At 36.6% G+C, this 72,089-nt stretch overlaps 3 protein-coding genes and 1 long non-coding RNA gene across 6 annotated transcripts; 3 read left to right on the top strand and 1 right to left on the bottom strand.

Annotated features, from left to right (window-relative positions):
• Positions 1-5,873: 5,873 nt before the first annotated feature.
• LOC307019861 (uncharacterized protein) lies at positions 5,874-8,363 on the top strand (the record flags this gene model as incomplete). Its single annotated transcript, XM_079650962.1, has 6 exons — positions 5,874-6,247; positions 6,777-6,851; positions 6,941-7,048; positions 7,324-7,371; positions 7,621-7,751; positions 7,941-8,363. The coding sequence occupies exons 1-6, from the start codon at positions 6,157-6,159 to the stop codon at positions 8,361-8,363; spliced, it is 876 nt and encodes a 291-aa protein (XP_079507088.1). The 5' UTR covers positions 5,874-6,156.
• Positions 8,364-49,101: 40,738 nt separating this feature from the next.
• LOC307018877 (uncharacterized protein) lies at positions 49,102-60,794 on the top strand. Of its 3 annotated transcripts, none has more exons than XM_079649364.1 (11): positions 55,951-56,145; positions 56,234-56,419; positions 56,559-56,903; positions 57,045-57,183; positions 57,260-57,351; positions 57,463-57,580; positions 57,923-58,030; positions 58,148-58,339; positions 59,001-59,200; positions 59,369-59,424; positions 60,595-60,794. In XM_079649364.1, exons 4-9 carry the CDS (start codon positions 57,171-57,173, stop codon positions 59,198-59,200), a joined length of 723 nt encoding a protein of 240 aa, XP_079505490.1. In that variant the 5' UTR covers positions 55,951-56,145; positions 56,234-56,419; positions 56,559-56,903; positions 57,045-57,170; the 3' UTR covers positions 59,369-59,424; positions 60,595-60,794. The 3 variants fall into 3 exon arrangements, with proteins under 3 accessions (XP_079505491.1, XP_079505490.1, XP_079505489.1); XM_079649363.1 differs by lacking the exon at positions 60,595-60,794 and adding an exon at positions 59,527-60,025; XM_079649365.1 differs by lacking the exons at positions 55,951-56,145; positions 56,234-56,419; positions 60,595-60,794 and adding exons at positions 49,102-49,473; positions 59,527-60,025.
• Positions 51,142-53,784, bottom strand: LOC307018879. The gene is made up of 3 exons (XR_013802519.1): positions 53,580-53,784; positions 52,668-52,730; positions 51,142-52,413 (listed from the first exon to the last, which is right to left on the bottom strand). It is a non-coding gene; the product is annotated as an uncharacterized lncRNA (long non-coding RNA).
• LOC307018878 (uncharacterized protein) lies at positions 54,360-55,702 on the top strand. Its single transcript, XM_079649366.1, has 5 exons — positions 54,360-54,406; positions 54,666-54,746; positions 54,973-55,180; positions 55,373-55,542; positions 55,656-55,702. The coding sequence occupies exons 3-5, from the start codon at positions 54,981-54,983 to the stop codon at positions 55,673-55,675; spliced, it is 390 nt and encodes a 129-aa protein (XP_079505492.1). The 5' UTR covers positions 54,360-54,406; positions 54,666-54,746; positions 54,973-54,980; the 3' UTR covers positions 55,676-55,702.
• Positions 60,795-72,089: the final 11,295 nt, after the last annotated feature.

Below are 72,089 nucleotides of genomic sequence, written 5' to 3'. Positions count from 1 at the left end.
GAGAGGGAAACAGGGGTGCCATCGATGGTGAGTGTCAGGTTGGGGGTTTTGCTGATGGTGGATTTGGAGCCGATGAGGAGGAGTTCAGTTTTATTGCTGTTGGGTTTGAGGAAGTTGTGTTGCATGCAGGATTTTATTGCAGTCAGACAGGATTCGATGTGTGTGAGAGGGGGGTTGTGGGGGGATTTGGTGCTGAGGTAGATCTGTGTGTCGTCAGCATAGCAGTGAAAGTCCAGGTTGTGATGGCGGAGAATCTGACCAAGGGGGAGGATGTAGATGATGAAGAGGAGGGGGATGAGTACTGAACCTTGGGGAACACCTTGGGTGACTGAAGCTGTGGTAGAGGAGTGATTGTTGAGGGAGATGAAGTGGGATCTGTCGGAGAAGTAGGACTGGAGCCACCTGAGTGCAGTACCTTCGATACCGATATCCCGAAGTCGGCTAAGCAGGATGGTGTGGCTCACGGTATCGAAGGCTGCACTCAGGTCAAGGAGGATGAGGATGTTGAGGGAACCGGTGTCAGCAGAGGTGAGGAGGGAATTGAGGACTTTGATGAGTGCCGTTTCTGTGCTGTGGTGAGGACGAAAACCAGACTGAAGGGGTTCAAAAAGGTCATTTTTTTGGAGATGGCGGTGGAGTTGTTTGGAGATGATGCGTTCTATTGTTTTAGAGAGAAAGGGGAGGTTGGAGATGGGGTGGTAATAACTGAGGGAGGAGGGATCCAGACCGGGTTTCTTGAGGATGGGAGTGACAGCAGCAGTTTTGAAGGCAGAGGGAACGGTTCCTTGGGACAGGGAGGAGTTGAAAAGGTTGACAATGTAGGGGCAAAGGACGGGGAGGCAGGACTTCAGAAGAGGGGTGGGTAGAGGGTCAAGCGAGCAGGTTGTGGGTTTGGAGGAGCTGATCAGTTGGAGTATTTCAGGGGGGGTAACCAGAGTGAACTGGGAGAGAATGCCGTGGGGAGGAGGCCTCGGGAGGTCAAGGCAGATGGAGGGAGGAATTGTGGCGGTGGATGTTGGGGGAGATGTTTGTGTGTCAGATGCAGCGGATAGGGAGTGATTAATGGCAGTGATTTTGTCAGAGAAAAACTGGAGGAATGAACTGCATGTGGAAGTGGAGGAAGAGAGGGTGTCAGCACGGGGTTTGAGGAGCTTGTTGACGGTGGAGAAGAGGGTCCTGGGGTTACGGGAGGGGTCGATGAAGATGGTGGAGAGGTAAGCAGATTTTGCGGCATTGAGGGCGTCTCTGTAGGAAGTGAGATGGAGTTTGTAGGAATCATGGTGAACTGTGAGGGATGATTTCATGGTTAGGCGTTCAAGCTGGCGGCCGGTTTGCTTCAGTTTACGGAGTGCAGGGGTGAACCAGGGTGAGGAGGTTTTAAAAGTGACATTTTTCCTTTTGAGGGGGGCCAAGCTATTGAGGGAGGCGAGTAGGGTTGAATTAAGGTGGTTGAGTTGATCATCGGGTGAGCTGAGGTTCGAGTCCAGGGGGAGAGTAGAGGATAGCAGGTCGGAGAGGTGCTGGGGATCAACAGAGCGTAAATTACGGAAAGTAATGTTCCTGGATGGGGGGGGGCGGCGGACGGGGGAGGCGGTGGTGAACTGTATGAGTTTGTGGTCAGAGAGGGGAAAGGGGCAGGGGTGGAGGTCGAGTACTGTGAGGTTGGTGGAGCAGACAAGGTCAAGGATGTGTCCTTTATCGTGGGTGGGGAAGGTGACATGTTGTTTAAATGAGAAATTGTCCAGAAGGGAGGAAAATTCAGAAGCGTGTTTGCAGGTGGTGGAGTCCATGTGGATGTTAAGGTCGCCGAGGAGTAACACACGTGGGGAGAAGGATGAAGCAATGGTTAGGAGTTCAGTGAGATCCGAGAGGAAGGAGGAGTGTGGTTTAGGGGGGCGGTAAATGAGGATAACTGTCAGTGAGGGAGGGGTTTTGAAGGCGAGAAATTCGAAGGATGGTACTGAGGGGAGGGTGAGTTCTGTAGTCCGGATGTTCTGGTTGTAGATGACAGCCAGCCCACCACCACGGCGTGAGGGGCGGGGTTTAGTGATGTAATTAAAACCAGGGGGGGATGTTTGATTAAGCGAGAAGAAGTCATTGGGTTGTTGCCAGGTTTCAGTGAGCAGAAGGAAGTCGATGGATTTGTCCAGGATGAGTTCGTGAAGGATGTGGGCTTTATTGGTGAGTGACCGTATATTTAGAAGGGCAAAATTGGTCAAGTGGGGGGTTGTAGGGGTGGTGGCAGGCTGGAGAGGTATGAGGTTGTCTAGGTTAGCGGCGCGGGGGTGGGCATGAGAGGGGGGGCAGTGGAGCAGAGGAGGGGTGCTTGATGGTGGGGAGAAATGGCTTGTTATATGTGTTGGGAGGCGGAGGGGAGTGGGATCCGCTCCAGGTATTCCGTGCAGCTGGGAGTGTAGGTGAGCAGGGGAGAATGTAAGAGAAGCAGTAGGAGTTGCGTTCTGATGACGCGTCAGGTGTGCAACAGTGCGTTGCGTGGAGCAGATGAATGCAATGGATTGTCCGTGCTGAAGGTAAACAAAACTGCGGCGGGTGCTTCGGTCAATGTAGCGGGGTCGACGAAGGAGTCCAAGATGTCTGATGACTGAGATGGAAGACGGAGTGGAGGAGTTGGTCAATGACAGCAGCTGTGAGATGGAGTATTTCAGCATGATGACAGGCGGAATGGCTGGGAGCAGTGTGATGGCAGCGATAGCAGCGATAGCAGCTAGCAGCAGATAGCAGCAGATAGCAGCTAGCGGGCTAGCTAGGTTCACAGAGGTGGAGGATTGTTGTGGAGACGAGGAAGATCCACGACATGGCAGGAGGATGTGAGCAGCGGGACGGGAAAGATGCACCCCAGAGATGAAGGCAGGAGGCAGAGAGAGTCCACGGTTGTTGCGTGGGACGGAGACAGACAGTAGGCGATGTAGCAGATAGCAATAGCCACCCGGCACGTTGATGGCTACGTGAGGGCAGCCGGCTACAGCCAGCAACGGAGGCAGAAGTCCAAAATAAGTAAAAAATAAATAAATTTAAAAACAATGTGCATTGCATTAAAGATGTGTAAATGCAGGGCAGTGGTCCAATTCGAAAGATTGAATAACGAATGGTAGTTGAGGGTGATAGAGGGTGACAGAGGCGGAGAAGCAGCGAACAGTCAACGCCAGCGTCCTCTCCAGCGATCATGAAAAGCCTCACCCTGGCCTCATGGACAAGAGCCTCGCTAATCAATGCAGCCATGTGCATCGTGGCCTCATTGGGATCCTCAAAGACCCTCACTTCAGGGTTGAGGGACATGGCATACAAAGAGAGACTGAGTGATTAAAAGAGAAAGTGAGAGATCTATTGAAAAAGAGAAGGTGAGAGAGTGATTGAAAGAGAAAGTGAGAGAGTGATAGAAAGAGAGACAGTGAGAGAGAGAGTGGCTCTTAAAAGTGCCGTTGGTTTTATATGTGTGTGTGTGTGGATATGTGTGTGTTGGTGATATTGATTTGTAAAGAAGCTGTAAAACAGGAAAAATGATTAGGATTATTTAGAATAACAGCAACATCTGTGCATTAGTCTATTATGCAATGATAATTTTGTATAATTTATACTGTGCATATTGTTATATTATGAGGGACATGGCATACAAACAATACAGACACAATATACAAACAATACACAAAATGAAGAGAGTGCAATAATAATTAATCTGTGCATTACTCTATTATGCAATCATAATTTATTATAATTTATATATCTTATATCTTCTACTATATATTTTAATTCTACAATGTAACAATCCCAATGTCCCCACTGGCCAGTCAAATCCTCTGGAAAAACTCCAGGTCCACATTTTTGTTCCACTCCATCGCCGATTCCACTATTACAACTCTGTGTTGAACACTGTCTTTACAACACATGGGCAAATACAAGCATTTAAACATATTTTTCTAGCAGGCACCTCCACTATCCAACTGTGCCGGGGACAGCTCATGTTATTTAGCTGTATAAACTATAAATGCTATCCAGCTACAAACTTTGACCGGAAAGCCGGAGGCTAGCTGAACGTGCCCGCTAGCTTGCGCGCAGGGCCGGCCCAACCCATTAAGCGACATAAGCGGCCGCTTAGGGCCCCGCAGCCACTGAGGGGCCCCCTAGCAAAACAATTTTTTTTTTTTTAAATTAAAAAATGTTTTTATCTCAGTACACCGTTGCTCTACTCTAAAGTCGCATCTAAAACGCGATCTGATCTAGCTGTGTATATTTTGTTATTTTTGATTGTTATATTCAATCCAGTGTTCGAAATGGGGGGGAGCCAAGGGGGAGCTTGGCTCCCCCGAAGAGGGAGGGAGCTCCCCTGAAGGCCGACTTTGAGATAAATAGGGGGAGCTGCATATTTGTGTCACACAGATTAGAAATGTTGAGTTTCTGTAAATAAAAGTTCTTGAAATAAATAATAGTCATTGTTCATTACAGTTTCTGAATATTTGTTTTATATTTGTGAATATTTCTGGGTGTTGCCATCTGTACGTGGCGGCGCTGCATTCTTTACGCTACTTACGTTGCTATGGTTACGGCGGCGATGCCGGCGGCGTATTTGAAATGTTCATAAAAAATATGGCGAAACGAAATCAGCCAAGCCTCGCAGCTTTTGGATTCACAAGCAAAGAAGCGAAGGATTCTAAAAATGACAACGTGAACGGAACAACTTTTAGCTAGCCGGCTGTAAGCGGCGTTAGGGTCGCGTTTGACAGCTCCACACCGAGGGAGAGGCTTGCCGATGCGGAGCCTGAAGAGGCTTCAACAACGGCCACAGCCGCCGGCGCCACCTGCACTAGCAAACCTGACGATGCCCATGACCTGCCTTTTAACTGGACACAGAAAAGATGGAGTGAGTGGAATGAAAGCTATCCATGGCTTTTCATTCCACTCACTCCATCTTTTCTGATGAATGTGGATATGAGATTTGCAAAGAGGCAAAAAGTATATTGATCTCTCTGCCGCTCGCAGAAAAATCCACCGGAGTGCACCTTTCACAAGAAAGGATTCAGGGAAAAGTCAGCAGTGATTAAAAGAATAACCTGCGGAAAAAGATTTATAATCACCATAAGGGCCAGGCAAACGAAAAAGCGATCGAGATTTCGGAGAGGAGAAAAAAAGATGTCCTACCAAACAAGCTATTGGCGATCAATGTTGACCTAATGCAGGAAACATATAGATCTTTCAGGTCTGCCTATATGATTAGCAATAAAATAAATAAATAGGGCTCCCCCGAAAGCAAATGGGTAATTCGAACACTGATTCAATCTCATTAGCTACAGGCATTTGAAGCTTGTAAAGGGAGGATGACAGCTCTCACTCGCCACTCTGCTGTTCCGCAGCGCCACTTCCCCTCCCTCCGCTGAAATGATGAATGTAAGGTGTATAGTAATCATAGATAACACGGCAGGGTCCGTTACAGTTTGTTTTCATCTGATTTCAAATAAACAAAGTATTGGCTTTCAGAATATTAAACTTGTTTCGGCAAATTCAGATGATAAATACAACTTTGAAGCTTGTAACGGCATAATTAAAAGCGGAGAACGGAGTAACTTGACGTCACAGCAGGCATAACAACAGCCGGTGTTTCTCGAGTGTTTTCCCACAATACACACAAATGCAAAAATACACACACACACACACACACACACACACACACACACACACACACACACACACACACACACACACACACACACACACACACACACACACACACACACACACACACACACACACACACACTCGCGGGCTTCCCCCAGACCAGTAATCCAAACAAAAATATCTTCCCTCCGTACTATTTTGATAATTTGCTCTGCTAATAATTAATCAGATCGATCCAGAGAAGAGGAAACTTTGAAGGCCTTTTTCTCAAAATGATGACTCTGTAACAGTCATTATATAATGTGACATATTTTGCTTAATATTTGGAGTACAAAAACAATCGTCGTGGCGTAGGTGTTACTCTCATCTATCTCAGATAGAAGATATGATTGGAGACGACCAGCCAATCAGAATTGACCTTCTCAAGTTCTCCGATTGGTTGGTTTTGTGGCACATTTGTAACGCTGTGACAACTTGAGCGAGCAGGCAGGCAAAGCTGAGCGCTCAACTGTGGTGCCTTCAGTTTGCATGATGTCTGGCAAAAAAAGGACATACGCCTCTGGTGATCAAAAACGAAAAAATAGAAAACTTAATGAAGAAAAAAGGCAAGACAATAAAGGTATGTAACTTCATATTATGGCTCTGTCTCCTGTCCTGTGTCCCACTAACAATAGTTGGATAACTTGGATTTGGGAGTATTCTAACTTACTTACTACTACTACTTACTTTCTAGCTAACGTTACAGCTAGTTAACTAGCCAAGTTATCATTATTATCTCAGCCTTTCTGTAGAATAATGCGATGCTATTAACGTTACTGATTAATTTACTTTAGAAAAGTTTAGCTCAGGCAGCAAGTCACACTCGTAGCTAATGTTAGCTAGGTATATGTGCTTGTTTCATATTTTGACCAAGTAAACCAATTTCCCCTGGGATTAATAAAGTACTATCTATCTATCTATCTATCTATCTATCTATCTATCTATCTATCGAACTATCCAAACATCATTGTGTGGGTTCTAAGTTCATGTAAATGCAAGTATTCATGGGCTGAATATTGAATTAGCTATATAAAGCTAGTATGTTCCATTTGATGTTCCATTTCAAGTCTGTTTCCATAAAGCTTAACTCTGTAACATACTCTCCTCAGGAGCACTTCTGAAGTACTTTGGAAGCCCACAGCAGGTGCCAGCACACACCACAACGTCCACTGAGGACACTGTTGGTGAGTTCAAATGGGCCCAAAGTGAGAGCTTTCTGAATTTGGAATATTAAGTCATTACATTACGAATCATATATTTCTTTATTCCATAGCAGGTCAATCAACCTCCACCGCTGCTGTTGGTGAATGTGAAACCACAAGGTCAGCTGTTGGCACCAGTGACTCCGATGTCATCCAAGAAACCGCCTCAGACAATGCTGGTAAATGATGTGTTAAGTGTATAGATTAAGCCCATAGAGCTAGCTACAATTGCCATTTGTCGAAGTTCTATTGAGCAAGCTCGCTGTTCATTGCTTATAATAAATATCTGTCATGCATGGGGCAGGAGTTTGATGATACCTGTTTTTAAGGACTGATTCTGGATCAGCACTTTGGAGCTATCTCAAAAGCAGCGCCATAGTGGTGAAAAGACAGCTGATCTAGAGACAGTCCTATAGTCATATATTAAACAATGATATACTTCTTTATTCCATAGCAGTTCCATCAACTTCCATCACTGAAGAAACCACCTCTGACAATGCTGGTAAGTTTAGGCCTACATCAAAGAGACCTTAACTTTGTTTGTCAAGAAAAGCAAAGCACTATATGTCCAATCAATCATGGTATTATTATTATTATTATTTTTATTATTATTATTATTATTATTATTATTATGAATATTATTATTACTATTGTGTTCAATCATTCAACTGTGTTGTTCATTGCCAGGAACATCAACTTGTAAACATGTCAAGTAACAAAAACTTATTTTTTAAAATTAATTTCCCTATAGGTATTTCTGTACCCATTGAAGTTGAGAGCAGTACCATTACGCCTACTACACCTACCTCTGTAACTTCTACTCCTTTTCTCTCTGGTTCACCAATGGATCCAACTGGGTGGCCATCATTACTTAACGATCACGTACATACAGATCTGGTGATTAGGGGGCCAGTACAGGTGGACAGAGATTTTGTATTCCCGAAAACACCAAACAACAGAAGCTTTCATTATCATTACATGTTTAGAACACTTGTAAATGGTGAGAAAGTTAAGCGAAGCTGGTTAATATACTCCAAGAACAATGATTCAGTCTACTGCTTTTGCTGCAAGTTGTTTTCCAAGAAATCATTAAAGCTCATAACAGAGGGACAACAGGACTGGGTGAATATTGGCGCATTACTGAAGCTACACGACAACAGCCCAGATCATGTGAAAAGTGTGTTGACTTGGAAGGAACTAGAGCTCCGTCTTAGAAAAGGGAAGACAATAGACAAAACAGAGTTGTACCTCCTGGAGGCAGAGAAGAAGAGGTGGAGAGAGGTGCTCATTCGGTTGGTTTCCATCATCCAATCTCTAGCAGAGAGGAACCTGGGACTTAGAGGGACTGTTGACACCCTGCATAACCACAACAACGGGAATTTCCTCAAAGAAGTTGAGCTAATTGCCAAGTTTGACCCTGTTCTGAAAGAACACATCAGACGCATTGACAGTGGAGGAAATTACACTACATACAGAGCCGGCCCGACCCATTAAGCGACATAAGCGGCCGCTTAGGGCCCCGCAGCCACTAAGGGGCCCCCTAGCAAAAAAAAAAAAAAATTACATTTTTTAATTTTTTTAATTGAAAAAATACAAAAATCTCAGTACATCGTCGCCGTGATAAGTATGTTTAATTAATTGTGTTAATATGCCTAGATTGCCTACTCTCAAAGTCATGTATTATATTATTGAGTCAATAATATAATACATTAACCGTGCTTTACCTGAACCTCATCATGACACAAGAGAGGACGGCAGTATTGTAATTTCCCGTGTTCAGTGAATGCAACAGAGGCAAGACACCAGACCAACCAGAGAGTTGAATGGAAATAAACATCTGTCTTATTGGCTGACAGGTACCTATCATGTGAGCTGTGACAATGTTTAAAATAAACTGTCAGTCAGACTCAGAGTTTTTGAAGATGGACATATGAAAACATTTTCTTAAAAAATACGACAATTCTCAAGTGGTGGCTCACACAACAACCCCAGAGCCACCACTTGAGCCAGGTAAACAAGGTATGTAAATGTCAGTAAACTTCCAAGTTATGCGAACATGTAAGCAAAGCATAAATTACAGCTACGTTGACGTTACTTTGAATCGTGGGGGTAAGCTAAACCGTTAGCAAGTAGCTCTAGCTAGCCAGGTATATTAAATACAGACTTTGTCATACAATCTGAATGTAATGTTTTTTAGCGTTACCTGGTGATTTCAAAGAAAGCTCTCTGGGAAATGTTGACTTACTGTTCGACATGAAGCTAGAAGCTACCTTACAGTAGGCCTATACAGTTGATCCGGAGTCCTGTCAGTTAACGTGTTTCACAGTTAGCTTAGCTAAGCATCAACCTAGCACTGAAATATATGGATGTTATGTGAAAAGGTCAGCTGAAATGGTGGCATAGTTGCCACTGCTTTACATGTCAACAGCATCTTTGAACGTATTTGCAGCAGTAAATGTGGCTGTTTGGCCACTGACGTTGCCATAACAACACCTGAATTTAAATGTGCAACCTCTTTTTGTGACAGATTTTTGCAAAAAATTATAATTCTTCTGAATGATATTCCTATTGATAGTTTCTATGTGAACATTATGAGATGGACAGCCAGAGAGAATAAAGGAAAAACAGTTATGAAATACTATATGACAAAACAAGAATACAGTTTAAAGTGGACCTATCATGCTATATTTGAAAAATATAGTGTAGGACCATACCTATATAAGGCATATTTATACTTTTTATTTTTCGAAATACCAAACAGATCATGCATTTTAGCCATTCCTCATTTCGCTCAATTTAACACTGTCTTTGCATGGGCTGATTCTGTGAGAACAGCACCATCTACAGGCCTGGCATATGTACTACAGTGTCTCCAGCGCTTTCGAACGGCAATGTCCGTGGCTGTCTCCTCCTGATTGGTGGAGTTGGCCCAATAGCCGTAGCGCCACTTCTGTGACGTCATAGAAGTGTTCAAATCTGGATCAGTCTGTATCAGATCCGTTGCAGTCCCTTTTTAAGAGATTTGGGTATGGAGGAAAATAGAGAGGGTTGTGTTTTCTGACACTTGGTGAGTTCCCTGGAACACCGGGGACACATATTCATGAATAAAACATGTACAAAAGTGCATTTTGCATGATAGGTCACCTTTAAGTGATTTGTAAGATATCCATAAAGAAAAATCTGTTTACAGTTTTGTTTCATATGGGTTTTGAGAGATGTATCCATAGATCTCTTAATTTTTCTCTCGAAGTGCACCAGATTCATGCTTTTAACTTCAATATTTTAAAAAAAATCTTCCCAGGGGAACATGCCCCCGGACCCCACTAGAGGAGGTGAGGACCCCCCTAGAGGAGGTTAGGTCCACGGTGTTTACATGCTTATTTATACAATATGTGTGCTTATGCTAACATCATAAGACAAAAGTTGGTTCCGTGTTGTAGTAAGAACACGCTAGAGTGAGGGGGGCCCCCAAGCCAAAGCTCGCTTAGGGCCCCCAAAAGTCTAGGGCCGGCCCTGACTACATACTTGGGTAAAACAATCCAAAATGAACTCATGTCCTGTATCAGTGACACAATACTTGCAGCAATGGTGGCTGAAATCAAAGAGTCCAAGTATTTTGCCATCATTTTGGATTGCACCCCAGACGTCAGCCACCAGGAGCAGATGACTGTTGTGATTCGAACAGTGAGTGTGAAGAAAAGGACTGAGATCAGGGAGCACTTTCTGGGGTTCATCATAGCCCCTGCATCCACAGGGCTTGGTTTGTCTACACTCATTTTGAACAGGCTGGAGGAGCTGAAGATCCCCTTTAAGGACTGCAGAGGACAATCCTATGACAATGGTGCAAACATGAAGGGCAGAAATAAAGGGGTGCAGGCCAGGCTGTTGGAGAAGAATCCTCGAGCTCTGTATGTTCCTTGTGCAGCCCACACACTGAATTTGATGGTGGCGGATTCAGCCAAAGGATCAATAGATGCTACTTGCTTCTTTGGTAATGTTCAGAAGCTGTACACCTTGTTTTCAGGTTCTCCCCAGAGGTGGACCATCCTGAAAAAACATGTGGACATCACTCTCAAGTCCTGGAGTGAGACGCGGTGGGAGAGCAGAGTGAATAGCATCGAGCCGTTGTGCTACCAAACGGATAAGGTCAGGGAGGCTTTGCTAGAGGTGAGGGAAAACGCAAATGATCTCATGGTCAGAATTGAGGCCCAATCCCTGGCAGAAGAAATTGGATCATTTAGATTCCAAATCTGCACTGTTGTCTGGTATGATATTCTGTCAAAGATCAATACAGTTAGCAAGCTCCTTCAGTCTGTCAACATGCAGCTGGATGTTGCGGTCAGTCTCTTAGACAAAACCAAAGCATCGCTGGTAACCTACAGGGCCACTGGGTTCACAGATGCTCAGGCCACAGCAAAAGAGCTCTGTGGAAATATGAATGTTGAGGCAGTGCTGAAAGAAAAGAGGCTGCCGAGCAAAAAGAGGCATTTTGCCTACGAGGCAGCTGACGAGGCAGTGGCTGATGCCATGACGAGACTGGAAACAGGATTCTTTAATGTTGTGGTGGACTGTGGCATCCAGTCTTTGGAGGACAGATTCAAGTCCCTGGGGGAAGTAAGAGACAAGTTTGGAGTGCTTCACAACTTCCATAATCTAGATGATGAGTCACTTACAGACCAATGTGCCCTGCTGGGAAAAACATTGACCTGTGGCGAAGAGGCAGACGTTGACTGGAGAGAGCTAGCCATGGAGATGCAAAGCCTTCCAGAGCTTCCCAAAGAAGATATGACCACATTGGAGATGCTCACCTTCTTAAATGAAAACGAGCTGTGTGAGATCTATCCAAATCTTTGGATAGCGCTGAGAATAGCCTGTACCCTTCCAGTGACAGTGGCGTCCGCAGAGAGATGCTTCTCGAAGCTCAAACTGATAAAAACATACTTGAGGTCCTCCATGGCCCAGGATCGCCTGAGTGGAATGGCAATAATCAGCATAAACCACCAGATTGGCAGCCAGATCTCCTATGATCAGGTCATCAATGACTTTGCCTCCAGGAAAGCAAGAAGAGAACAATTCTGACTGTACGTACGAGAGGAACATTTGTATTTGCATTTGTTTTTTTACATTTCATTTCATTGTTAAGCAGTTTGTTTTGCACATATTATTTAATCCTTTAAAGGTATTTTTGGATCTATTTATATATTCTATTTAGTGTTGAGTGTTTTTTATTAAAAATATCTATCTTTGAACAGTGATGGTCACTTTGTCAGTCTTTTTATTCTGTACTGTCAGTTCATCAGTGCTATCTGATATGACTACTTTATTCAAGTTTATGTTCATTTGTCAGAGTACTTTTGATCCCCTAAAATGGGGGATCAAATGTAATATTGGACAAATTAACATACACTTCAACAAAGTAGTCATATTTAATACTTGGTCACAGTATGCACTTTAACCTCATAGTCCTTGTTTCATTTCAAATCTAATGTGCTGTAGTACAGACTCAGAGCCACAACAACAAAACATATGTCACTGAGGACTGAGGAGTTTCTATATTTCTGTTCACTGAGTTTATATAGTCATTAGTTATAGCCTAGGTAGTTATTTGTAGTCAATTTAAAGACTGTGCTGCTCTTCTCAGGTCCCACTTTAGTGTTTACATGCTTATTTGTACAATATGTGTGCTCATACTAACATCATAAGACAAAAGTTGGTTCCGTGTTGTGTGTAGTGAGAACGCGCTAGAGTGAGGGGGGCCCCCAAACAAAATCTTGCTTAGGGCCCCCAAAAGTCTAGGGCCGGCCCTGCTTGCGCGTACCCTATTGTAAAAGCTAAACACACTACAAAACTCAACATAATATCCAGGAATGAAACGCTATAGAGACTGTGCTACAGTGGAATAAATAAAAGCAATATCATTTCGTGTTTTAAAGAAATAAACTCCCCTTGATTTTAGATACTTACTGTAGTCCGTTGTGAGATGAAATGAATGAAAGTGACGTGATCATGGGCAACGTCACGTGGCTACGTCACTGCCGTCAAGCGCGACATAACGTTGCCGTGGTAATGACGGCATCTTCTTCTGGTTTATCGTTGTTATAAAAAAAAAGATTATTATTACTATTAATGATCAAATATGAATGTAATTGTCTTTTAAATAACGTAAACTAAAGGGAACAATCTATTTGACACAGCTGAAGCTCTGGCCTTCCTTAAAAAATAACTAATTTAATAAAAATGCACCGTTTTTTGAGAACAAACATTTGTAAATAATGCACCATAATACATTCTGACGAAAAATAAAAATGATTATGAATACAAATAAAATAAAAGAAGCCTCCCGTGAGTTACTACAAGCTATAAAGTAGATTTTTAAAACGTTTTATAGAATAAAAAGCTCACTGCAGGACGTTGTAGAAATGCGTGTGTGCACCACGACAAAGGAGCCTCATTCACTTTACATTGGGGTTGTTTGCGTGGTGCCGACACGCAAATATAAAAGATTCCGTGACTCCACCACGCAATGCGGTGTTAAGGAGTCGTGGAGGAGTCACGCATTCTGGTGAGATCAGGTTGTTTTTGCCGGTTGCTATTATGTTCATGTTACTGTTGAAATCTCTCCCCACTTTTGGCCTCACCCCCTAAGTAAAATGACTTCCCGCGGCTATGACTCTAGAGGTCAAGAGATTATGTTTTTTGAGGGATGATGCCAATCTTTTTTATAGCAGATCAACAAATAGCCAATATACATGTCTGCATCTGAAAATGTAAATGACACCATTGCTCTCTTCAATGTACATGTATACAACCCAGTCTCACGGCATTTCGTGTTCTCCAACACCATTTTTAATCTATTGATTCGTGTTCACCAACACGATTTCCCCCTTTTTTTCGTGTTGCACAGCACGATTTTAAAAGCAATGTATTTCTATTGGTAGTCTTTCCCCTTTTTTTTCGTGTTGCACAGCACGATCTTAAAAGCAATGTATTTCTGTTGGTAGTCTCACGGCATTACGTGTTATAGGAAGACCGGAAGCTGTGTGGTTCATAAAAACATGTTCTTACTCAATATCAAGCCACGATTATTGCTTTTATTTAAAATCGTATCATTTCGGACTTTTGTTGCCGTCTGTGAGGAAAATAAATGGGGCTCATTTTTCCTTCTAATTTGTTATTGTTTTCAAAATAACACACTGTTATTTAGTCAACAATAACACACAATTATCCTTGTTTTTATTTATTTGTTTAATTCTATAATCTCTGGCTTTTTTGCCGTCCTTGAGGAACTGAATTTCAAAATAAAAATAACCGGAAACAGAAGTAGGCCTATAAGGGACCTTTCGAGCATCATCGAGTTTAGGATGGCCGAAGACACTACACTACCCATAATCCCCAGCTATCGTTTAGGACTACAGTCCCCGTGATTAAACTTCAAGTCGGGATTGGATGTTGGAGTGGCAGTGCGCCAAGGTTACGGAATCGAAACTGGGTCGAACGCCGCCCCACCCCAACAATTAGAAGTTGCCAGTATTAAACACCAATTATTAACCAATTAAAATGAACCGATTAAACATCTCTCTGACACAGTTTAAACGCATTTCAAGTGGAAGAATTGTTCGTGTCTCCTCTTCGTGTCTCGGGAAGCTGGAAGCTGTATTATGTTCAAAAAAAAAAAAAAAAAAGATTTGTTTTAACCATAACGTGTACTTTACACAACATTGAGTCAAACTTATCCTTGTTTTAATCCTTGTTTTATTTATGTTAAATTGTTGTTGTCGGTTAATTTTCCATTTTATTTATTTTGGTTTAAGATATAATTATTTTTTATTTATTATTATCATGTTAGATGTTTAAACTTTTCTGCATTTTATAAGGCAATATATACTTTTTTGTTTTTGTCCGTAGGCTACTTAGGTCGTCTCAAAATATAGGAAATGTATTAATATTTTATTGTATAATCGGTACAGGAAATTACATCATTCAGAGCACCACCTATTGGCCAAAGACGCTGCCACCGGCATTGCGATCCATCCTCTGACAAAGTAAGTTGGGTCACTAAAGTCTGATACATGTTTTGCTTAGATTTAATAATTGGGGCTTTTTTTTAAGCCTTTACTCGCATGGTTCATCATACATACTGAACTGTTCTAAGTCTGAGAAATGCTTTCGCCATAATCAGCAAAGCAACATTAATGTGAAATTATTCTTGCGGGCGGCTAGCTAGCTAGCTCACGTTAAACATAAGCTTAAACTAGTTTAGCTACATTTATATCAGCTCATAAGTGGTGTGTGAAAAATATTTGTCTTAATTACGGCTACATACGTTGGTGTTAAAGTGTGAGTTATACGTTATCTTAATCGCTTTTGTTTTACACATGACAGTACTAACGCTGGCCGACATTTTAACTGCGGTCAAGCCAGCCGTCTTTCACTTTTGCCTGGTCAAACCAGCCGCCACTGTATTTTGAGTGCGCGATTAGATACAGGTTTACGGTAATGCAATAAAACAACCCTGGGAAGCTGGATTTCAAAGTAAAGGATGGCATGTGGTTCATTTCTATTATTTGCGATTGAGGAACAGGGTAATTTATGAGAATAATTGTAGGACTTATTGCTTCATAAACTTGTTCCACAAATACTATGAACTACTTTTACTGTGTACTTTTTGAGAATGGCAAAATTCCCTCCACAGAACAAAAAGGAGCAATTTTGTCTAACTTTGACGTGGGATAAAAAAAATGTCTTCCATAAGTAGTTTATGAAACTGCCATGTTTGTACTTAGTACTTCTAGGACTACTTGCAAACATAATATGAACTACGTTTACTGTGTACTTTTTCAGTAATTTGAGTTTCAAAGTCCTCTCCAGAGAACAAAAATTTGCATTTTTGTCAACTTTAATGTGGTCTAAAAAACATTTCTTCCATAAGTAGTTTATGAAACTGCCATGTTTGTACTTAGTACTTCTTAGACTACTTGCAAACATAATATGAACTACTTTTACTGTGTACTTTTTCAGTAATTTGAGTTTCAAAGTCCTCTCCAGAGAACAAGAATGAGCATTTTTGTCAACTTTAATGTGGTCTAAAAAACATTTCTTCCATAAGTAGTTTATGAAACTGCCATGTTTGTACTTACTACTTCTTAGACTACTTGCAAACGTAATACGAACTACTTTACTGTGTACTTTTTGAGTAATTTGAGTTTCAAAGTCCTCTCCAGAGAACAAGAATGAGCATTTTTGTCAACTTTAATGTGGTCTAAAAAACATTTCTTCCATAAGTAGTTTATGAAACTGCCATGTTTGTACTTAGTACTTCTTAGACTACTTGCAAACGTAATACGAACTACTTTACTGTGTACTTTTTGAGTAATTTGAGTTTCAAAGTCATCTCCAGAGAACAAGAAGGAGCATTTTTGTCAACTTTGATGTGGTCTAAAAAACATTTCTTCCATAAGCAGTTTATGAAACTGCCATGTTTGTAATTAGTACTTCTTAGACTACTTGCAAAAATAATATGAACTACTTTTACTGTGTACTTTTTGAGTAATTTGAGTTTCAAAGTCCCCTCCAGAGAACAAGAAGGAGCATTTTCGTCTAACTTTGACGTGGGATAAAAAACATTTCTTCCATAACTAGTTTATGAAACTGCCATGTTTGTACTTAGTACTTCTTAGACTACTTGCAAACATAATATGAACTACTTTTACTGTGTACTTTTTGAGTAATTTGAGTTTCAAAGTCCTCTCCAGAGAACAAGAAGGAGCATTTTTGTCAACTTTGATGTGGTCTAAAAAACATTTCTTCCATAAGTAGTTTATGAAACTGCCATGTTTGTACTTAGTACTTCTTAGACTACTTGCAAACATAATATGAACTACTTTTACTGTGTACTTTTTGAGTCATTTGAGTTTCAAAGTCCTCTCCAGAGAACAAGAAGGAGCATTTTTGTCAACTTTGATGTGGTCTAAAAAACATTTCTTCCATAAGTAGTTTATGAAACTGCCATGTTTGTACTTAGTACTTCTTAGAATACTTGCAAACATAATAATATACTACTTTTACTTTGTACTTTTTGAGTAATTTAAGTTTCAAAGTCCCCTCCAGACATCAAGAAGGAGCATTTTCGTCTAACTTTGATGTGGTCTAAAAAACATTTCTTCCATAAGTAGTTTATGAAACTGCCATGTTTGTACTTAGTACTTCTTAGACTACTTGCAAACATAATATGAACTACTTTTAATGTGTACTTTTTGAGTAATTACATTTTCAAAGTCCCCTCCAGAAAACAAGAAGGAGCATTTTCGTCTAACTTTGATGTGGTCTAAAAAACATTTCTTCCATAAGTAGTTTATGAGTCTGCAAGGTTTGTACTTAGTACTTCTTAGACTACTTGCAAAAATAATATGAACTACTTTTACTGTGTACTTTTTGAGTAATTTGAGTTTCAAAGTCCCCTCCAGACAACAAGAAGGAGCATTTTCGTCTAACTTTGACGTGGGATAAAAAACATTTCTTCCATAAGTAGTTTATGAAACTGCCATATTTGTAATTAGTACTTCTTAGACTACTTGCACAAATAATATGAACTACTTTTACTGTGTACTTTTTGAGTAATTTAAGTTTCAAAGTCCCCTCCAGACAACAAGAAGGAGCATTTGCGTCTAACTTTGATGTGGTCTAAAAAACATTTCTTCCATAAGTAGTTTATGAAACTGCCATGTTTGTACTTAGTACTTCTTAGACTACTTGCAAACATAATATGAACTACTTTTACTGTGTACTTTTTGAGTAATTTAAGTTTCAAAGTCCCCTCCAGACAACAAGAAGGAGCATTTTCGTCTAACTTTGATGTGGTCTAAAAAACATTTCTTCCATAAGTAGTTTATGAAACTGCCATGTATGTACTTAGTACTTCTTAGACTACTTGCAAACGTAATATTAACTACTTTTACTGTGTACGTTTTGAGTAATTTGAGTTTCAAAGTCCTCTCCAGAGAACAAGAAGGAGCATTTTTGTCAACTTTGATGTGGTCTAAAAAACATTTCTTCCATAAGTAGTTTATGAAACTGCCATGTTTGTACTTAGTACTTCTTAGACTACTTGCAAACATAATATGAACTACTTTTAATGTGTACTTTTTGAGTAATTTAAGTTTCAAAGTCCCCTCCAGACATCAAGAAGGAGCATTTTCGTCTAACTTTGATGTGGTCTAAAAAACATTTCTTCCATAACTAGTTTATGAAACTGCCATGTTTGTACTTAGTACTTCTTAGACTACTTGCAAACATAATATGAACTACTTTTACTGTGTACTTTTTGAGTAATTTGAGTTTCAAAGTCCTCTCCAGAGAACAAGAAGGAGCATTTTTGTCAACTTTGATGTGGTCTAAAAAACATTTCTTCCATAAGTAGTTTATGAAACTGCCATGTTTGTACTTAGTACTTCTTAGACTACTTGCAAACATAATATGAACTACTTTTAATGTGTACTTTTTGAGTAATTACATTTTCAAAGTCCCCTCCAGAGAACAAGAAGGAGCATTTTCGTCTAACTTTGATGTGGTCTAAAAAACATTTCTTCCATAGGTAGTTTATGAAACTGCCATGTTTGTACTTAGTACTTCTTAGACTACTTGCAAACAAAATATGAACTACTTTTACGTTGTACTTTTTGAGCAATTTAAGTTTCAAAGTCCCCTCCAGACATCAAGAAGGAGCATTTTCGTCTAACTTTGATGTGGTCTAAAAAACATTTCTTCCATAACTAGTTTATGAAACTGCCATGTTTGTACTTAGTACTTCTTAGACTACTTGCAAACATAATATGAACTACTTTTAATGTGTACTTTTTGAGTAATTTGAGTTTCAAAGTCCCCTCCAGACAACAAGAAGGAGCATTTTCGTCTAACTTTGACGTGGGATAAAAAACATTTCTTCCATAAGTAGTTTATGAAACTGCCATATTTGTAATTAGTACTTCTTAGACTACTTGCACAAATAATATGAACTACTTTTACTGTGTACTTTTTGAGTAATTTGAGTTTCAAAGTCCCCTCCAGACATCAAGAAGGAGCATTTTCGTCTAACTTTGATGTGGTCTAAAAAACATTTCTTCCATAAGTAGTTTATGAAACTGCCATGTTTGTACTTAGTACTTCTTAGACTACTTGCACAAATAATATGAACTACTTTTACTGTGTACTTTTTGAGTAATTTAAGTTTCAAAGTCCCCTCCAGACAACAAGAAGGAGCATTTGCGTCTAACTTTGATGTGGTCTAAAAAACATTTCTTCCATAAGTAGTTTATGAAACTGCCATGTTTGTACTTAGTACTTCTTAGACTACTTGCAAACATAATATGAACTACTTTTACTGTGTACTTTTTCAGTAATTTGAGTTTCAAAGTCCTCTCCAGAGAACAAGAATGAGCATTTTTGTGAACTTTAATGTGGTCTAAAAAACATTTCTTCCATAAGTAGTTTAGGAGTCTGCAAGGTTTGTACTTAGTACTTCTTAGACTACTTGCAAAAATAATATGAACTACTTTTACTGTGTACTTTTTGAGTAATTTGAGTTTCAAAGTCCCCTCCAGACAACAAGAAGGAGCATTTTCGTCTAACTTTGACGTGGGATAAAAAACATTTCTTCCATAAGTAGTTTATGAAACTGCCATATTTGTAATTAGTACTTCTTAGACTACTTGCACAAATAATATGAACTACTTTTACTGTGTACTTTTTGAGTAATTTGAGTTTCAAAGTCCCCTCCAGACATCAAGAAGGAGCATTTTCGTCTAACTTTGATGTGGTCTAAAAAACATTTCTTCCATAAGTAGTTTATGAAACTGCCATGTTTGTACTTAGTACTTCTTAGACTACTTGCACAAATAATATGAACTACTTTTACTGTGTACTTTTTGAGTAATTTAAGTTTCAAAGTCCCCTCCAGACAACAAGAAGGAGCATTTTCGTCTAACTTTGATGTGGTCTAAAAAACATTTCTTCCATAGGTAGTTTATGAAACTGCCATGTTTGTACTTAGTACTTCTTAGACTACTTGCAAACAAAATATGAACTACTTTTACGTTGTACTTTTTGAGCAATTTAAGTTTCAAAGTCCCCTCCAGACATCAAGAAGGAGCATTTTCGTCTAACTTTGATGTGGTCTAAAAAACATTTCTTCCATAACTAGTTTATGAAACTGCCATGTTTGTACTTAGTACTTCTTAGACTACTTGCAAACATAATATGAACTACTTTTAATGTGTACTTTTTGAGTAATTTGAGTTTCAAAGTCCCCTCCAGACAACAAGAAGGAGCATTTTCGTCTAACTTTGACGTGGGATAAAAAACATTTCTTCCATAAGTAGTTTATGAAACTGCCATATTTGTAATTAGTACTTCTTAGACTACTTGCACAAATAATATGAACTACTTTTACTGTGTACTTTTTGAGTAATTTGAGTTTCAAAGTCCCCTCCAGACATCAAGAAGGAGCATTTTCGTCTAACTTTGATGTGGTCTAAAAAACATTTCTTCCATAAGTAGTTTATGAAACTGCCATGTTTGTACTTAGTACTTCTTAGACTACTTGCACAAATAATATGAACTACTTTTACTGTGTACTTTTTGAGTAATTTAAGTTTCAAAGTCCCCTCCAGACAACAAGAAGGAGCATTTGCGTCTAACTTTGATGTGGTCTAAAAAACATTTCTTCCATAAGTAGTTTATGAAACTGCCATGTTTGTACTTAGTACTTCTTAGACTACTTGCAAACATAATATGAACTACTTTTACTGTGTACTTTTTCAGTAATTTGAGTTTCAAAGTCCTCTCCAGAGAACAAGAATGAGCATTTTTGTGAACTTTAATGTGGTCTAAAAAACATTTCTTCCATAAGTAGTTTAGGAGTCTGCAAGGTTTGTACTTAGTACTTCTTAGACTACTTGCAAAAATAATATGAACTACTTTTACTGTGTACTTTTTGAGTAATTTGAGTTTCAAAGTCCCCTCCAGACAACAAGAAGGAGCATTTTCGTCTAACTTTGACGTGGGATAAAAAACATTTCTTCCATAAGTAGTTTATGAAACTGCCATATTTGTAATTAGTACTTCTTAGACTACTTGCACAAATAATATGAACTACTTTTACTGTGTACTTTTTGAGTAATTTGAGTTTCAAAGTCCCCTCCAGACATCAAGAAGGAGCATTTTCGTCTAACTTTGATGTGGTCTAAAAAACATTTCTTCCATAAGTAGTTTATGAAACTGCCATGTTTGTACTTAGTACTTCTTAGACTACTTGCACAAATAATATGAACTACTTTTACTGTGTACTTTTTGAGTAATTTAAGTTTCAAAGTCCCCTCCAGACAACAAGAAGGAGCATTTTCGTCTAACTTTGATGTGGTCTAAAAAACATTTCTTCCATAAGTAGTTTATGAAACTGCCATGTTTGTACTTAGTACTTCTTAGACTACTTGCAAACATAATATGAACTACTTTTACTGTGTACTTTTTGAGTAATTTAAGTTTCAAAGTCCCCTCCAGACAACAAGAAGGAGCATTTTCGTCTAACTTTGATGTGGTCTAAAAAACATTTCTTCCATAAGTAGTTTATGAAACTGCCATGTTTGTACTTAGTACTTCTTAGACTACTTGCAAACATAATATGCACTACTTTTACTGTGTACTTTTTGAGTAATTTGAGTTTCAAAGTCCTCTCCAGAGAACAAGAAGGAGCATTTTTGTCAACTTTGATGTGGTCTAAAAAACATATCTTCCATAAGTAGTTTATGAAACTGCCATGTTTGTACTTAGTACTTCTTAGACTACTTGCAAACATAATATGAACTACTTTTACTGTGTACTTTTTGAGTAATTACATTTTCGAAGTCCCCTCCAGAATACAAGAAGGAGCATTTTTGTCTAACTGTGATGTGGTCTAAAAAGCATTTCTTCCATAAGTAGTTTATGAAACTGCCATGTTTGTACTTAGTACTTCTTAGACTACTTGCACAAACAATATGAACTACTTTTACTGTGTACTGTTTGAGTAATTTGAGTTTCAAAGTCCCCTCCAGACAACAAGAAGGAGCATTTTCGTCTAACTTTGATGTGGTCTAAAAAACATTTCTTCCATAAGTAGTTTATGAAACTGCCATGTTTGTACTTAGTACTTCTTAGACTACTTGCAAACATAATATGCACTACTTTTACTGTGTACCTTTTGAGTAATTTAAGTTTCAAAGTCCCCTCCAGAGAACAAGAAGGAGCATTTTCGTCTAACTTTGATGTGGTCTAAAAAACATTTCTTCCATAAGTAGTTTATGAAACTGCCATGTTTGTACTTAGTTCTTCTTAGACTACTTGCAAACATAATATTAAATACTTTTACTGTGTACTTTTTGAGTAATTTGAGTTTCAAAGTCCCCTCCAGACAACAAGAAGGAGCATTTTTGTCAACTTTGATGTGGTCTAAAAAACATTTCTTCCATAAGCAGTTTATGAAACTGCCATGTTTGTACTTAGTACTTCTTAGACTACTTGCAAACATAATATGAACTACTTTTACTGTGTACTTTTTCAGTAATTTGAGTTTCAAAGTCCTCTCCAGAGAACAAGAAGGAGCATTTTTGTCAACTTTGATGTGGTCTAAAAAACATTTCTTCCATAAGTAGTTTATGAAACTGCCATGTTTGTACTTAGTACTTCTTAGACTACTTGCAAACATAATATTAACTACTTTTACTGTGTACTTTTTGAGTAATTACATTTTCGAAGTCCCCTCCAGAATACAAGAAGGAGCATTTTTGTCTAACTGTGATGTGGTCTAAAAAGCATTTCTTCCATAAGTAGTTTATGAAACTGCCATGTTTGTACTTAGTACTTCTTAGACTACTTGCACAAATAATATGAACTACTTTTACTGTGTACTGTTTGAGTAATTTGAGTTTCAAAGTCCCCTCCAGACAACAAGAAGGAGCATTTTCGTCTAACTTTGATGTGGTCTAAAAAACATTTCTTCCATAAGTAGTTTATGAAACTGCCATGTTTGTACTTAGTACTTCTTAGACTACTTGCAAACATAATATGCACTACTTTTACTGTGTACCTTTTGAGTAATTTAAGTTTCAAAGTCCCCTCCAGACAACAAGAAGGAGCATTTTCGTCTAACTTTGATGTGGTCTAAAAAACATTTCTTCCATAAGTAGTTTATGAAACTGCCATGTTTGTACTTAGTTCTTCTTAGACTACTTGCAAACATAATATTAAATACTTTTACTGTGTACTTTTTGAGTAATTTGAGTTTCAAAGTCCCCTCCAGACAACAAGAAGGAGCATTTTTGTCAACTTTGATGTGGTCTAAAAAACATTTCTTCCATAAGCAGTTTATGAAACTGCCATGTTTGTACTTAGTACTTCTTAGACTACTTGCACAAATAATATGAACTACTTTTACTGTGTACTTTTTGAGTAATTTAAGTTTCAAAGTCCCCTCCAGACAACAAGAAGGAGCATTTGCGTCTAACTTTGATGTGGTCTAAAAAACATTTCTTCCATAAGTAGTTTATGAAACTGCCATGTTTGTACTTAGTACTTCTTAGACTACTTGCAAACATAATATGAACTACTTTTACTGTGTACTTTTTGAGTAATTTAAGTTTCAAAGTCCCCTCCAGACAACAAGAAGGAGCATTTTCGTCTAACTTTGATGTGGTCTAAAAAACATTTCTTCCATAAGTAGTTTATGAAACTGCCATGTATGTACTTAGTACTTCTTAGACTACTTGCAAACGTAATATGAACTACTTTTACTGTGTACGTTTTGAGTAATTTGAGTTTCAAAGTCCTCTCCAGAGAACAAGAAGGAGCATTTTTGTCAACTTTGATGTGGTCTAAAAAACATTTCTTCCATAAGTAGTTTATGAAACTGCCATGTTTGTACTTAGTACTTCTTAGACTACTTGCAAACATAATATGAACTACTTTTAATGTGTACTTTTTGAGTAATTTAAGTTTCAAAGTCCCCTCCAGACATCAAGAAGGAGCATTTTCGTCTAACTTTGATGTGGTCTAAAAAACATTTCTTCCATAACTATTTTATGAAACTGCCATGTTTGTACTTAGTACTTCTTAGACTACTTGCAAACATAATATGAACTACTTTTACTGTGTACTTTTTGAGTAATTTGAGTTTCAAAGTCCTCTCCAGAGAACAAGAAGGAGCATTTTTGTCAACTTTGATGTGGTCTAAAAAACATTTCTTCCATAAGTAGTTTATGAAACTGCCATGTTTGTACTTAGTACTTCTTAGACTACTTGCAAACATAATATGAACTACTTTTACTGTGTACTTTTTGAGTAATTTGAGTTTCAAAGTCCTCTCCAGAGAACAAGAATGAGCATTTTTGTGAACTTTAATGTGGTCTAAAAAACATTTCTTCCATAAGTAGTTTAGGAGTCTGCAAGGTTTGTACTTAGTACTTCTTAGACTACTTGCAAAAATAATATGAACTACTTTTACTGTGTACTTTTTGAGTAATTTGAGTTTCAAAGTCCCCTCCAGACAACAAGAAGGAGCATTTTCGTCTAACTTTGACGTGGGATAAAAAACATTTCTTCCATAAGTAGTTTATGAAACTGCCATGTATGTACTTAGTACTTCTTAGACTACTTGCAAACGTAATATGAACTACTTTTACTGTGTACGTTTTGAGTAATTTGAGTTTCAAAGTCCTCTCCAGAGAACAAGAAGGAGCATTTTTGTCAACTTTGATGTGGTCTAAAAAACATTTCTTCCATAAGTAGTTTATGAAACTGCCATGTTTGTACTTAGTACTTCTTAGACTACTTGCAAACATAATATGAACTACTTTTACTGTGTACCTTTTGAGTAATTTAAGTTTCAAAGTCCCCTCCAGACAACAAGAAGGAGCATTTTCGTCTAACTTTGATGTGGTCTAAAAAACATTTCTTCCATAGGTAGTTTATGAAACTGCCATGTTTGTACTTAGTACTTCTTAGACTACTTGCAAACAAAATATGAACTACTTTTACGTTGTACTTTTTGAGCAATTTAAGTTTCAAAGTCCCCTCCAGACATCAAGAAGGAGCATTTTCGTCTAACTTTGATGTGGTCTAAAAAACATTTCTTCCATAACTAGTTTATGAAACTGCCATGTTTGTACTTAGTACTTCTTAGACTACTTGCAAACATAATATGAACTACTTTTACTGTGTACTTTTTGAGTAATTTGAGTTTCAAAGTCCTCTCCAGAGAACAAGAAGGAGCATTTTTGTCAACTTTGATGTGGTCTAAAAAACATTTCTTCCATAAGTAGTTTACGAAACTGCCATGTTTGTACTTAGTACTTCTTAGACTACTTGCAAACATAATATGAACTACTTTTACTGTGTACTTTTTGAGTCATTTGAGTTTCAAAGTCCTCTCCAGAGAACAAGAAGGAGCATTTTTGTCAACTTTGATGTGGTCTAAAAAACATTTCTTCCATAAGTAGTTTATGAAACTGCCATGTTTGTACTTAGTACTTCTTAGAATACTTGCAAACATAATAATATACTACTTTTACTTTGTACTTTTTGAGTAATTTAAGTTTCAAAGTCCCCTCCAGACATCAAGAAGGAGCATTTTCGTCTAACTTTGATGTGGTCTAAAAAACATTTCTTCCATAAGTAGTTTATGAAACTGCCATGTTTGTACTTAGTACTTCTTAGACTACTTGCAAACATAATATGAACTACTTTTAATGTGTACTTTTTGAGTAATTACATTTTCAAAGTCCCCTCCAGAAAACAAGAAGGAGCATTTTCGTCTAACTTTGATGTGGTCAAAAAACATTTCTTCCATAAGTAGTTTATGAGTCTGCAAGGTTTGTACTTAGTACTTCTTAGACTACTTGCAAAAATAATATGAACTACTTTTACTGTGTACTTTTTGAGTAATTTGAGTTTCAAAGTCCCCTCCAGACAACAAGAAGGAGCATTTTCGTCTAACTTTGACGTGGGATAAAAAACATTTCTTCCATAAGTAGTTTATGAAACTGCCATATTTGTAATTAGTACTTCTTAGACTACTTGCACAAATAATATGAACTACTTTTACTGTGTACTTTTTGAGTAATTTGAGTTTCAAAGTCCCCTCCAGACATCAAGAAGGAGCATTTTCGTCTAACTTTGATGTGGTCTAAAAAACATTTCTTCCATAAGTAGTTTATGAAACTGCCATGTTTGTACTTAGTACTTCTTAGACTACTTGCACAAATAATATGAACTACTTTTACTGTGTACTTTTTGAGTAATTTAAGTTTCAAAGTCCCCTCCAGACAACAAGAAGGAGCATTTGCGTCTAACTTTGATGTGGTCTAAAAAACATTTCTTCCATAAGTAGTTTATGAAACTGCCATGTTTGTACTTAGTACTTCTTAGACTACTTGCAAACATAATATGAACTACTTTTACTGTGTACTTTTTGAGTAATTTAAGTTTCAAAGTCCCCTCCAGACAACAAGAAGGAGCATTTTCGTCTAACTTTGATGTGGTCTAAAAAACATTTCTTCCATAAGTAGTTTATGAAACTGCCATGTATGTACTTAGTACTTCTTAGACTACTTGCAAACGTAATATGAACTACTTTTACTGTGTACGTTTTGAGTAATTTGAGTTTCAAAGTCCTCTCCAGAGAACAAGAAGGAGCATTTTTGTCAACTTTGATGTGGTCTAAAAAACATTTGTTCCATAAGTAGTTTATGAAACTGCCATGTGTGTACTTAGTACTTCTTAGACTACTTGCAAACATAATATGAACTACTTTTAATGTGTACTTTTTGAGTAATTTAAGTTTCAAAGTCCCCTCCAGACATCAAGAAGGAGCATTTTCGTCTAACTTTGATGTAGTCTAAAAAACATTTCTTCCATAACTAGTTTATGAAACTGCCATGTTTGTACTTAGTACTTCTTAGACTACTTGCAAACATAATATGAACTACTTTTACTGTGTACTTTTTGAGTAATTTGAGTTTCAAAGTCCTCTCCAGAGAACAAGAAGGAGCATTTTTGTCTAACTTTGATGTGGTCTAAAAAACATTTCTTCCATAAGTAGTTTATGAAACTGCCATGTTTGTACTTAGTACTTCTTAGACTACTTGCAAACATAATATGAACTACTTTTACTGTGTACTCTTTGAGTAATTTGAGTTTCAAAGTCCCCTCCAGACAACAAGAAGGAGCATTTTCGTCTAACTTTGATGTGGTCTAAAAAACATTTCTTCCATAAGCAGTTTATGAAACTGCCATGTTTGTACTTAGTACTTCTTAGACTACTTGCAAACATAATATGAACTACTTTTACTGTGTACTTTTTCAGTAATTTGAGTTTCAAAGTCCTCTCCAGAGAACAAGAATGAGCATTTTTGTGAACTTTAATGTGGTCTAAAAAACATTTCTTCCATAAGTAGTTTAGGAGTCTGCAAGGTTTGTACTTAGTACTTCTTAGACTACTTGCAAAAATAATATGAACTACTTTTACTGTGTACTTTTTGAGTAATTTGAGTTTCAAAGTCCTCTCCAGAGAACAAGAAGGAGCATTTTTGTCAACTTTGATGTGGTCTAAAAAACATTTCTTCCATAAGTAGTTTACGAAACTGCCATGTTTGTACTTAGTACTTCTTAGACTACTTGCAAACATAATATGAACTACTTTTACTGTGTACTTTTTGAGTCATTTGAGTTTCAAAGTCCTCTCCAGAGAACAAGAAGGAGCATTTTTGTCAACTTTGATGTGGTCTAAAAAACATTTCTTCCATAAGTAGTTTATGAAACTGCCATGTTTGTACTTAGTACTTCTTAGAATACTTGCAAACATAATAATATACTACTTTTACTTTGTACTTTTTGAGTAATTTAAGTTTCAAAGTCCCCTCCAGACATGAAGAAGGAGCATTTTCGTCTAACTTTGATGTGGTCTAAAAAACATTTCTTCCATAAGTAGTTTATGAAACTGCCATGTTTGTACTTAGTACTTCTTAGACTACTTGCAAACATAATATGAACTACTTTTACTGTGTACTCTTTGAGTAATTTGAGTTTCAAAGTCCCCTCCAGACAACAAGAAGGAGCATTTTCGTCTAACTTTGATGTGGTCTAAAAAACATTTCTTCCATAAGCAGTTTATGAAACTGCCATGTTTGTACTTAGTACTTCTTAGACTACTTGCAAACATAATATGAACTACTTTTACTGTGTACTTTTTCAGTAATTTGAGTTTCAAAGTCCTCTCCAGAGAACAAGAATGAGCATTTTTGTGAACTTTAATGTGGTCTAAAAAACATTTCTTCCATAAGTAGTTTAGGAGTCTGCAAGGTTTGTACTTAGTACTTCTTAGACTACTTGCAAAAATAATATGAACTACTTTTACTGTGTACTTTTTGAGTAATTTGAGTTTCAAAGTCCTCTCCAGAGAACAAGAAGGAGCATTTTTGTCAACTTTGATGTGGTCTAAAAAACATTTCTTCCATAAGTAGTTTACGAAACTGCCATGTTTGTACTTAGTACTTCTTAGACTACTTGCAAACATAATATGAACTACTTTTACTGTGTACTTTTTGAGTCATTTGAGTTTCAAAGTCCTCTCCAGAGAACAAGAAGGAGCATTTTTGTCAACTTTGATGTGGTCTAAAAAACATTTCTTCCATAAGTAGTTTATGAAACTGCCATGTTTGTACTTAGTACTTCTTAGAATACTTGCAAACATAATAATATACTACTTTTACTTTGTACTTTTTGAGTAATTTAAGTTTCAAAGTCCCCTCCAGACATCAAGAAGGAGCATTTTCGTCTAACTTTGATGTGGTCTAAAAAACATTTCTTCCATAAGTAGTTTATGAAACTGCCATGTTTGTACTTAGTACTTCTTAGACTACTTGCAAACATAATATGAACTACTTTTAATGTGTACTTTTTGAGTAATTACATTTTCAAAGTCCCCTCCAGAAAACAAGAAGGAGCATTTTCGTCTAACTTTGATGTGGTCAAAAAACATTTCTTCCATAAGTAGTTTATGAGTCTGCAAGGTTTGTACTTAGTACTTCTTAGACTACTTGCAAAAATAATATGAACTACTTTTACTGTGTACTTTTTGAGTAATTTGAGTTTCAAAGTCCCCTCCAGACAACAAGAAGGAGCATTTTCGTCTAACTTTGACGTGGGATAAAAAACATTTCTTCCATAAGTAGTTTATGAAACTGCCATATTTGTAATTAGTACTTCTTAGACTACTTGCACAAATAATATGAACTACTTTTACTGTGTACTTTTTGAGTAATTTGAGTTTCAAAGTCCCCTCCAGACATCAAGAAGGAGCATTTTCGTCTAACTTTGATGTGGTCTAAAAAACATTTCTTCCATAAGTAGTTTATGAAACTGCCATGTTTGTACTTAGTACTTCTTAGACTACTTGCACAAATAATATGAACTACTTTTACTGTGTACTTTTTGAGTAATTTAAGTTTCAAAGTCCCCTCCAGACAACAAGAAGGAGCATTTGCGTCTAACTTTGATGTGGTCTAAAAAACATTTCTTCCATAAGTAGTTTATGAAACTGCCATGTTTGTACTTAGTACTTCTTAGACTACTTGCAAACATAATATGAACTACTTTTACTGTGTACTTTTTGAGTAATTTAAGTTTCAAAGTCCCCTCCAGACAACAAGAAGGAGCATTTTCGTCTAACTTTGATGTGGTCTAAAAAACATTTCTTCCATAAGTAGTTTATGAAACTGCCATGTATGTACTTAGTACTTCTTAGACTACTTGCAAACGTAATATGAACTACTTTTACTGTGTACGTTTTGAGTAATTTGAGTTTCAAAGTCCTCTCCAGAGAACAAGAAGGAGCATTTTTGTCAACTTTGATGTGGTCTAAAAAACATTTGTTCCATAAGTAGTTTATGAAACTGCCATGTGTGTACTTAGTACTTCTTAGACTACTTGCAAACATAATATGAACTACTTTTAATGTGTACTTTTTGAGTAATTTAAGTTTCAAAGTCCCCTCCAGACATCAAGAAGGAGCATTTTCGTCTAACTTTGATGTAGTCTAAAAAACATTTCTTCCATAACTAGTTTATGAAACTGCCATGTTTGTACTTAGTACTTCTTAGACTACTTGCAAACATAATATGAACTACTTTTACTGTGTACTTTTTGAGTATTTTGAGTTTCAAAGTCCTCTCCAGAGAACAAGAAGGAGCATTTTTGTCAACTTTGATGTGGTCTAAAAAACATTTCTTCCATAAGTAGTTTATGAAACTGCCATGTTTGTACTTAGTACTTCTTAGACTACTTGCAAACATAATATGAACTACTTTTAATGTGTACTTTTTGAGTAATTACATTTTCAAAGTCCCCTCCAGAGAACAAGAAGGAGCATTTTCGTCTAACTTTGATGTGGTCTAAAAAACATTTCTTCCATAAGTAGTTTATGAAACTGCCATGTTTGTACTTAGTACTTCTTAGACTACTTGCAAACATAATATGAACTACTTTTACTGTGTACTCTTTGAGTAATTTGAGTTTCAAAGTCCCCTCCAGACAACAAGAAGGAGCATTTTCGTCTAACTTTGATGTGGTCTAAAAAACATTTCTTCCATAAGCAGTTTATGAAACTGCCATGTTTGTACTTAGTACTTCTTAGACTACTTGCAAACATAATATGAACTACTTTTACTGTGTACTTTTTCAGTAATTTGAGTTTCAAAGTCCTCTCCAGAGAACAAGAATGAGCATTTTTGTGAACTTTAATGTGGTCTAAAAAACATTTCTTCCATAAGTAGTTTAGGAGTCTGCAAGGTTTGTACTTAGTACTTCTTAGACTACTTGCAAAAATAATATGAACTACTTTTACTGTGTACTTTTTGAGTAATTTGAGTTTCAAAGTCCCCTCCAGACAACAAGAAGGAGCATTTTCGTCTAACTTTGACGTGGGATAAAAAACATTTCTTCCATAAGTAGTTTATGAAACTGCCATATTTGTAATTAGTACTTCTTAGACTACTTGCACAAATAATATTAACTACTTTTACTGTGTACTTTTTGAGTAATTTGAGTTTCAAAGTCCCCTCCAGACATCAAGAAGGAGCATTTTCGTCTAACTTTGATGTGGTCTAAAAAACATTTCTTCCATAAGTAGTTTATGAAACTGCCATGTTTGTACTTAGTACTTCTTAGACTACTTGCAAACATAATATGAACTACTTTTACTGTGTACTTTTTGAGTAATTTAAGTTTCAAAGTCCCCTCCAGACAACAAGAAGGAGCATTTTCGTCTAACTTTGATGTGGTCTAAAAAACATTTCTTCCATAAGTAGTTTATGAAACTGCCATGTATGTACTTAGTACTTCTTAGACTACTTGCAAACGTAATATGAACTACTTTTACTGTGTACGTTTTGAGTAATTTGAGTTTCAAAGTCCTCTCCAGAGAACAAGAAGGAGCATTTTTGTCAACTTTGATGTGGTCTAAAAAACATTTCTTCCATAAGTAGTTTATGAAACTGCCATGTTTGTACTTAGTACTTCTTAGACTACTTGCAAACATAATATGAACTACTTTTAATGTGTACTTTTTGAGTAATTTAAGTTTCAAAGTCCCCTCCAGACATCAAGAAGGAGCATTTTCGTCTAACTTTGATGTGGTCTAAAAAACATTTCTTCCATAACTATTTTATGAAACTGCCATGTTTGTACTTAGTACTTCTTAGACTACTTGCAAACATAATATGAACTACTTTTACTGTGTACTTTTTGAGTAATTTGAGTTTCAAAGTCCTCTCCAGAGAACAAGAAGGAGCATTTTTGTCAACTTTGATGTGGTCTAAAAAACATTTCTTCCATAAGTAGTTTATGAAACTGCCATGTTTGTACTTAGTACTTCTTAGACTACTTGCAAACATAATATGAACTACTTTTACTGTGTACTTTTTGAGTAATTTGAGTTTCAAAGTCCTCTCCAGAGAACAAGAATGAGCATTTTTGTGAACTTTAATGTGGTCTAAAAAACATTTCTTCCATAAGTAGTTTAGGAGTCTGCAAGGTTTGTACTTAGTACTTCTTAGACTACTTGCAAAAATAATATGAACTACTTTTACTGTGTACTTTTTGAGTAATTTGAGTTTCAAAGTCCCCTCCAGACAACAAGAAGGAGCATTTTCGTCTAACTTTGACGTGGGATAAAAAACATTTCTTCCATAAGTAGTTTATGAAACTGCCATATTTGTAATTAGTACTTCTTAGACTACTTGCACAAATAATATGAACTACTTTTACTGTGTACTTTTTGAGTAATTTAAGTTTCAAAGTCCCCTCCAGACATCAAGAAGGAGCATTTTCGTCTAACTTTGATGTGGTCTAAAAAACATTTCTTCCATAAGTAGTCTATGAAACTGCCATGTTTGTACTTAGTACTTCTTAGACTACTTGCACAAATAATATGAACTACTTTTACTGTGTACTTTTTGAGTAATTTAAGTTTCAAAGTCCCCTCCAGACAACAAGAAGGAGCATTTTCGTCTAACTTTGATGTGGTCTAAAAAACATTTCTTCCATAAGTAGTTTATGAAACTGCCATGTTTGTACTTAGTACTTCTTAGACTACTTGCAAACATAATATGAACTACTTTTACTGTGTACTTTTTGAGTAATTTAAGTTTCAAAGTCCCCTCCAGACAACAAGAAGGAGCATTTTCGTCTAACTTTGATGTGGTCTAAAAAACATTTCTTCCATAAGTAGTTTATGAAACTGCCATGTTTGTACTTAGTACTTCTTAGACTACTTGCAAACATAATATGCACTACTTTTACTGTGTACTGTTTGAGTAATTTGAGTTTCAAAGTCCTCTCCAGAGAACAAGAAGGAGCATTTTTGTCAACTTTGATGTGGTCTAAAAAACATTTCTTCCATAAGTAGTTTATGAAACTGCCATGTTTGTACTTAGTACTTCTTAGACTACTTGCAAACATAATATGAACTACTTTTACTGTGTACTTTTTGAGTAATTACATTTTCGAAGTCCCCTCCAGAATACAAGAAGGAGCATTTTTGTCTAACTGTGATGTGGTCTAAAAAGCATTTCTTCCATAAGTAGTTTATGAAACTGCCATGTTTGTACTTAGTACTTCTTAGACTACTTGCACAAATAATATGAACTACTTTTACTGTGTACTGTTTGAGTAATTTGAGTTTCAAAGTCCCCTCCAGACAACAAGAAGGAGCATTTTCGTCTAACTTTGATGTGGTCTAAAAAACATTTCTTCCATAAGTAGTTTATGAAACTGCCATGTTTGTACTTAGTACTTCTTAGACTACTTGCAAACATAATATGCACTACTTTTACTGTGTACCTTTTGAGTAATTTAAGTTTCAAAGTCCCCTCCAGACAACAAGAAGGAGCATTTTCGTCTAACTTTGATGTGGTCTAAAAAACATTTCTTCCATAAGTAGTTTATGAAACTGCCATGTTTGTACTTAGTTCTTCTTAGACTACTTGCAAACATAATATTAAATACTTTTACTGTGTACTTTTTGAGTAATTTGAGTTTCAAAGTCCCCTCCAGACAACAAGAAGGAGCATTTTTGTCAACTTTGATGTGGTCTAAAAAACATTTCTTCCATAAGCAGTTTATGAAACTGCCATGTTTGTACTTAGTACTTCTTAGACTACTTGCAAACATAATATGAACTACTTTTACTGTGTACTTTTTCAGTAATTTGAGTTTCAAAGTCCTCTCCAGAGAACAAGAATGAGCATTTTTGTGAACTTTAATGTGGTCTAAAAAACATTTCTTCCATAAGCAGTTTATGAGTCTGCCATGTTTGTACTTAGTACTTCTTAGACTACTTGTACAAATAATATGAACTACTTTTACTGTGTACTGTTTGAGTAATTTGAGTTTCAAAGTCCCCTCCAGACAACAAGAAGGAGCATTTTCGTCTAACTTTGATGTGGTCTAAAAAACATTTCTTCCATAAGCAGTTTATGAAACTGCCATGTTTGTACTTAGTACTTCTTAGACTACTTGCAAACATAATATGAACTACTTTTACTGTGTACTTTTTCAGTAATTTGAGTTTCAAAGTCCTCTCCAGAGAACAAGAATGAGCATTTTTGTGAACTTTAATGTGGTCTAAAAAACATTTCTTCCATAAGTAGTTTAGGAGTCTGCAAGGTTTGTACTTAGTACTTCTTAGACTACTTGCAAACATAATATGAACTACTTTTACTGTGTACTTTTTGAGTAATTTGAGTTTCAAAGTCCTCTCCAGAGAACAAGAAGGAGCATTTTTGTCAACTTTGATGTGGTCTAAAAAACATTTCTTCCATAAGTAGTTTATGAAACTGCCATGTTTGTACTTAGTACTTCTTAGACTACTTGCAAACATAATATGAACTACTTTTACTGTGTACTTTTTGAGTCATTTGAGTTTCAAAGTCCTCTCCAGAGAACAAGAAGGAGCATTTTTGTCAACTTTGATGTGGTCTAAAAAACATTTCTTCCATAAGTAGTTTATGAAACTGCCATGTTTGTACTTAGTACTTCTTAGAATACTTGCAAACATAATATGAACTACTTTTACTTTGTACTTTTTGAGTAATTTAAGTTTCAAAGTCCCCTCCAGACATCAAGAAGGAGCATTTTCGTCTAACTTTGATGTGGTCTAAAAAACATTTCTTCCATAAGTAGTTTATGAAACTGCCATGTTTGTACTTAGTACTTCTTAGAATACTTGCAAACAGAATATGAACTACTTTTACTGTGTACTTTTTCAGTAATTTGAGTTTCAAAGTCCTCTCCAGAGAACAAGAAGGAGCATTTTTGTCAACTTTGATGTGGTCTAAAAAACATTTCTTCCATAAGTAGTTTATGAAACTGCCATGTTTGTACTTAGTACTTCTTAGACTACTTGCAAACATAATATGAACTACTTTTACTGTGTACTTTTTGAGTAATTTAAGTTTCAAAGTCCCCTCCAGACAACAAGAAGGAGCATTTTCGTCTAACTTTGATGTGGTCTAAAAAACATTTCTTCCATAAGTAGTTTATGAGTCTGCCATGTTTGTACTTAGTACTTCTTAGACTACTTGCAAAAATAATATGAACTACTTTTACAGTGTACTTTTTGAGTAATTTGAGTTTCAAAGTCCCCTCCAGACAACAAGAAGGAGCATTTTCGTCTAACTTTGACGTGGGATAAAAAACATTTCTTCCATAAGTAGTTTATGAAACTGCCATATTTGTAATTAGTACTTCTTAGACTACTTGCACAAATAATATGAACTACTTTTACTGTGTACTTTTTGAGTAATTTGAGTTTCAAAGTCCCCTCCAGACATCAAGAAGGAGCATTTTCGTCTAACTTTGATGTGGTCTAAAAAACATTTCTTCCATAAGTAGTTTATGAAACTGCCATGTTTGTACTTAGTACTTCTTAGACTACTTGCACAAATAATATGAACTACTTTTACTGTGTACTTTTTGAGTAATTTAAGTTTCAAAGTCCCCTCCAGACAACAAGAAGGAGCATTTGCGTCTAACTTTGATGTGGTCTAAAAAACATTTCTTCCATAAGTAGTTTATGAAACTGCCATGTTTGTACTTAGTACTTCTTAGACTACTTGCAAACATAATGTGAACTACTTTTACTGTGTACTTTTTGAGTAATTTGAGTTTCAAAGTCCTCTCCAGAGAACAAGAAGGAGCATTTTTGTCAACTTTGATGTGGTCTAAAAAACATTTCTTCCATAAGTAGTTTATGAAACTGCCATGTTTGTACTTAGTACTTCTTAGACTACTTGCAAACATAATATGAACTACTTTTACTGTGTACTTTTTGAGTAATTTGAGTTTCAAAGTCCTCTCCAGAGAACAAGAAGGAGCATTTTTGTCAACTTTGATGTGGTCTAAAAAACATTTCTTCCATAAGTAGTTTATGAAACTGCCATGTTTGTACTTAGTACTTCTTAGACTACTTGCAAACATAATATGAACTACTTTTAATGTGTACTTTTTGAGTAATTACATTTTCAAAGTCCCCTCCAGAGAACAAGAAGGAGCATTTTCGTCTAACTTTGATGTGGTCTAAAAAACATTTCTTCCATAAGTAGTTTATGAAACTGCCATGTTTGTACTTAGTACTTCTTAGACTACTTGCAAACATAATATGAACTACTTTTACTGTGTACTCTTTGAGTAATTTAAGTTTCAAAGTCCCCTCCAGACAACAAGAAGGAGCATTTTCGTCTAACTTTGATGTGGTCTAAAAAACATTTCTTCCATAAGCAGTTTATGAAACTGCCATGTTTGTACTTAGTACTTCTTAGACTACTTGCAAACATAATATGAACTACTTTTACTGTGTACTTTTTCAGTAATTTGAGTTTCAAAGTCCTCTCCAGAGAACAAGAATGAGCATTTTTGTGAACTTTAATGTGGTCTAAAAAACATTTCTTCCATAAGTAGTTTAGGAGTCTGCAAGGTTTGTACTTAGTACTTCTTAGACTACTTGCAAAAATAATATGAACTACTTTTACTGTGTACTTTTTGAGTAATTTGAGTTTCAAAGTCCCCTCCAGACAACAAGAAGGAGCATTTTCGTCTAACTTTGACGTGGGATAAAAAACATTTCTTCCATAAGTAGTTTATGAAACTGCCATATTTGTAATTAGTACTTCTTAGACTACTTGCACAAATAATATGAACTACTTTTACTGTGTACTTTTTGAGTAATTTAAGTTTCAAAGTCCCCTCCAGACAACAAGAAGGAGCATTTTCGTCTAACTTTGATGTGGTCTAAAAAACATTTCTTCCATAAGTAGTTTATGAAACTGCCATGTTTGTACTTAGTACTTCTTAGACTACTTGCAAACATAATATGAACTACTTTTACTGTGTACTTTTTGAGTAATTTAAGTTTCAAAGTCCCCTCCAGACAACAAGAAGGAGCATTTTCGTCTAACTTTGATGTGGTCTAAAAAACATTTCTTCCATAAGCAGTTTATGAAACTGCCATGTTTGTACTTAGTACTTCTTAGACTACTTGCAAACATAATATGAACTACTTTTACTGTGTACTTTTTCAGTAATTTGAGTTTCAAAGTCCTCTCCAGAGAACAAGAATGAGCATTTTTGTGAACTTTAATGTGGTCTAAAAAACATTTCTTCCATAAGCAGTTTATGAGTCTGCCATGTTTGTACTTAGTACTTCTTAGACTACTTGCACAAATAATATGAACTACTTTTACTGTGTACTGTTTGAGTAATTTGAGTTTCAAAGTCCCCTCCAGACAACAAGAAGGAGCATTTTCGTCTAACTTTGATGTGGTCTAAAAAACATTTCTTCCATAAGTAGTTTATGAAACTGCCATGTTTGTACTTAGTACTTCTTAGACTACTTGCAAACATAATATGAACTACTTTTACTGTGTACTTTTTGAGTAATTTAAGTTTCAAAGTCCTCTCCAGAGAACAAGAAGGAGCATTTTCGTCTAACTTTGATGTGGTCTAAAAAACATTTCTTCCATAAGTAGTTTATGAAACTGCCATGTTTGTACTTAGTTCTTCTTAGACTACTTGCAAACATAATATTAAATACTTTTACTGTGTACTTTTTGAGTAATTTGAGTTTCAAAGTCCCCTCCAGACAACAAGAAGGAGCATTTTCGTCTAACTTTGATGTGGTCTAAAAAACATTTCTTCCATAAGCAGTTTATGAAACTGCCATGTTTGTACTTAGTACTTCTTAGACTACTTGCAAACATAATATGAACTACTTTTACTGTGTACTTTTTCAGTAATTTGAGTTTCAAAGTCCTCTCCAGAGAACAAGAATGAGCATTTTTGTGAACTTTAATGTGGTCTAAAAAACATTTCTTCCATAAGCAGTTTATGAAACTGCCATGTTTGTACTTAGTACTTCTTAGACTACTTACACAAATAATATGAACTACTTTTACTGTGTACTTTTTGAGTAATTTAAGTTTCAAAGTCCCCTCCAGAGAACAAGAATGATCATTTTCGTCTAACTTTGATGTGGTCTAAAAAACATTTCTTCCATAAGTAGTTTATGAAACTGCCATGTTTGTACTTAGTACTTCTTAGACTACTTGCAAACATAATATGAACTACTTTTACTGTGTACTTTTTGAGTAATTTAAGTTTCAAAGTCCCCTCCAGACAACAAGAAGGAGCATTTTCGTCTAACTTTGATGTGGTCTAAAAAACATTTCTTCCATAAGTAGTTTATGAGTCTGCCATGTTTGTACTTAGTACTTCTTAGACTACTTGCAAAAATAATATGAACTACTTTTACAGTGTACTTTTTGAGTAATTTGAGTTTCAAAGTCCCCTCCAGACAACAAGAAGGAGCATTTTCGTCTAACTTTGACGTGGGATAAAAAACATTTCTTCCATAAGTAGTTTATGAAACTGCCATATTTGTAATTAGTACTTCTTAGACTACTTGCACAAATAATATGAACTACTTTTACTGTGTACTTTTTGAGTAATTTGAGTTTCAAAGTCCCCTCCAGACATCAAGAAGGAGCATTTTCGTCTAACTTTGATGTGGTCTAAAAAACATTTCTTCCATAAGTAGTTTATGAAACTGCCATGTTTGTACTTAGTACTTCTTAGACTACTTGCACAAATAATATGAACTACTTTTACTGTGTACTTTTTGAGTAATTTAAGTTTCAAAGTCCCCTCCAGACAACAAGAAGGAGCATTTGCGTCTAACTTTGATGTGGTCTAAAAAACATTTCTTCCATAAGTAGTTTATGAAACTGCCATGTTTGTACTTAGTACTTCTTAGACTACTTGCAAACATAATGTGAACTACTTTTACTGTGTACTTTTTGAGTAATTTGAGTTTCAAAGTCCTCTCCAGAGAACAAGAAGGAGCATTTTTGTCAACTTTGATGTGGTCTAAAAAACATTTCTTCCATAAGTAGTTTATGAAACTGCCATGTTTGTACTTAGTACTTCTTAGACTACTTGCAAACATAATATGAACTACTTTTAATGTGTACTTTTTGAGTAATTACATTTTCAAAGTCCCCTCCAGAGAACAAGAAGGAGCATTTTCGTCTAACTTTGATGTGGTCTAAAAAACATTTCTTCCATAAGTAGTTTATGAAACTGCCATGTTTGTACTTAGTACTTCTTAGACTACTTGCAAACATAATATGAACTACTTTTACTGTGTACTCTTTGAGTAATTTAAGTTTCAAAGTCCCCTCCAGACAACAAGAAGGAGCATTTTCGTCTAACTTTGATGTGGTCTAAAAAACATTTCTTCCATAAGCAGTTTATGAAACTGCCATGTTTGTACTTAGTACTTCTTAGACTACTTGCAAACATAATATGAACTACTTTTACTGTGTACTTTTTCAGTAATTTGAGTTTCAAAGTCCTCTCCAGAGAACAAGAATGAGCATTTTTGTGAACTTTAATGTGGTCTAAAAAACATTTCTTCCATAAGTAGTTTAGGAGTCTGCAAGGTTTGTACTTAGTACTTCTTAGACTACTTGCAAAAATAATATGAACTACTTTTACTGTGTACTTTTTGAGTAATTTGAGTTTCAAAGTCCCCTCCAGACAACAAGAAGGAGCATTTTCGTCTAACTTTGACGTGGGATAAAAAACATTTCTTCCATAAGTAGTTTATGAAACTGCCATATTTGTAATTAGTACTTCTTAGACTACTTGCACAAATAATATGAACTACTTTTACTGTGTACTTTTTGAGTAATTTAAGTTTCAAAGTCCCCTCCAGACAACAAGAAGGAGCATTTTCGTCTAACTTTGATGTGGTCTAAAAAACATTTCTTCCATAAGTAGTTTATGAAACTGCCATGTTTGTACTTAGTACTTCTTAGACTACTTGCAAACATAATATGAACTACTTTTACTGTGTACTTTTTGAGTAATTTAAGTTTCAAAGTCCCCTCCAGACAACAAGAAGGAGCATTTTCGTCTAACTTTGATGTGGTCTAAAAAACATTTCTTCCATAAGCAGTTTATGAAACTGCCATGTTTGTACTTAGTACTTCTTAGACTACTTGCAAACATAATATGAACTACTTTTACTGTGTACTTTTTCAGTAATTTGAGTTTCAAAGTCCTCTCCAGAGAACAAGAATGAGCATTTTTGTGAACTTTAATGTGGTCTAAAAAACATTTCTTCCATAAGCAGTTTATGAGTCTGCCATGTTTGTACTTATTACTTCTTAGACTACTTGCACAAATAATATGAACTACTTTTACTGTGTACTGTTTGAGTAATTTGAGTTTCAAAGTCCCCTCCAGACAACAAGAAGGAGCATTTTCGTCTAACTTTGATGTGGTCTAAAAAACATTTCTTCCATAAGCAGTTTATGAAACTGCCATGTTTGTACTTAGTACTTCTTAGACTACTTGCAAACATAATATGAACTACTTTTACTGTGTACTTTTTGAGTAATTTAAGTTTCAAAGTCCTCTCCAGAGAACAAGAAGGAGCATTTTCGTCTAACTTTGATGTGGTCTAAAAAACATTTCTTCCATAAGTAGTTTATGAAACTGCCATGTTTGTACTTAGTTCTTCTTAGACTACTTGCAAACATAATATTAAATACTTTTACTGTGTACTTTTTGAGTAATTTGAGTTTCAAAGTCCCCTCCAGACAACAAGAAGGAGCATTTTCGTCTAACTTTGATGTGGTCTAAAAAACATTTCTTCCATAAGCAGTTTATGAAACTGCCATGTTTGTACTTAGTACTTCTTAGACTACTTGCAAACATAATATGAACTACTTTTACTGTGTACTTTTTCAGTAATTTGAGTTTCAAAGTCCTCTCCAGAGAACAAGAATGAGCATTTTTGTGAACTTTAATGTGGTCTAAAAAACATTTCTTCCATAAGCAGTTTATGAAACTGCCATGTTTGTACTTAGTACTTCTTAGACTACTTACACAAATAATATGAACTACTTTTACTGTGTACTTTTTGAGTAATTTAAGTTTCAAAGTCCCCTCCAGAGAACAAGAATGATCATTTTCGTCTAACTTTGATGTGGTCTAAAAAACATTTCTTCCATAAGTAGTTTATGAAACTGCCATGTTTGTACTTAGTACTTCTTAGACTACTTGCAAACATAATATGAACTACTTTTACTGTGTACTTTTTGAGTAATTACATTTTCGAAGTCCCCTCCAGAATACAAGAAGGAGCATTTTTGTCTAACTGTGATGTGGTCTAAAAAACATTTCTTCCATAAGTAGTTTATGAAACTGCCATGTTTGTAATTAGTACTTGTTAGACTACTTGCAAACATAATATGAACTACTTTTACTGTGTACTTTTTGAGTAATTTGAGTTTCAAAGTCCCAACCAGAGAACAAGAAGGAGCATTTTCGTCTAATTTTGATGTGGTCTAAAAAACATTTCTTCCATAAGCAGTTTATGAAACTGCCATGTTTGTACTTAGTACTTCTTAGACTACTTGCAAACATAATATGAACTACTTTTAATGTGTACTTTTTGAGTAATTTAAGTTTCAAAGTCCCCCCCAGACAAGAAGAAGGAGCATTTTCATCTAACTTTGACGTGGGATAAAAAACATTTCTTCCATAAGTAGTTTATGAAACTGCCATTTTTGTACTTAGTACTTCTTAGACTACTTGCAAACATAATATGAACTACTTTTACTGTGTACTTTTTGAGTAATTTGAGTTTCAAAGTCCTCTCCAGAGAACAAGAAGGAGCATTTTTGTCAACTTTGATGTGGTCTAAAAAACATTTCTTCCATAAGTAGTTTATGAAACTGCCATGTTTGTACTTAGTACTTCTTAGACTACTTGCAAACATAATATGAACTACTTTTACTGTGTACTTTTTGAGTCATTTGAGTTTCAAAGTCCTCTCCAGAGAACAAGAAGGAGCATTTTTGTCAACTTTGATGTGGTCTAAAAAACATTTCTTCCATAAGTAGTTTATGAAACTGCCATGTTTGTACTTAGTACTTCTTAGAATACTTGCAAACATAATATGAACTACTTTTACTTTGTACTTTTTGAGTAATTTAAGTTTCAAAGTCCCCTCCAGACATCAAGAAGGAGCATTTTCGTCTAACTTTGATGTGGTCTAAAAAACATTTCTTCCATAAGTAGTTTATGAAACTGCCATGTTTGTACTTAGTACTTCTTAGAATACTTGCAAACAGAATATGAACTACTTTTACTGTGTACTTTTTCAGTAATTTGAGTTTCAAAGTCCTCTCCAGAGAACAAGAAGGAGCATTTTTGTCAACTTTGATGTGGTCTAAAAAACATTTCTTCCATAAGTAGTTTATGAAACTGCCATGTTTGTACTTAGTACTTCTTAGACTACTTGCAAACATAATATGAACTACTTTTACTGTGTACTTTTTGAGTAATTACATTTTCAAAGTCCCCTCCAGAAAACAAGAAGGAGCATTTTCGTCTAACTTTGATGTGGTCTAAAAAACATTTCTTCCATAAGTAGTTTATGAGTCTGCCATGTTTGTACTTAGTACTTCTTAGACTACTTGCAAAAATAATATGAACTACTTTTACAGTGTACTTTTTGAGTAATTTGAGTTTCAAAGTCCCCTCCAGACAACAAGAAGGAGCATTTTCGTCTAACTTTGACGTGGGATAAAAAACATTTCTTCCATAAGTAGTTTATGAAACTGCCATATTTGTAATTAGTACTTCTTAGACTACTTGCACAAATAATATGAACTACTTTTACTGTGTACTTTTTGAGTAATTTGAGTTTCAAAGTCCCCTCCAGACATCAAGAAGGAGCATTTTCGTCTAACTTTGATGTGGTCTAAAAAACATTTCTTCCATAAGTAGTTTATGAAACTGCCATGTTTGTACTTAGTACTTCTTAGACTACTTGCACAAATAATATGAACTACTTTTACTGTGTACTTTTTGAGTAATTTAAGTTTCAAAGTCCCCTCCAGACAACAAGAAGGAGCATTTGCGTCTAACTTTGATGTGGTCTAAAAAACATTTCTTCCATAAGTAGTTTATGAAACTGCCATGTTTGTACTTAGTACTTCTTAGACTACTTGCAAACATAATGTGAACTACTTTTACTGTGTACTTTTTGAGTAATTTGAGTTTCAAAGTCCTCTCCAGAGAACAAGAAGGAGCATTTTTGTCAACTTTGATGTGGTCTAAAAAACATTTCTTCTATAAGTAGTTTATGAAACTGCCATGTTTGTACTTAGTACTTCTTAGACTACTTGCAAACATAATATGAACTACTTTTACTGTGTACTTTTTGAGTAATTTGAGTTTCAAAGTCCTCTCCAGAGAACAAGAAGGAGCATTTTTGTCAACTTTGATGTGGTCTAAAAAACATTTCTTCCATAAGTAGTTTATGAAACTGCCATGTTTGTACTTAGTACTTCTTAGACTACTTGCAAACATAATATGAACTACTTTTAATGTGTACTTTTTGAGTAATTACATTTTCAAAGTCCCCTCCAGAGAACAAGAAGGAGCATTTTCGTCTAACTTTGATGTGGTCTAAAAAACATTTCTTCCATAAGTAGTTTATGAAACTGCCATGTTTGTACTTAGTACTTCTTAGACTACTTGCAAACATAATATGAACTACTTTTACTGTGTACTCTTTGAGTAATTTAAGTTTCAAAGTCCCCTCCAGACAACAAGAAGGAGCATTTTCGTCTAACTTTGATGTGGTCTAAAAAACATTTCTTCCATAAGCAGTTTATGAAACTGCCATGTTTGTACTTAGTACTTCTTAGACTACTTGCAAACATAATATGAACTACTTTTACTGTGTACTTTTTCAGTAATTTGAGTTTCAAAGTCCTCTCCAGAGAACAAGAATGAGCATTTTTGTGAACTTTAATGTGGTCTAAAAAACATTTCTTCCATAAGTAGTTTAGGAGTCTGCAAGGTTTGTACTTAGTACTTCTTAGACTACTTGCAAAAATAATATGAACTACTTTTACTGTGTACTTTTTGAGTAATTTGAGTTTCAAAGTCCCCTCCAGACAACAAGAAGGAGCATTTTCGTCTAACTTTGACGTGGGATAAAAAACATTTCTTCCATAAGTAGTTTATGAAACTGCCATATTTGTAATTAGTACTTCTTAGACTACTTGCACAAATAATATGAACTACTTTTACTGTGTACTTTTTGAGTAATTTAAGTTTCAAAGTCCCCTCCAGACAACAAGAAGGAGCATTTTCGTCTAACTTTGATGTGGTCTAAAAAACATTTCTTCCATAAGTAGTTTATGAAACTGCCATGTTTGTACTTAGTACTTCTTAGACTACTTGCAAACATAATATGAACTACTTTTAATGTGTACTTTTTGAGTAATTACATTTTCAAAGTCCCCTCCAGAGAACAAGAAGGAGCATTTTCGTCTAACTTTGATGTGGTCTAAAAAACATTTCTTCCATAAGTAGTTTATGAAACTGCCATGTTTGTACTTAGTACTTCTTAGACTACTTGCAAACATAATATGAACTACTTTTACTGTGTACTCTTTGAGTAATTTAAGTTTCAAAGTCCCCTCCAGACAACAAGAAGGAGCATTTTCGTCTAACTTTGATGTGGTCTAAAAAACATTTCTTCCATAAGCAGTTTATGAAACTGCCATGTTTGTACTTAGTACTTCTTAGACTACTTGCAAACATAATATGAACTACTTTTACTGTGTACTTTTTCAGTAATTTGAGTTTCAAAGTCCTCTCCAGAGAACAAGAATGAGCATTTTTGTGAACTTTAATGTGGTCTAAAAAACATTTCTTCCATAAGTAGTTTAGGAGTCTGCAAGGTTTGTACTTAGTACTTCTTAGACTACTTGCAAAAATAATATGAACTACTTTTACTGTGTACTTTTTGAGTAATTTGAGTTTCAAAGTCCCCTCCAGACAACAAGAAGGAGCATTTTCGTCTAACTTTGACGTGGGATAAAAAACATTTCTTCCATAAGTAGTTTATGAAACTGCCATATTTGTAATTAGTACTTCTTAGACTACTTGCACAAATAATATGAACTACTTTTACTGTGTACTTTTTGAGTAATTTAAGTTTCAAAGTCCCCTCCAGACAACAAGAAGGAGCATTTTCGTCTAACTTTGATGTGGTCTAAAAAACATTTCTTCCATAAGTAGTTTATGAAACTGCCATGTTTGTACTTAGTACTTCTTAGACTACTTGCAAACATAATATGAACTACTTTTACTGTGTACTTTTTGAGTAATTTAAGTTTCAAAGTCCCCTCCAGACAACAAGAAGGAGCATTTTCGTCTAACTTTGATGTGGTCTAAAAAACATTTCTTCCATAAGCAGTTTATGAAACTGCCATGTTTGTACTTAGTACTTCTTAGACTACTTGCAAACATAATATGAACTACTTTTACTGTGTACTTTTTCAGTAATTTGAGTTTCAAAGTCCTCTCCAGAGAACAAGAATGAGCATTTTTGTGAACTTTAATGTGGTCTAAAAAACATTTCTTCCATAAGCAGTTTATGAGTCTGCCATGTTTGTACTTAGTACTTCTTAGACTACTTGCACAAATAATATGAACTACTTTTACTGTGTACTGTTTGAGTAATTTGAGTTTCAAAGTCCCCTCCAGACAACAAGAAGGAGCATTTTCGTCTAACTTTGATGTGGTCTAAAAAACATTTCTTCCATAAGTAGTTTATGAAACTGCCATGTTTGTACTTAGTACTTCTTAGACTACTTGCAAACATAATATGAACTACTTTTACTGTGTACTTTTTGAGTAATTTAAGTTTCAAAGTCCTCTCCAGAGAACAAGAAGGAGCATTTTCGTCTAACTTTGATGTGGTCTAAAAAACATTTCTTCCATAAGTAGTTTATGAAACTGCCATGTTTGTACTTAGTTCTTCTTAGACTACTTGCAAACATAATATTAAATACTTTTACTGTGTACTTTTTGAGTAATTTGAGTTTCAAAGTCCCCTCCAGACAACAAGAAGGAGCATTTTCGTCTAACTTTGATGTGGTCTAAAAAACATTTCTTCCATAAGCAGTTTATGAAACTGCCATGTTTGTACTTAGTACTTCTTAGACTACTTGCAAACATAATATGAACTACTTTTACTGTGTACTTTTTCAGTAATTTGAGTTTCAAAGTCCTCTCCAGAGAACAAGAATGAGCATTTTTGTGAACTTTAATGTGGTCTAAAAAACATTTCTTCCATAAGCAGTTTATGAAAACTGCCATGTTTGTACTTAGTACTTCTTAGACTACTTACACAAATAATATGAACTACTTTTACTGTGTACTTTTTGAGTAATTTAAGTTTCAAAGTCCCCTCCAGAGAACAAGAATGATCATTTTCGTCTAACTTTGATGTGGTCTAAAAAACATTTCTTCCATAAGTAGTTTATGAAACTGCCATGTTTGTACTTAGTACTTCTTAGACTACTTGCAAACATAATATGAACTACTTTTACTGTGTACTTTTTGAGTAATTACATTTTCGAAGTCCCCTCCAGAATACAAGAAGGAGCATTTTTGTCTAACTGTGATGTGGTCTAAAAAACATTTCTTCCATAAGTAGTTTATGAAACTGCCATGTTTGTAATTAGTACTTGTTAGACTACTTGCAAACATAATATGAACTACTTTTACTGTGTACTTTTTGAGTAATTTGAGTTTCAAAGTCCCAACCAGAGAACAAGAAGGAGCATTTTCGTCTAATTTTGATGTGGTCTAAAAAACATTTCTTCCATAAGCAGTTTATGAAACTGCCATGTTTGTACTTAGTACTTCTTAGACTACTTGCAAACATAATATGAACTACTTTTAATGTGTACCTTTTGAGTAATTTAAGTTTCAAAGTCCCCTCCAGACAAGAAGAAGGAGCATTTTCATCTAACTTTGACGTGGGATAAAAAATATTTCTTCCATAAGTAGTTTATGAAACTGCCATTTTTGTACTTAGTACTTCTTAGACTACTTGGAAACGTAATATGAACTACTTTTACTGTGTACTTTTTCAGTAATTTGAGTTTCAAAGTCCTCTCCAGAGAACAAGAATGAGCATTTTTGTCAACTTTAATGTGGTCTAAAAAACATTTCTTCCATAAGCAGTTTATGAGTCTGCCATGTTTGTACTTAGTACTTCTTAGACTACTTGCAAACATAATATGAACTACTTTTACTGTGTACTTTTTGAAAAATTTAAGTTTCAAAGTCCCCTCCAGACAACAAGAAGGAGCATTTTCGTCTAACTTTAATGTGGTCTAAAAAACATTTCTTCCATAAATAGTTTATGAAACTGCCATGTTTGTACTTAGTACTTCTTAGACTACTTGCAAACATAATATGAACTACTTTTACTGTGTACCTTTTCAGTAATTTGAGTTTCAAAGTCCTCTCCAGAGAACAAGAATGAGCATTTTGTCAACTTTAATGTGGTCTAAAAAACATTTCTTCCATAAGTAGTTTATGAGTCTGCCATGTTTGTACTTAGTACTTCTTAGACTACTTGCAAAAATAATATGAACTACTTTTACTGTATACTTTTTGAGTAATTTAAGTTTCAAAGTCCCCTCCAGACAACAAGAAGGAGCATTTTCGTCTAACTTTGACGTGGGATAAAAAACATTTCCTCCATAAGTAGTATATGAAACTGCCATGTTTGTACTTAGTACTTCTTAGACTACTTGCAAACATAATATGAACTACTTTTACTGTGTACTTTTTCAGTAATTTGAGTTTAAAAGTCCTCTCCAGAGAACAAGAATGAGCATTTTTGTCAACTTTAATGTGGTCTAAAAAACATTTCTTCCATAAGTAGTTTATGAGTCTGCCATGTTTATACTTAGTACTTATTAGACTACTTGCACAAATACTATGAACTACTTTTACTGTGTACTTTTTGAGTAATTTAAGTTTCAAAGTCCCGTCCAGACAACAAGAAGGAGCATTTTCGTATAAGAACAAGAATGACCACATTAAAGTTGACAAAAATGCTCATTCTTGTTCTCTGGAGAGGACTTTGAAACTCAAATTACTGAAAAAGTACACAGTAAAAGTAGTTCATATTATTTGTGGAAGTAGTCTAAGAAGTATTAAGTACAAAAATGGCAGTTTTATAAACTACTTATGGAGGAAATGTTTTTTATCCGAAGTCAAAGGTAGATGAAAATGCTCCTTCTTGTTGTCTGGAGGGGACTTTGAAACTCAAATTACTTAAAAAGTACACAGTAAAAGTAGTTCATATTATGTTTGCAAGTAGTCTAAGAAGTACTAAGTACAAACATGGCAGTTTCAGAAACTACTTATGGAAGAAATGTTTTTTATCCCACGTCAAAGTTAGACAAAAATGCTACTTCTTGTTGTCTGGAGGGGACTTTGAAACTTAAATTATTCAAAAAGTACACAGTAAAAGTAGTTCATATTATGTTTGCAAGTGGTCTAAGAAGTACTAAGTACAAACATGCCAGACTCATAAACTGCTTATGGAAGAAATGTTTTTTAGACCACATTAAAGTTGACAAAAATGCTCATTCTTGTTCTCTGGAGAGGACTTTGAAACTCAAATTACTGAAAAAGTACACAGTGAAAGTAGTTCATATTATGTTTGCAAGTAGTCTAAGAAGTACTAAGTACATACATGGCAGTTTCATAAACTGCTTATGGAAGGAATGTTTTTTATCCCACGTCAAAGTTAGACAAAAATGCTCCTTCTTGTTCTCTGGAGGGAATTTGTGCAACAAGTTTATGAAGCAATAAGTCCTAAAATTATTCTCTTAAATTACCCTGTTCCTCAATCGCAAATAATAGAAATGAACCACATGCCATCCTTTACTTTGTAATCCAGCTTCCCAGAGTTGTTTTATTGTATTACCGTAAACCTGTAACTAATCGCGCACTCGAAATATAGGGGCGGCTGGTTTGACCACGCAAAAGTGAAAGACGGCTGGCTTGACCGTAGTACATTTTAATATATGTTTGGGGGGAGGGGCATAGTCCACGTCCATGTGCTTGTTACGCGTATGAAACAGGAAACACGTAAATGAACTCAGTCTGTCTAAAGTAGTTAAACCGTCACAATGTGCATTTAAAAAAAGCTAGTTTCACTACATAATTCACTTTTTCTGTTCTCCTGCAGCTCCCGTACCCACACCACAACTCATACACTGATCTACACCATCATAAAACCAACGGCACTTTTAAGAGCCAAACTCAACCTATCTCTCTGTCTATCTACCTACCTTTCTTATAGTTATTGTCTCTATCTTTTTCTATCATTCATTATCTATTTCTTCATCTATCCATCTCAATCTTACAATCTGTCTCTCTATCTCTGTTTGTCTCATACAGTAGCTGTTGCATATCTGTTGTGTCTGTCTGTCTGGCTGGCTGGCTGGCTGGCTGTGTTGCAATGGCAACAAAACACAACCCAGACCCCAATAATCCCACATCCAAAGAAGGGAAACGCATGGCTCTTGAGCTGAAGCATGAACACATGCTAGCTGAAGCTAAGGTTGGTGTTTTAACCAGTGGTCAAGTTGTAAAAAAAAGCCAGGGGGGATGGTAGATCTGCATGCCCCCCCCCGGAGATTAAAAACAAAAACTAACCTGCAATTCAGGGTAGTTGAGTAGACTGGATATATGTTTGGTGCTGACTGCCTTAAGGGCCCTTAATTTGATCTGATGACAGCGCATTTGGTGGGAGACCAACGTTGTACCCTTTTGATTAGTGTTTAAGCACAAAGATAATTATTATATTCTATTACTGTAAAACAACTTGCATGCTATGGATATATTACGTGTCAGATACTCCTGTCATTGATCTTGACCAAGGCACCTCAGAATTAGAGTTGGTCCCATGGCTACCACTGCTCCTACATAGTTAGGGTAAATGCAGAGGACACATTTTCCCACTGGGTGCAAGTGCAACTTCAACTTCAACTTCACAATACCTATAAATCTACTGGGAATTCATCCATTAAATGTTGAAACAAAACCTCACAAAACATTGAACATGAATCCTCTCTAGTCAAGTCCATTTTAATTCAAGTGCAAGAACATGGATTAAACAAATATACTATTTACAAAATCTGAAAATAATACATATAATATGATATACAAATACAAATAAACAGTTTTATTCAATGGCTACCAACCCAATTCTCCCCTATACTGTAGTATCTCATAGGATCTTCCAAAGAGTTTCATAATCATGTTTTTTAATGACAACTTTCCGGACTCTTGCTCTCAGATCATTAGCCAAGCTACGACTTTGAAGCCAAGACTTGACATAAACTTCTGGTTTGAACATTTGTAGTGGAGGGCCAACACACTTGATGAAAAGCAAGGCTGACATACTTTTTACCTCTAGCGTGCTTCTAGTTGTGGTTAAAATGTTCATCTGACTGAACCCACGCTCACACTCAGCTGTGGAGATGACCAGTGTGTTCACTGCTTGAAGGAGGGGTTTTAGCTCTTCTGGTGCTTGTGGTGTCATTTCATCAACAGTTTTGAGTTTCACCATATCAACATATTCCCTCATTCCTCTCTGAATTTGTCTGCCATCATCAAGCTTGAAAAAGTACTAGAGTTCCTGTATTTCCTTTTCGGCATAACGAACACCACACACATCTGGCCAGTTTGATGGCTGCAGCACTTTGACATTGTCAAGAAAGCTCTGGTACTCTTCTTTGCTTCTGTTTTCCAGGCAGTGATCCCATTCTTGTCTCAATTTTAGCAGCCAAAGCATGAAAAAAATTTGGGTGGTTTATTTCTCTGCTGTGTCTTAAATTATTTGTTAGTGGCACCCCTTTGAATAGCTTCAAACCGATTGCAGTCTGAGCCACTTCTGCCGCTGGTCCAGGCTGCTCTGCCATGGACTTCAACACACGGACCTGCCGACTGAGTATTGCTACAGCCTTGGGGAGCGTCATGTTTCTGTCTTGAAGAGAGAGAGAGAATTCAGACAACTCTTCTAAAGCATCATACATGATTCCAAGATTGTGCACAAAGGTGACATTAGAAAGGCGATCTATTAAACCACTGAACATGCATTTCTCTGTTGAACTTCTTTTAGGATCAACTGAGGCATTGGAAAAGTGCTTGTGGATTGCAGGGTACTGCTGCCATACAGCTTTAATGGTCCTGTAACTGGATGCCACCCATCTAGTGCTGAGAATTCTCCCTATGTTCAGACACTGTAAAGCAAGTTCCTCACAACATTCAGTGAGCTCACGGCGGTTTTTGGCCGATGCATGATAGAGACTGTACACTTTGTCAAAGAAAAACTGGAAGTCATTCATCCCTACAGTTTCTTCAACAGCATCTCCAACACTCAGCTCAAGACGGTGGTTCATGCAGTGCCACACCATTACGTTTGGAAACTTTTCTACGATTTTGGTTGCAACACCTGCTTTACTTCCAAGCATTACAGAAGCTCCATCTGATGCAAAGCAAACAAAGCGTTCACTCAGAATAGCTTCAGAGAAGCCATGATGTGACAGATCTTTCATTAGAGCTTGATAGATTTCACCTGCATTGGTAGCAGAAAGCTCAACTAGATCCAAGAAGAATGTTAGGGGCTCTTCACTCATCCCTAAGCTCGCTCTAATATAAATGATCAATACTGATTTTTTACTGTCAGTTGTAGCTTCATCTATCATAACAGAAAGTTTGAAGGACCTTTCCAACTACTCTCTTTCGCATTTCATTTGCTATGTGTTGGCTTATTGTTGCACAGGAATAGTCTGAATGTAAAGTTCTTCCCATGTCTAGTCCATTCAAGACTTGCAGATCAATATCGGATGGTAGATCTGTGAAAGGCCTTCCAGATTTCACAATCTTGTAAACTGTACGAAATACCCTATCAGTAGTTAAGAAGTGATCCCTTTGCATTTCAGAAGTCAATGTTTCCAATGTCTTTTCTTTTGCTTTTTCCATGGTTTTCTCAGCTGCTTGGTGATAGTCTGACATTTTATGCTTGTGTATTTTCTTACGAAGAGACTGCAGCTGTGCTGCTCGGTTTGTACCATAGGCTGTAACCTTAACGTTGGACCACTCCTCAGCAATATGCAACTGGCTGCTCCCACCTGTATTTGGCCCAACCACTTTCATTTTCTGGCAGGTTAGGCAGCCAAGTTTTTTGCTTTGACATATTAGCCATGGATAATACTTTTTTTCTCCCTGAACTTGGTAGATGTCCAGCATTCAGGGATATCTTGCTCATTATCTCCCTGGTTATTTTGGTCAGAATCATCGACACTATCTCGCCCTGCTTCTGCCTCCTCCTCTCTTCTTTTTTCTACCACAAAAACATAAAATCTATGTTAAAACCCCACTTGGTAAGATACATTTCCCCTCTTCGAAAAAGAAAAGTGTCTATTTAGAATTATCAAACCTGTTCCTTCTCCAGCTCTAGGCTCCTCTGCTTCTGCCTCCTCCTCTCTTCTTTTTTCTACCACAAAAACCTAAAATCTATGTTAAAACCCCACTTGGTAAGATACATTTCCCCTCTTCGAAAAAGAAAAGTGTCTATTTAGAATTATCAAACCTGTTCCTTCTGCAGCTCTAGGCTCCTCTGCTTCTGCCTCCTCCTCTCTTCTTTTTTATACCACAAAAACATAAAATCTGTTAAAACCCCCCCTTGGTAGGATTAGCTACATTTCCCCCTCTTCGAAAAAGAAAAGTGTCTATTTAGAAATATCAAACCTGTTCCTTCTCCAGCTCTAGTCTCCTCTGCTCTCCTTCCTGCTTCCTCGCCATGATTATCCTCTATATGAAGAAAACAACGGCATTATGGTTTTGTTAGAATGAGCAGACAGTGAAGTAGGCCTACTGTCAAGTTGTGTTTTTTTTTCATATACAATAAGAGCGATGACATTCAACCACCAGAAGCCACTATCACACGATTCGGAGGCATGCATCACATTTAAAGCTTTTTAAGTAATACATTTTGGTTGCTCACAGTGACTAAAGGTGCAATTTTCACACTTAATTTATATTATATGATCTCACTAAAATGAATGGAAAGCTTATCAAACAAAGTGCTTAAATCACTAGTGGATACATGATCATCGAATTGATACACAAAATCAGCCTAAAGATCCTCCAGGAACCTTAATTCAAATGGGTTCTTTCGGAACCAGTTTTCATACTGAAGAATCCCAAACTTGGACTATCTACCATCCTTAACTGAACTTCACCGGCTGTTTCAGGAACCTTCAACGACACCTGTTCTTCTCTGTGTTCTTCTGCCCCTGTCGTCTCTGCTTGTACACTAGCTTGCTCTGCCTCATCCTAAATTACATTTAACTTTTTTCCCCGACTGAACATCTCTAGGCTAGTTAAGTGTGTTGCTTATGCGGCCGCCTAAGCAGTAAAGAGCTGTGGGAAACCCTGCGAGATATTCCATGTGAAAAAGAAATCAAATCTGACATTAACTTTGTGAATATAAGAAAGGTCTAACCTGACGTTGGTTACTATAGCAGCTAGTACTAGCTGCCTGGCGTTAGGCTAGTTAACAAGAAAAAAAACGTAAGCTCCCAAACTATAACTCTGTTGTTATCGCCTCTGTCCAGAGATTACACATTTGGTGACATATCAAAAGTATTCTTGACTTACCTTCAGTGGTACTTTTTGTCCTCTTAAAGCCGAAGTAGTCCCTCAGGTCAAGCTGTCCTTGTCGCTTACTGGCCATGATGCTTGCACAGGCTGCGCTGCTATCGTTGACGCTGACTGACTTGACATCAATTTCGTGATCGTGATATGTGCACGAGCCCCTCGTCAACAGTATTTTAGCGGCTAAAATAATGTGGACGAGGGGCACGTGACGTGAACATATAAAATGTAGAATGTTGAAAATTAAACATTGGCAATATTTCCACATTAATTGATCAAATAACAGGGGATGGGAAGGGGGACAAGGGGGATGGTTTTGACCATTTTAATACCTAAGGGGGATGCCATCCCCCCCCATCCCCCCTCAACTCGACTACTGGTTTTAACCCATATGACCTCATTCATTTCCCACTTGAATTTGGCACTATCTGTTATCCCAAAAATGCTGAACAGGCCAAGAGTAACTGGATTTTGGATCAATGTATAGGGCCTTTGCAAAACGGTTCATCATTACAACATGGGGGGCAGAGGATTACTAAATAAAGCTTGTTCAACTTGTTTTACTTCATTAGTTGTATATGGTAGGAAAAACTTGAAGCAAAAATGTTCTTCAAGTGAATGAATTTACTTTTATTTGTCCACTGTCATATGGTATCAGTTTATCAGAAACATCAACCTTACATGAGTTTTTACTTGGTCACAGAAAGCAGCTGAGGAGAGGAAACGGGCACGCTCTGTAGGAGACACTTTACAGTCCCCTAAAAGGGGCTGTGTAGTACGTGGCAAGCCAAGAGGGAGGCGTGGAGGGCGACGCCAAGGCTCAGCTACAGGTTGAAATCCCAATTATTTTACATTTTTATGAATTTACTAAGTAAATGGTTGGAAAATCGAATTAAAACACAGTAATTGCTTGTTGAGGGTCTACAATAATTCCAATATATAAACGCATAGTGACACTACAGTTGGAGACATTCCCACTGTGGTGTCATAAGAACTATGCTTTATTTAATTTCACAAGCTTTTAAACAATGGATAGATAATACAAATCATCAGTTATCTGTTGTTAACCCTCTGTGTGATGTTTTACAGTCACATCCCCCCCGACTGAGGGCTTCCAGTCTTCCAGTGTGGAGGTTCTGCGTACTGAACCTTCAGCACAACACGAATTTGGTAAATCACAAAAATGGCTTTAAGTTTAAAACTAAAATCAATTTTTAAATAAATTGTGTTAGTGAGAGAAAATAACCTTATACACAACTGACAGTTCAGGACTCGAACGAGGAATGTAATTCAGTAAAGATATTGGCCAGTTCCTGAGCAAAGAAATGATCCTTGATTTTTAGTGTTCATCTTAAATATAGTCATTTACAGTTAAAGTTTCCCATTCTGTTCACAGAAAAGAATATGGAGAGACTCTCTGACATTCTTTCCTCATGTCCTCCTCCTGAGCCTCAAAAAAGCTCTGCCTCATCCTGGTCTTTTCGGCAGCAGAAAGCCTCAGAGTGCTGGAAAGAAGCGAGACCACACCACCTACAATGCCTTCTAGAAAAAGAGGCTGTTGGTCATCCCCTGTGTGGCCTCTGCCATGAGCCGGCTGTTATTAGGTGAGATAACATTTACCTTTATTTAAATTACTTTACTTAATTGTAATTTTTTAGTATTAATGCTCAGTGCCCTGCTATTTCAGCTAACATGCATGACTTTTGGGATGTTAGAAAACTGGATACCTAGAGAAAACCCACATGAAAATGAAAGTAATTCTAGGATATTAGAATAATTTTGTATTTCCTCCCAAGGTGTAGAGAGTGTCTCCCCGAGGAGTGGTTCTGTGGAGACTGTGATGTACTTCATCACAAGAACCAGCCACTCCACAACAGGGACAGTTTAATGAATGTTTTTTTTAAACCAATTAGTCCAACAACGTGTGTTGTTAGAGTGGAAGGTGGATATGACACCCATGACCAAGGTATGCTCTCTCAAACTTGCATGTTGATGTTCACATGTCTCTTCGGCCAGCATATAATGGTAATTAGTGCTTTTCTTTTTTTTTTGACAGCTTGCATATTGCCAACTGTGCAGGCACCCAACTGCTCCTGTAAAGGCACAAACTTCACTGTGGTACCAGGCTAACGAGTGATTTTAATTACCATCAATGGTAAACAAATATATATATATCTATATATTTGGATTTCTATTGAATTGTTGTTTTATGTTTACTGTTGTGGGCTGAGGCATTGTGCTTCCACTTGGAGTAAAACCTTCATGTAATATCTGCATCTTTGACTATTTGTAGATGGAACTGTTGTCAAATCTGTCTTATGTTTATTTACTTGTTCCAAGGGCGTTATGACTTGCATCTGCCACTATATGTCAAACTTGCCAGCAGCAGTGGACCCCCGACTTGAAAGTCCTCCTTAAGAGTGGATACTGGCCAGCTTCGGTCAGTATTTCCACACTTTACACCTTGGACCTCCTGAGCTCCTTTGAAGAGCTCAAGGTCATCTCTCCGGGATTCTCCAGACAGGCCTTTGCAAAGCTGCTGGAGCATCGCACAAAGTGTGGAGGAAGAGTAAGTGTAAATATTCGTTACCATATTATACATTATAACATTTCCGTAAATAGACAAAATCACAGCAATATATGTAATTATCTTCCAGTCTGGACCTGTCAACGGAGATGCACTGCAGCGCAGCTTTCTGGAGTTCTCCTATGCCTCGTATGAGGAAGACCAGCTCTGCTGTGGTGCTCCTTTCATCTGCCCTGCCTGCACGCCGGAGATGTTGGCTGTTTCTGCCGATGGAAACAGGAAGCTGTATCGCTTTCGGCGATACAAAAATAGCCATGTATATCCGACCCTGACTTTCTTCAAATTCAGCTACTTCTCCTTACCATCTACTCCAAAATCAGATAATTAGAACAAATGGTGTAGATCGTGATTCCATTGCTTTTAACTGATTTGTCATGATGTAATGTGTGTCTTAGACCCAGGGAAGAGGCACATGTGGGGACTCCCAGTGGACAGCAGCGAGGGAGACGTCAAGGAGGGCTTCGAAGCTGGATGAAGAAGGGATGGAGGTGGCTGTATGTCGCAATGGGTTTCTTTTGAAGGCCTTAAATATGTACAGGGGGGAGATATTCGCCTACCCCCTGTATCTTCAAAAGGAACTCATGCCAGCCAAAGCCAAGTTCTTCGCCATGGATGTGGCTTGCAAGTACTGGCCGTACATGGAGAAAGCTGCAAGTGTCCTTCCTGCTCTCCAGGAGCCGACCACCATGAAGCCATTCCTCAGTGTAATGCATGCTCGAGCCCATGCTACCAAATGCGAGGTATGTGAAATATTTTTGTATCATCTACATTTATATTTTTTATATTTATAATACTGAAGTAGTAAATATCTAAGCTATACTGTTTATTATAGTAGTATGTAGCCTCTTTGCACAACAATTCCAGCAACCTTTTACCATCAGATTATATGGAGTGGGAAGAACCAGGAGGGAGCAGGGATGACTGCTGGGGATGATGGGGATTGATAAGATATACTTTATTGATCCCAAGTTGGAAACATTTGCCGTTGTGCCTTGACAACAAAATACATGTCCAAAGCAGGTGAGTGGAAGGTTTTGCCCTATTATTGCATACTTTTTTAGATGACACATCATAACCTCATTATTGCTTTCAAAAGCACGACTGGACATGCTCACAGTGCATGCAATGGGATGGAACAGGAAAAAAGGTGACTCCCTTCATCAGGCACTTTCCACAAGATATGTGAAGGTGAGCCTCCTATTAAAGGTGTTGTTGTATCCTTTGTCATTTGCACATGGCTTGTTGTTAATCATAGCAAGTTTTAACCTTGATAAATGTCCATCGTCTACTGTTTATCAGACTAGTAAGAGGCTCCTGGAAGAGACTGCAAGTCTTGAGGAACTCAAGACGGAGCTACATTGTGTCTCAGATGACATGGTGTCGACGTGGATTTCCGACGTGAAGGAATGGGCATCTGGTAAGCACGACGAGATAACACCAGCTACATATCATTGTCCATGACTGTTTAAATTTACAGATTTGATCCTAAAGAGCAGCCAATTTTAAGGCAATAAGGCTGATTTTTCATGCCACGTAATGGGACCCTCACTGGATTTCAGTAGACAGGGACATAATCTTCAAGCAATAGCAAGCCAACTATGTGTCCATGTTTATCTCTGATATGTTCCAGTTTCCATAGTTGTACCATCAATTTGTGTTAAAAGGTGTTAAATATGTTGCACAACTTTGTTTCTCAAAACCGTTACGTGTTGTGTAACAGTACATTTTACTGCCAATATTATTTCTACATGAACATCAGAAACATCGGGTACTTCTGAAGACATCCTTCAAACAGCACTGCAACAAAGCATTGAGGGGCTTTACCTAAGTGTGAGGCAGCGGAAGCAATCCCTTTACCGACAGAATGGTATAACAATATAATGTTTTAGGTTGCAGATTCAACCTACTGAATTATATATATTTTTTGCACTTGCAAATATAGTTTGTCACATATCCCTATCCCACTACTTCATGTCTTTTTCAGACAGCAGCAAGCTCCGCCATCGACTTCGAAGGAAGCTTGCAGACGACAAAAAGCACCTTAATCAGGAGGTACTGAAGTACAACCAGCTGGTACACGACTCTGCCAGAGGCATAGATGTTGCTGCGGTGGAGAATTCCCTCTCTGGAGGGAGCATCATGTCCGCGCTGTGGCCGTGGGAAGTTCATGGCATGGGTCAGTTTTCAGATACTTCATAATAATTAATTTGAAGTTCTGTTATATGAAGGTACATCTTGCTGAGTTATGCACATATCATGTAGAGTGTTAGAACGTTCATTTAGTTTAAGGGTATATCTTAAGTTTTCTTATTGTGTATACATTTGATTATTTTGAAAGTACATGTTTGGAGTTTTAAACATATTGTTATGCTATAATGAAAATGTGATTCATGTATATACATAACTGTGATTGGATTTTAGCTAACTTTACAGCCAAGAAAAATATACTTGATCAAGTCATGCTTACACGGAGACTGCAAGAGGAGAAAGGCATCCTATTGTGGGAGATGGCACAGCATTGCACATGGTTGCAGAACATGGCAGTTGCTCTAATAAATAAGGTGGCTGAGGAAGGTAATTTGAAAGCAAAACTTAACCTAACTTGTAAAGTATGAGTTTTAAAGGAAAAAAAAGTCAGCCCAAATCATTCTTGGTCACAGAAATTGGATGGAGTATAATGGCCTTTGCCCATTCGACCCGGCCCTTTTACATAATGAAGTCCCTTGACAGTGACAATCATCTTTATATGTACATGGGAGAGAATATACTCCATTGAAGTGCTCTGGCCTCGTGAAGCAATCTTACTTTATAGTATGTCCATATAACAATATTTTCAGATGTAGACAAGGGGAATGGAGGACTTGGGTGCACCCTAAGAAGGAAGCATGCTGAGGCGTTGGAGAGGTTGCAGGTGGTACTGCAGCAGTACAAGACTGCTTTAGATCCTGATGCTTGTTTCCTTCAACATGAAGAGGAAAGTCAAAGTGGCCTAAGCAGTCCAGACACCAGTGAAGATGAAGAAGGAAACATAATTTAGGTAATTTACTTATGAATTAATGTACAGTATCTTTGTTGATTTAGCCTCAACCTAGACATGTTGCTGTTACTTTTGTATTCATTAATGCTAAACATACATTGTATATTCAAAAACCTCAAATTTGGTTTCTGATCTGCCCCTCTTTTTTGTTTGTCTGTATTTCCCCAGATTGCTGCTGCTCTCAAGCACGAATATCCGCCAAGACTTGATGTGCTATCAGAAATGTAAATACATTACTGACTTTATATTTAGAGATTGTATTCATACTCCTCAATGGAAGATCACCCTTGAATACTTTGACCATATTACTTTTCCCTATGCCGCAGCATCAGGCCAAACATTTCACTTGTACACAACTTAAATTGTATTGAAGAAAATGCTCAGCGTCCCTGGAATGCATCCTGAGCAATGAACCATTCACTTTTGATCCTTTTTGAAACACTAGAATGTAAATTCCTAAATCTCCAAGTATATCTTGCTGGTTACCAAACAACTTGGTGAGCACATCATTGTCCAAGAGCAGGAGGTCTTTCCCTTTTTTCCCAGAACGGGATGCCTATGCATTATTATTTTCGATCTCTTATAGGATTTACCTGTCATTAACTTTACATGACTGCACCTGTTACACCGCAGGCCAATAACAGCTTTCCTCTAATTGTTCATTTGTTTCTTTTGCGTTACTTGCTTTAATTGCTTTGTCAGTTATATTTCCTTTTTGGTCTCCAGCTATTAACCTGATTGATTGAAGTACTTCAATCAACATGTACAATGCACAGTCTTTTAGGATCTATAATTAGGGACATTGAGATAAACAACAAATAGTTTATTTGGTGAATCACCTCATTGTTGTTCTCAAAACCAAATAATACATTGTAATAAATTGTTATATTTGATTTACACATAGAATGTACATGTTTAATATACATAGTTAAATCATAACAAAATGGTTGTGTTGTATGATTTCTTAATACTGTATGTTATAACCGTTTGCATAACTTGATTGTATGTTCTGTTGTCCATGCTTTTCATGTTAGACTAACCCCAACGCTCTAGAGTCAAGACATACACCCTTATGGTGGCCTTTTACTTGTATTGTGGTGAAACAGATAAGTAAACCATTGCCAGAGAGGACCATTTTATTGTTTTAAAAACAATGTTATTGATGTGGTTGGTTGATGAATAAATATAAATTAAGCATACGTCTGTGGTACTTTTTGTTGTTTACATCACACTGCATTATAATGCGTTTGGAAATAAATTCATTTAGAAGTAACAATATGGGTTAGCACTTGAATATTTTTGTAAAGAGATGATCCTCATCCGGAACACTGGTTGTTGGTTTAAGATAAGATAGAACTTTATTGATCCCAATTTGGGAAATCTTTGCGTTGCAGCAGCATTAAAACACATGGCATTATACAATACAAATAAAAAGACAAGAAATAAAGAAGAAAATATACATGTTGAATTTACAAATGAGCAATAACAAGATATGCAAGGTATTATATTTACATAACTATGTGACAGATGGAATATTAAATATTACACTGAATATGTCAAATGTACAGTGAAGAGAGAAACTATGGAGCAGAGAGTTCTCTTCCAGCCAGAGGTGATTTGTTGTACAGCAACAAGTTCTCACTCCCAACCCGTCACATGTTGACGGACGGTCAGGGCCCCTCCGCGTCACCGACTTGCATAGAGCTCCCTAAACGTTGGTAATAGACACGTTGGGATCGCGGCGAAATGCTCTCCGCAGATCCATTCTCACAGCGTTTATCAACCTTTTTTTCTTACTCAATATCAAGCCACACTTATTGTTTTTACTTCTTTATTTTAATTGAATAACGTAGGACTTTTGTTGCCGTCAGTTATGGGGAGAGTAGGGGCTCAGAATACTGAAATCTGTATTGTTTCATCGTTTTTTCCTTCTAATTTTGTATTATTTTCGAAACCACACACTGTTATTTACTCAACAATAACACATAAGTATCCTTGTGTGTATTTATTTGTTTGATTAATAAACACAAGTTGGAGTCCGTCAGGACCTGGTCAGGACCGAGGGTCGGAGCAGCTCATTTGCCTAGAGAATTTTACACCCGGAAGTAAGTATTCTCTCCGCTTCGCTTGACAAAGGTTATCGCTAGAAAGGATCCGTCTTGTGTAAAACTCTCGCGAGAGTTTGGCTGAATGTCACGTGGCTGAATGTTTACGTTTGGCAGGCAGCCTTTCAGTTACGATCGTTCACATCAGTTGGCCACAGCAAATGATGGTGAGAAGCTAAACTATCTATTAATTATGTCAATTACAGGGAGTGTGATTGTTGAAATAGGGTGTTAGCGGTCTTGTTGGTGTTCAAAGAAGAATGACAACACTGTAGATCACCAACACTATGGTTTATTTTTTATTCACAGGCAAGTCAATGTTGTCGCAGTAAAAGTCCCAAGATAGCTCCTGGTGCAATAAAAAGTTCCCTTGCAGTGTTTTACTATTATGTCTGATGTTTCTCTATTAATATTGCTGCTGCATTAATATGTATGTTGCATCATGTTACTGCTGAAGATGTGTTTCCGAGCCGCTCCGATTACAACGAGTTATAACGAGAACGTGACGTTATATTTACACTAGACGGATCCTTTCTAGTCATAACCCTTTACAAACCCATCCATGGACAAACCCCGTGATAGTCCTCAAGCTCTGATTGGATGTTTGAGTGTGCGCCGAGGGTTACGCCGAGCGTCGAACAGCACTTTGAAATGGGATGGAACCACGGCAGACGGTCCAAAACTGGATTTGAACGGGTCCACCCCCTCCCCCACCCCGTCCCCAGAACTACAAATCTAGTAACTGTGTAGTAACTACACACTATTGTGTGTTTCGCAACATGTTCTATGGCACGTCTCTGCTGGGAATTGTAGTTTTAAAATAGGTTTTCATATTTCCCATAATAAGAAGTTGCCAGTATTAAACTGTGCATCCCTGGAGGTTTAGGGGATAGGAAACACTCACATTTAAAACATATAATTAATAAATGGGGGGAAATTGCTTGTGCCCATAATGGGCAGCATTAATATATATGCTGCCCATTATGGGCAGCATTAATAAATAATAAAATAATAAATATAAATATAATATATATAATATAATATAAATAATATATATATATATATATATATATATATATATATATATATATATATATATATATATATATATTATATAATATAAATAATAAAGCTCTTCTGACCTTAGCTGTCATGTGGGTATATACCCACATGACAGCTAAGGTCAGAAGAGCTTTATTTAACAGCTCGTCTTATGTCTGTGACCCCTCCTGTTGTAAATTGATAAGCCTGAAACATGCACTTGTCAAGGTTCAGAGGCACATTTTGCAGATATGGCAGTAGCCATCGATCATCTTAAGATAAGATATACTTTATTGATCCCAAGTTGGAAACATTTGCGTTACATCAGCATGTGTAACAGTTGTAAATATGCAGTGGTGTTTATTTGTAAATCATTTAGTATAATCACACAAATTCTGTGTTTTATATTGAATAATTCTGTGATCTTTATTTATTGAATGTTCAATACCTGACAAGGTCGGAGATGAACAACTTGGGTCGCAGGTTCCTCAACAGTGCATTACAAGACATCTATCAATATGTGTGTATACCTCCACCATTAAACTGTCACATTCTGCAAATTTCTTATACTATCTACATACATCTTATAAGAGTATAATACATATGTATAATATCAGTTAAAATAAGTGCTTAAACATATAGTAGTTAACATTGCAGGAAAGCAATATATTAGTACTTTGTTAGGCTTAATATTTATACCCCCAAAGCTTTTTTCTTATTCAAAATAAGACCTTAACCTAAAGTATTCTTTAATGTTTAAATAAAGCCTTATTAGTTTGTCTGTATGTGTCTCCTATTAATATCTATTAATAAAATTAATAAATGTCAATAACTTGCTTTAACCACTAGGTGTCCCTTTCTATCAGCTGTGCACCGTTATGGTGTAAATATACCAATATACCGATTGGATCAAATATAAAAGTCAGCCGAATTAGTATTGATACTGCAAGGAGTTGACCGTCCGTCAACATGTGACCGGTTGGGAGTGAGAACGGTTGGGAGTGAGAACATGTTGTGTACAGAGTACCCATGATGGAACCAGAATAAGGTTTGTTGGCTTACACGCGTTTCATCGTAGTGGAAAATGTTGTCATATGCAATATGTTTGTGTTATATGTTTCACCATTGAAATGCGTTTGATAACACTAGGTGCTCTAGTGCCAAAGTTGTGGCCCTAAAAAAATATCAACTATTCATTTGTATGGCATCCAGAGCTTCCACATTTTAGGGAATATGTTTTTTTATTTAAAATATCATCAATGTCATAAGCAATGATTACATTAAAACCCTCCTATTGTATTCGTTTGCCCCCCTTACTTTGGTGTTCGCGGTCAAATTTGACCGGTCCTGTTTTAACTGCTATTACATTAACACAAAAACCATGAATCATCACCAAATTTCATTCATTTCATCAACATTGTATGTTGAGTTGGCACCTCAGCTCAAAACATACAAAAACACAGAAGAATAGAAAGTTAACCCATTGAAATGATATGAGAGCAGTGCTACAAGCTACAATTCCCATTAGATACGCGCCCAACAATCGTTACGAAGTACACAGAGCTGACATATTTGTAGTTCTTCCGGCGTGTGTGCGTGGACTCGATCGACTTGTCTTGCGTTGACGGCCGTATAGGCTCCATTCCCTTTCAGAAATCCGTCAATCGGGCGCGATCCGAAACCAAACCCTGTGTTTAAAAAAATATAAAATACAAATTTGCACTTTTGCCTCCTTAGCAACGGCAGTATCGTTTGGGTGGCGATCTGAGTTCGGGTACCGTATCTGTGACGTGACAAAGGGTCGCCGTGACAACGTGGTGATGAGATGTGGATAACTTTCCAGATAAAGACCATCCTGATACTCGAGTTGTGGTTTTCAATAAGTGAAAAAGAAAATTCAAAGTAACCACTACCATTTTAATATCTCAAGCATTTGTCCCCAAAAGCTTTCTAAATGTAGTAGCAAAACCAGTGATCCAGATCAGGATCATTTTAATTAGGCCTATAATTAAATGATATAATAATAATACATTTTATTTTTAGAGTGCTTTTCTGAAACCCAAAGACGCTTTATATGCAAGCCTACCTCCAAAGCGTTATACTTCGGAAGTTAAACAAATTAGATAAGGCAGTGGATGGCAAAGTACCAGATTTCACACATGAATATGCTTAAAATAGGTTATGGTGTTCCTATCACTGACAATGAAAACATTTCAACTGTAATTTCCTAAAAAGTCAAATGCATTTTGGTGGAGGTTTCATCTTATTTCTAATAGAAACATATTAAATATGACTCAAATGGAGCATATAAACAAGAGAACAAACGTGCAAAAACAAAACTGGTGTTCAAATAACAGATTTTATTTGTATGCATTATCCTGGAGAATTCTTCGGCTGCCAGGAATGAGCCCACTCCTTGCCACTGAAAACAGAATGGAATAATGTTAGTTACAGTTACTGGTTTCGTCTTTCCGAAAAGCATAAACCATGTGTGAAGCAAACATCTTATAACTCAATTTATATAAATAAATGTTTCATTTATCATTTAGAATGTTCTAACAAACAATAAAAACAAACAAAAACACATACATTAACAACAATGAAGTTAAACAATCATTTGTTCCTACACTACTTCAGCTGCTTTAGAATAACAGCAGTGAAATATATAAGAGGACTGGTGGTAGATTTGGATGTTTTGCATTTGTTAAATATCATGTGTTTGTTCTCCAACATGGGACTACATCAGATGACATGAAGCCAAGTAACTGGAAGATATATACCATACTGGACAGGGCTCCCACTCCACCAACATTTCTTATTTTTCCTATCAAGAGAAGAAAACAAATCTCTAATTTCGGAAAGACCAAACGCATATTAGCTATTTAGCAAACAATTGTGTTGGAAGTTTGTAAATCATAAAGCACACCCTATGCATTACTTTTATTCCCGTCTAACCTTTCTCATTCTTTCTTTTATTACACTCCTGATGGGGAAAGTTTATTGGCGAGTGTGGTCTGTGAACATCAAAGCAGGTTCCAAATACAGTATTAGTCATATTAGAAATAAAATAAATACAACTATGAACACTTAAGTAGCAACCAGACTTGCACGATGAAAAGTGACCACACTGTTATCACTGGTCAAAAGTTACTGTATACATCATTGAAATGGAACCAAGCTGCTCTCAGTCCTAACATGGGATGCTTGTTTGAATGGCCATACCACTGCTGAGCCTGAGATGACCAAAGAAAATACTTCACCGCTAATCCCTATACTGCCTAGCATTCTCATCACCACCTTATCACCTATGACTGTATGTATTTTAGTCTAATTAGACAATTAAAGCCCTTTGGATCTTTGGATAATGTATCAGTTATAGTTATTAGTCACAATATAGCATTGTTAACTCACTGAAGAAGCATCAATCACTGTGTTTACATGCACTTTGCTAAAGTACATGTCGATAGATTTATTAGAATACCAATCAATTCGACTCATGCAAATGTTTATAATCAGTCAAAACACTTAATACTGTTAATATACCTGACTTTTTTTTTTTTGTCTAGGACCAAGTACTGTGTCCCTCACGGACCCTGTCCTGACAGCTGTGGGTTGAAGAAGAAATATTACTATATACATACAGTACATCAAGTTAAGCTTAAACTCAAGTTTCAAAATACATCCCACAAATGCAGCATCACATGATGCAATAGGTGTTAGGTACAGATATTATTTTGTTATTGTGATTTAATTGAGGTTGATCTATGAAGTCTAGGTGTTTTGTTTTCTTGCCTATATAACTGACTCCATACTTTATGTGTAAGGAATAGTTTGATAAATATTAACATGTTGTGCTGTAACGTTAAATGTATTTAACTTTGATTCAAAAACCTAAGTTTGTTCATTATGGGACAGTGTCGTATCTAAATGCAGTTCTTGAGTATAAAGTTTAAATATGCTGCATGACGTTGTTGTATGAGTTGCTTCAAAGTTTACCCCTATGGTCAAAGATTGCTTTAGGTAGACCACAATATTAATGATATCAACCTCTCGTACAATATATGGACATGAGCCAAATCATTTTGATGTAATCGACCTGCCCAACGCTACAATGTAAGACCCTTTCTGTGTGTAAACCAAATCCAATAGGAGTTTTATTTTGTGATTTATCAAATGTAAAGTAAGCCTGTTGTTGCTTTGCATTTTTGTGTGAAAAAAGTATAACCATATAGTAACCACATGTCTGTTCAGGAATGAAAGACTGTATTTTTCTAAACGTTTAATATTTATTTATATTCGAGTACCTAAGGATATACACACACCCAAGTATCCCATTTTCCTTTCATATTTATGAAGTTGTAGGTGAAATTGTTATTTAGATTAAGCTATTGTTGTTATTATTATTTACCTATTGGAACAATCATTATTCCCAAAAATGCAAGAAGTGCAATTAGGTGTTTTGAGATATTGTAGAAGCATGACTTGTCAACAAGTTACCTACAATAAGTTTTTAGGAAAATATCGGAAAACACTCTTGACTTTTATAAATATAAAAGCTGCAAATCTCAGAGAACAAATGTCACTGTGTGTGCTCCGCATGTGTGACCATTAAAGAGGGTTTCATTCCTCCGATTCTATCTATCTATTTTATTACCTGGCCCCTCCGTGGTGGTAGCCTGTCTCACATCATCCCGCTGGGGCTGCTCCTCCTGCCCCACCTCTATGATGGTGCACTGCTTCACGGGGGGGTCTTCAGCACCTCCACCTGCACGGTGCTTGTCTCTGGCACCTGGCTCTCTGTGGTCCCTGCCTCCTGCCAGTTGTTTTTTGGTTCAGATGGGTCACAGGGTGTGAGGTTCAGCGTGACTGTCTCTTCCTCAGGATCTTCCGCAACCCCCTGGCCAGTGGAGTCCTGTTTCCAACCTGTGCAAGTTAAACAAATGTTGGTCTTGACTTGCTTAAGACAAAGAGGTTAACTCATATATCTAGAAATAAGAAATACAGCGTGCTTAAGGTATGTTTCCAGACAGGGTCAAAAATATACTCGTCATGTCATAGGACTGTGTGCAGTCAAAGTTAATAGCAGAGAAATAGTGGTATTTATCCAGTCAACCATTTATGGTTTTGTTTTTGCGATATTATTCTACCGATTTGTGTCTACATTCCATGTGATGTGACATGTCAATTTGTCGGTAGACAACATATAGACGTGTGCATGTATGTTCCCTTACATTATTTACATCCACACATTTTGTTCAGAATTTATGAGACTGACGCAAACGTGTTTTGCATAAGTGCAATCAAATAAGTAGTAAGTCGCTTTGGATAAAAACATAAATGTAATGTAAAGGGACCTCTGGATGCACTGGATAACTGCTTTTGTTTACAACCCGAGAAACATGACCTTAATACAGAACTGCCAAACTGAATATGTGGTCAACTGGGATCGTCTTCATGTATTGTGCTCTTACCATTAACCTCAAAATATTTCTACCTTTCGGGCGTTGATAAAGGAAACCGTTTAGGAACGGTTTGCTAAAAGGAAATTGCTTAAGGGATGGCTCAAGCCTAAACATACATTTCAGTCATCAAACCTAACTACCTTGACATTAACAACTTTACAACTTTCAATTTGTATACAATGAATGCGCAAGTGGTAGCACAATACCCCAAAATGGTTTTTCAAATTTACGTAAACTTGCCTAACTATTTCCTGATAAATAACAGTTAAATGTCCACAAGTCCCCTCTGCAGAGTAAGCCATGTCTCATTAGGCTACATACTCAGTGTTTAAAAATGTATTTATTGTATGTAGTTTGCTAAAATAATAAACATTCAAACGTTGTCCATATCCCTAAATATTTTGCAATTACTTTCAACTTTTGTAATACTTTGCAGCTAAAAATAGTAACAGTTAACAGGTAGAAAGGATGTGTGTTAGTTGTCTCACAAAAATATAGTTTGCCAAACCCAAATAAATGGCTCGAATGACTGCTTTCTGGCTGTATCAAAGGATAAATACTGGATCAAGTTGTTGTCCCACAAGATTTGGATGGATTGAAAACAGTCGCTGTAAGTTGTTGTTAACTTAACTGACTTTATTAAATGAGTTGATCCAAACTCATTCCATATAACTGTGTTGGTTATAAGGAAATGTTAAGCTCTCCATTGATACAAACATTTTGTGTACACAATACTGTGAACTGTGAAGATATAGTGCAAGCATCTCACCTTCACAAAGGTACTCATAAAAAGTGCCTATCTTGTCAAGGTAATCCTGGGCATTGGCGGTCAGTGTGCAGCGAGGGGTTAGGATTTCACATTTGACGTCCTTCTTCCTGGTCTCCTTGCCAAGAAGCAGCACTGGTTTAAAGCCAATGGCATGGAGTTTCTCAAGCTGTAATGACAAAATAATATATTTACTGTTTAAAGAAATGGAAAGGAAACATCAACAACAACTATATAAATACAACTATAACATTACTGATGACAGCATCTAGTTGTATGCCATTCATAAACCTAGATGCTGAGTTAAGCTTTTGCAGAATCATGTATTTACCAGGAAGGGTTACACAGTAGAAGCAGAAAATATGTTATAGACAAACACAAAATACAAATAAATCAGTATCCTGAGTCGCAGTTTAAACCCTGATAATGTTAAAGTTAAAGTACAATAAGATACAAATGTGTGACCACTCAACAATTAACAGTTAACACTTACAATGACTATTGCATAATTAAAAATGTAACACAATCCAAGCATAGCTTGACACTGTTGAAATTGAAATTGCGTGCTACGATGTGCTACGAACATTCCCGCATGTTGTGGCTGCAGTCGTAAGAGTAATATAGAGTAGTAACATAAAATGATGTAGTCTTATTAAAGGTGGGGTAGGTAAGTTTGAAAAACCGGCTCGAGATACACTTTTTGTTATATTCCATGGAATGCTCTTAACATCCCGATAGCAATGAATATCTTAGTGCTTTGACAAAAAATCCATAAAAAAATGTCATCTGTGGAAGCCGTAATACTGTAAAAAGCACGACCAATCATCTGAGCCGGCCCTGCTAAAGTCACTGGATGGCCTACCTGCCTGTCAGCCTTCCATCTGTGCACAAACTTATCTCGTGCCCTCATTGTTCATGTGCGCGTTTGTGTGTGTTGGAGGAGGGGCTCTATAAGGAAGTGGCAGATTTTCTCCGGTTGTGTATTTTCAAATTCTAGCGATCTCGAGCCGGTTTGTCAAACTTACATACCCTACCTTTAAGGTCTAAAAGTGTGTACATAAGCAAGAATGGAACACAACATGGAAGTGAAGGAAGTGCTCTGTTTATTTAAATGTGTAGTTAAATTAAAATAGTGTCCCTTGGCTGTGAAAGTTAAGATAAGAGTAGTTTTAAAATTGAAAGAAAAGAGAATATTAAATAATACCTTTGCAATAATATCTATATTTGAAGTTGATATCAAAGTGTATATTGGTTAATAAGATACAAACATCATTAAGAAATAAATGTATATAAAAACAACATTCAACTTGATCCTGGCCCAATATATTGGCAAACAGTCAGGGTCCGTCTGTGTCAGTTCTTTGGTGTCAGCTTGGTGTGTCCGGGCCTTAACATACAGTAAAAAGTGTACATACCAAGACAATGGCTTCATCCTTGATGGAAGCAATGTTGTGGTTCTTCTTCCGCCCTGACACCCAACCCCCTCGCTTCTCATCAAACCTCTTGAGCTTCTTCTCAAGGCTTTTTTGGCTGCTCCTTAAGGCAATGTCCACAGATCTTCTGTGCACAAAATAAAATGTTCTGACAGAAGGGACATGCCTTTTTTCTAGACCCGCCTGGCATGATTAACACGGAATTACAAACAAACAGACAGACTGACAAACACAGGAAAGTAGAGAAGTACACAGCATAGATAGAAGGGTGAATAAAGTCATAGATGATAGATATAAGAGAGCTAGATAGGGAGATAGGGAGATAGGGAGATAGGTTGAGTTTGGCTCTTAAAAGTGCCGTTGGTTTTATGATGGTGTAGATCAGTGTATGGGTTTGTGGTGTGGGTACAGGAGCTGCAGGAGAGAACAGAAAAAGTGAATTATGTAGTGAAACTAGCTTTTTTAAATGCACATTGTGACGGTTTAACTACTTTAGACAGACTGAGTTCATTTACGTGTTTCCTGTTTCATACGCGTAACAAGCACATGGACGTGGACTATGCCCCTCCCCCCCAAACATATATTAAAATGTCGGCCAGCGTTAGTACTGTCATGTGTAAAACAAAAGCGTTTAAGATAACGTATAACTCACACTTTAACACCGACGTATGTAGCCGTAATTAAGACAAATATTTTTCACACACCACTTATGAGCTGATATAAATGTAGCTAAACTAGTTTAAGCTTATGTTTAACGTGAGCTAGCTAGCTAGCCGCCCGCAAGAATAATTTCACATTAATGTTGCTTTGCTGATTATGGCGAAAGCATTTATCAGACTTAGAACAATTCAGTATGTATGATGAACCATGCGAGTAAAGGCTTAAAAAAAAGCCCCAATTATTAAATCTAAGCAAAACATGTATCAGACTTTAGTGACCCAACTTACTTTGTCAGAGGATGGATCGCAATGCCGGTGGCAGCGTCTTTGGCCAATAGGTGGTGCTCTGAATGATGTAATTTCCTGTACCGATTATACAATAAAATATTAATACATTTCCTATATTTTGACAAGATAACTCTTTAATAACCTAAGTAGCCTACGGACAAAAACAAAAAAGTATGTATTGCCTTATAAAATTCAGAAAAGTTTAAACATCTAACATGATAATAATAAATAAAAAATAATGATATCTTAAACCAAAATAAGTAAAATGGAAAATTAACCGACAACAACAATTTAACATAAATAAAACAAGGATTAAAACAAGGATAAGTTTGACTCAATGTTGTGTAAAGTACCTGTTATGGTTAAAACAAATATTTTTTATTTTTTATTTTTTGAAGATAATACAGCTTCCAGCTTCCCGAGACACGAAGAGGAGACACGAACAATTCTTCCACTTGAAATGCGTTTAAACTGTGTCAGAGAGATGTTTAATCGGTTCATTTTAATTGGTTAATAATTGGTGTTTAATACTGGCAACTTCTAATTGTTGGGGGGGGCGGCGTTCGATCCAGTTTCGATTCCGTAACCTTGACGCACTGCCACTCCAACATCCAATCCCGAGTTGAAGTTTAATCACGGGGACTGTAGTCCTAAACGATAGCTGGGGAATATGGGTAGTGTAGTGTCTTCGGCCATCCTAAACTCGATGATGCTCGAAAGGTCCCTTATAGGCCTACGTCTGTTTCCGGTTGTTTTTAATTTGAAATTCAGTTCCTGAAGGACGGCAAAAAAGCCCGAGATTATAGAATTAAACAAATAAATAAAAACAAGGATAATTTGTGTTATTGTTGACTAAATAACAGTGTGTTATTTTGAAAAGAATAACAAATTAGAAGGAAAAATGAGCCTAATTTATTTTCCTCACAGACAGCAACAAAAGTCCGAAATGATACGATTTTAAATAAAAGCAATAATCGTGGCTTGATATTGAGTAAGAACATGTTTTTATGAACCACACAGCTTTCGTTCTTCCTATAACACGTAATGCCGTGAGACTACCAACAGAAATACATTGCTTTTAAAATCCTGCTGTGCAACACGAAAAAAAAGGGGAAAGACTACCAATAGAAATACA

This window comes from Notothenia rossii, assembly GCF_949606895.1.
Source record: "Notothenia rossii genome assembly, chromosome: 9".
In the NCBI taxonomy this organism is placed as follows: Eukaryota; Metazoa; Chordata; class Actinopteri; order Perciformes; family Nototheniidae; genus Notothenia; species Notothenia rossii.
This window is presented reverse-complemented; position numbering and strand designations above follow the sequence as displayed.

What these genes read in the sequence shown, in the direction of transcription:
- LOC307018878 (XM_079649366.1), top strand. Translation starts at nt 54,981, where the DNA reads ATGGAGAGACTCTCTGACATTCTTTCCTCATGTCCTCCTCCTGAGCCT. An exon ending in CATGAGCCGGCTGTTATTAG is followed by an intron (nt 55,181 to 55,372) that starts GTGAGATAACAT and finishes TTTCCTCCCAAG; the next exon opens with GTGTAGAGAGTGTCTCCCCG. An exon ending in ATATGACACCCATGACCAAG is followed by an intron (nt 55,543 to 55,655) that starts GTATGCTCTCTC and finishes CCAACTGTGCAG; the next exon opens with GCACCCAACTGCTCCTGTAA.
- LOC307018877 (XM_079649364.1), top strand. An exon ending in TTTCCACAAGATATGTGAAG is followed by an intron (nt 57,352 to 57,462) that starts GTGAGCCTCCTA and finishes ACTGTTTATCAG; the next exon opens with ACTAGTAAGAGGCTCCTGGA. An exon ending in ATCCCTTTACCGACAGAATG is followed by an intron (nt 58,031 to 58,147) that starts GTATAACAATAT and finishes TGTCTTTTTCAG; the next exon opens with ACAGCAGCAAGCTCCGCCAT.